At 47.0% G+C, this 72,089-nt stretch overlaps 1 protein-coding gene and 1 long non-coding RNA gene across 6 annotated transcripts; one reads left to right on the top strand and one right to left on the bottom strand.

Moving 5' to 3' along the window:
• Positions 1 to 22,239: 22,239 nt before the first annotated feature.
• Positions 22,240 to 53,736, bottom strand: LOC142464292 (uncharacterized). Of its 5 annotated transcripts, XM_075567761.1 has the most exons (5): positions 53,667 to 53,736; positions 48,540 to 50,797; positions 45,576 to 45,689; positions 24,986 to 26,131; positions 22,240 to 23,959 (listed from the first exon to the last, which is right to left on the bottom strand). In XM_075567761.1, exons 2-5 carry the CDS (start codon positions 50,716 to 50,718, stop codon positions 23,724 to 23,726), a joined length of 3,675 nt encoding a protein of 1,224 aa, XP_075423876.1. In that variant the 5' UTR covers positions 50,719 to 50,797; positions 53,667 to 53,736; the 3' UTR covers positions 22,240 to 23,723. The 5 variants fall into 5 exon arrangements, with proteins under 5 accessions (XP_075423876.1, XP_075423878.1, XP_075423880.1 ...); XM_075567763.1 differs by lacking the exons at positions 45,576 to 45,689; positions 48,540 to 50,797; positions 53,667 to 53,736 and adding exons at positions 27,947 to 28,097; positions 38,669 to 39,005 and having other exon boundaries at positions 22,246 to 23,959; XM_075567762.1 differs by having other exon boundaries at positions 23,816 to 26,131.
• Positions 51,944 to 53,767, top strand: LOC142464351 (uncharacterized). The gene is made up of 3 exons (XR_012787662.1): positions 51,944 to 52,449; positions 53,213 to 53,336; positions 53,439 to 53,767. It is a non-coding gene; the product is annotated as an uncharacterized LOC142464351 (long non-coding RNA).
• The last annotated feature ends 18,322 nt before the right edge of the window (positions 53,768 to 72,089 follow it).

The following is a 72,089-nucleotide window of genomic DNA, read 5'->3' as shown; positions in this document are numbered from 1 at the left end:
CAATCAGGCAGTTAACTTTTGATCACAGTGCCTAGGCTCAATCAGCCGGCTGCCCTTCATGACCTATTAGTATAGCAGATAGGGTCTGCATTTTCAGAACAGATCCAAAATACCATACATATACACTTTAATATCTACACATATTAATGCGTTCCATTCTGGTGGGCTCAGTGGGTCAAAATTTGCCTGTTTTTAATGCCTACAGTGACTCCACATATTGGCCAAATATCAACTCTCTGCGACCTCCAGAACTGGAGATACAGAAATTCACTTTAAAACATCTTTAAAATATAGGATAATACTGAAACAGGGGAACATACATTTTCATGACATGACAAGGTGTAAACCACCTTCCTGGACCGCAGTCCAGTTAACCCCTTGCCTCCCTGGTGAGGTCAGGGGGTGGCCATATGGGGTGCAACCCCTTTAATACCGGGCCAACCCCCTCTCCCTCTACAGTGAGGACCGTGAAAGCCCTTCTATACACGTAGGGCTGGAGCTTTTTGAGTGCCCACACAATGGCCAAGCACTCCTTCTCAATGGTGGCATATGCCACCTCCCTGGGGAGTAGTTTGTGGCTCAGGTACACCACAGGGTGCTCTCTGCCATCTTTCCCCACCTGGCTCAACACTTATGGCTTATGGTGGGATGAAACTCATGACTGGACAGTTCATTTAGAGGGGTATTCTCTTTTTCGGAAGGATCGAACAAATAGAAGGGGAGGTGGAGTATGTTTATATGTTAAACCGGATCTAAAACCTATTATAAGGGATGATGTCTATGAAGGGAATTATGAAAATGTAGAGATTTTGTGGATAGAAATTAGCAGTGGAGGTAAAAGTATAAAGAAAATGTTTGTGAGAATATGCTATAAACCACCAAATATCTGTGAGATTGAGGATACTTTTGCAAATGGAGAAGGCATCAAAACTGGGTCATGTTTGCATAATGGGGGATTTTAATTATCCAGACATAGACTGGAGCAATGAGATTTGCGTTACAACAAAAGGAAACAGCTTTTTGGGGGTGCTTAAAGACAATTATATGACCCAAATTATTGAGGAGCCAACCAGGAGAGGGGCAGTTCTGCATTTCGTCATATAAAACAATGTAGACGTAATAACAAATATTCAAGTCCTGGAACATTTGGGTAACAGTGATCATAACATGGTCTCATTTGAAATAAATGATCAAAAAACAGATTACTTGGGTTCAACAAAGACTTTAAACTTTAGAAAGGCAGATTTTAATAAACTGAGGTCTAATCTAGTTGTAATACAATGGGATGATGTTTTTGCAGGGAAAAATGTAGAAGATAAATGGGCGGTCTTTAAAACATTGTTAGAAAAGCACACTTATCAGTGTATACCCTTGGGTAATAAGTATAAAAGAAATAAGTCAAAACCATGTGGCTAAATAAACAGGTAGGGGAGGAAATGGACAAGAAGAGAAAGGCGTTTAGATTCTTTAAGTCAGAAGGGAAAGAGACATCGTATCAGAATTATAAGGAATGTAACAAAAATTGCAAAAGGGCAATCAAATTAGCAAAAATGGATAATGAAAAAAGGATTGCAATAGAAAGTAAGGTCAACCCTAAAAAGTTCTTTAAGTACCTTAATAACAAAAAAATGAGAAAAGAAAATATAGGACCCTTTCAGTGTGAGATGGGTAGGCAGATTATTGGAGATAAGGAAAAAGCTGAGGTATTAAACAAATTCTTTGCCTCTGTGTTTACAAGGGAAGAATCAAGTTCAATAGTAGTGCCGCAGAATGAAGCCACAACCTCTATATTAATGAACAATTGGTTAACTGAGGGAGAAGTTCATAAGCGACTTGAAAAAATTTAAGTAAATAAGGCACCTGACCCAGATGGCATACATCCAAGAGTTCTCAAGGAGTTAAGCTCAGTAATAGCAAAACCATTATATTTAATATTCAAGGACTGCATTTCCACAGGCTCAGTACCACAAGATTTTGTCGTAAGCAGATGTGGTGCCTATATTTAAAAAGGGAGCTAGATCACAACCGGGAAATTACAGACCTGTAAGCCTGACTTCAATAGTAGGGAAACTACTTGAAGGTTTAATACGGGATAATATTCAGGAATACCTAATGGAAAACAAAATTATTAGTAATAGTCAGCATGGATTTATGAATGATAGATCATGCCAAACTAACCTTATTTGTTTCTTTGAGGAGGTAAGTAGGAATTTAGACCAGGCTAATGCAGTTGATGTGGTCTACTTAGATTTTGCAAAGGCTTTTGATACGGTTTCACACAAGAGGTTGGTGTACAAAATAAAGAAAATTGGACTCAGTAGTAATATATGCACCTGGATTGAAAACTGGTTAAAGGACAGACAACAGAGGGTTGTCATAAATGGAACTTTTTCAGGTTGGGCTAAAGTCGTGAGTGGAGTTCCTCAGGGATCGGTACTGGGACCCTTGCTTTTTAAATTGTTTATTAATGACCTTGAGGTTGGGATCGAGAGCAAAGTCTCCATCTTTGCTGATGATACTAAATTGTGTAAGGTAATAGAATCAGAGCAGGATGTAATTTCTCTTCAGAAGGACTTGGAGAGACTGGAAACGTGGGCAGGTAAATGGCAGATGAGGTTTAATACAGATAAATGTAAGGTTATGCATTTGGGATGCAAGAATAAAAAGGCGACTTACAAATTAAATGGAGATACATTGGGGGAATCCTTGATGGAGAAGGATTTAGGAGTGCTTGTAGACAGCAGGCTTAGCAATAGTGCCCAATGTCATGCAGTAGCTGCAAAGGCAAACAAGATCTTATCTTGCATCAAACGGCAATGGATGGAAGGGAAGTAAACATAATTATGCCCCTTTACAAAGCATTAGTAAGACCACACCTTGAATATGGAGTACAATTTTGGGCACCAATCCTAAGAAAGGACATTATGGAACTAGAGAAAGTGCAGAGAAGAGCCACCAAATTAATAAAGGGGATGGACATTCTAACTTATGAGGAGAGGCTAGCTAAATTAGATTTATTTACATTAGAAAAGAGGCGTCTAAGAGGGGATATGATAACTATATACAAATATATTCGGGGACAATACAAGGAGCTTTCAAAAGAACTATTCATCCCACGGGCAGTACAAAGGACTCGGGGCCATCCCTTAAGGTTGGAGGAAAGAAAATTTCACCAGCATCAAAGGAAAGGGTTCTTTACAGTAAGGGCAGCTAAAATGTGGAATTCATTACCCATGGAAACTGTGATGGCAGATACAATAGATTTGTTCAAAAAAAGGTTGGACATCTTTTTAGATGGGAAAGGTATACAGGCATACCCCGTTTTACGTATACCCGCTTTACGTACACTCACAAGTACGTACATTTATTTTTTGTTGCACCATACTCCTGTGTATGTACGCGTGCTTCGCGAGTATGGACACCAGGGGGCGGCGTGCGCACCTCAACACTCCTGCAACCTCCTTCATGCTTGTCTTCATTATGGTGCGCTCGATCTCCGTTCCCCCTCCCATCTGTCTCCGTTCCCCCTCCCATCTGTCTCCGTTCCCCCTCCCATCTGTTTCCATTCCCCCGGCACTCACGCTCCATAAAGCAGCAGCTAAACCAGTGATTCCGCCCGTGACTCTGCTTCCTCCGCTCTCCTCCTTCTCCCTTCTCCTCCCTCCTCCCCCCTCCCTCCTCAGACCTCTGCGAAGCTTTGCATGTGCTGTGAATTACGGAGCAATAGTGAGGGGAAGGAGAAGATCTTCTGCTGCAATCTTTGCTTGTGTGTGTGACTGAGTGTGTGTGTGTGTGTGTGTGTGTGTGTGTGTGTGTGTGTGTGTGTGTGTGTGTGTGTGTGTGTGTGTGTGACTGTGTGTGACTGTGTGACTGTGTGTGACTGTGTGTGACTGTGTGTGTGTGTGTGTGACTGAGTGACTGTGTGTGTGTGTGTGTGTGACTGAGTGACTGAGTGTGTGTGTGACTGAGTGACTGTGTGTGTGACTGAGTGAGTGTATGTGTGTGTGACTGAGTGACTGTGTGTGTGTGTGTGTGTGTGTGTGTGTGTGTGTGTGTGTGTGTGTGACACTGAGTGAGTGACTGTGTGTGTGTGTGTGTGTGACTGACTGTGTGTGTGTGTGTGTGTGTGTGTGTGTGTGTGTGGCTGTGTGTGACTGAGTGGCTGTGTGTGTGTGACTGAGTTACTGTGTGTGTGTGTGTGTGTGTGTGTGTGTGTGTGTGTGTGTGTGTGTGACACTGAGTGAGTGACTGTGTGTGTGTGTGTGTGTGTGTGTGTGTGTGTGTGTGTGTGTGTGTGTGTGTGTGTGTGTGTGTGTGTGTGACTGAGTGACAGTGTGTGACTGAGTGACAGTGTGTGACTGAGTGACAGTGTGTGACTGAGTGACAGTGTGTGACTGAGTGACAGTGTGTGACTGATTGTGTGACTCAGTGACTGTGTGTGACTGAGTGACTGTGTGTAACTGAATGACTGTGTTACTGTGTGTGTGTGTGTGTGACTGAGTGCGTGTGTGTATGACTGGGTGCGTGTGTGTGTGACTGAGTGCATGACTGACTGAGTTAGAGAGAGAGACTTAGTGAGTGAGTGAGTGAGAGAGACTGAGTGAGAGAGAGAGACTGACTGAGTGAGAGAGACTGACTGAGTGTGAGAGAGAGACTGCAAGAAGGAGAGAGCTGCTATACAGTACTGACCCGCGTGCGCGACTCTCACCTCCTTGCTTGCTCCCATTCATTTTATTTGAATAAAGCCTACTGTATTTATTTTGGTTACAAATGCATTATTTACATCAGTTATGCACATATATGATGTTTGCAGTACAGTACATGCATTGTAAAGTGGAAAAAAGGTAGTGCTTCACTTTAAGTACATTTTCACTTTACATACATGCTCCGGTCCCATTGCGTATGTTAAAGCGGGGTATGCCTGTACAGGGATATACCAAATAAGTATACATGGGAAGGATGTTGATCCAGGGATTAATCCGATTGTCAATTCTTGGAGTCAGGAAGGAATTAATTTTTCCCCTTAATGGGGTTTTTTGTTTGCCTTCCTCTGGATCAATAAGTAAGTATAGATATAGGATAAAGTATCTGTTGTCTAAATTTAGCATGGGTTGAACTTGATGGACCTACGTCTTTTATCAACCTCATCTACTATGCAACTATGTAACACAGCCCCAATGCCATAGTCCGAGGCATCAGTCTGTATAAGAAAATGTTTGGTATAGTCCGGGGCAGCCAGTATGGGGGCCCCAGCAAGTGCAGTTTTCAGTGCCTGAAACGCAGTTTCACAGGCAGGAGTCCAGGTAATAAGCACAGGCAGTTGCTTTCTGGTCAAATCAGTCAGGGGTTTGGCCACGGCGCTGTACTGTGGGACAAATTTCCTATAGTACCCTGCGGTGCCCAAAAATGCCATGACCTGTTTCTTGGTTTTTGGAACAGGGCACTGAACTATGCCTCTCTGGCTCTACCTGTACAACATAGTTGTACTCATTCACCTTTCGGATGACCGGGTACGGTCCCAACCAGGCAGCCATCAGTTTGTTCTCCAGAGTGGGTTTGAGAACAAGCACCTGCTGTCCTGGGATGAATTCTCTGCTACGGGCATTCCGGTCATACCATTGCTTCTGCTTGGTCTGAGCGGCCCTGAGGTGGTCCTGGGCGACCCCCATGAGCATCTCTAACCGGTCTCGGAGATCTACTACGTACTGGATCACTGAAGCATCAGTAGCAGTAGCCTCCCCTTCCCATCCCTCACGGAATAGGTCCAGAGGTCCACGTACTCTGCGGCCATATAGTAGCTCGAAAGGGGAAAAGCCTGTAGATTTCTGCGGTACCTCTCGGTAGGCAAACAGCAAGTGCTGTAAATGAACCTCCCAGTCTTTCCCCTCCACCTCTATAAAGGTCCAAAGCATCTGCTTCAGGGTACCGTTGAACCTCTCACATAATCCGTTTGTCTGGGGATGGTAAGGGGTAGTGCGCCGGTGCTGTACACCGCATGCATCCCAGAGACAATGCATCCCAGAGACAATGTAACAGTTCACTCATGAACTGCGACCCTTGATTGGTTAGGATCTCACTAGGGAAACTTACCCTAGCAAAAATGTTCAGCAAAGCTGCTGCTACTGTCTTGGCATCTATGGTGCCAAGCGCTACTGCCTCAGGGTACCGGGTGGCAAAATCCACCACCGTGAGGATGTAGCGCTTCCCTGACCTGCTAGGAATCATAAGGGGTCCTACAAGGTCCATCGCTACCTTCTGGAAGGGTTCCCCTACTACCGGTAGGGGTTTCAGGGGTGCCTTCACACGGTCGCCCGCCTTACCTACTCGCTGGCAGGCATCACAAGAGTGGCAGAAAGTGCCCACATCCCGAGATGCCCCCGGCCAGTAGTAATTCTGTAATAACCGGGCTCGCATTCTGTTGACCCCCTGATGCCCCGCTAACGGAATAGAGTGAGCTACTCGTATCAGTTGCTGTCGGTACCCCTGGGGCACTACAAGCTGTCGCTTACCGGTCAATCCCTCCTCTATCCCTGGGTTCCCCGCTTCTCTATACAGGAGTCCCTTATGCCATAGGCATTGCTCAGTGCTCTCCCCTGCCTGAGACTCGGACACCCGAAGTCTCACGCTGGCCAGGGTAGGGTCTGCCTTCACTGCCTCCCTAAACTGGGCTCCTAATTCTGGCCACCCCCAGTCATGTCATTGTCAGGGGAAGGGTAAGGGGGAACAGTAAGTCAGTCTGTGGTTGCAACTGATCCTGGCTTACCTCCCCGGGCTCCTCAGCGCCCTCCGCTATCGTTGGTCCCAAAGGCAGGGGGACTGGCGCCGTCACCATTGCCGCTGTCTGGCTCCGGGTAACCGCCGCCACCGCAGCGGGTCTGGGTACCCGGTCGTAGGTGCAGGTCATCGGTCCCAGATCGTTGCCAAGAAGAACCTCAGCATCCAAACCGGGTAAAACCCCCACCTCCCGCACACCCTGTCCCTCCCCCCAATCCAAAAAGATCCTTGCAATCTGCAGGAAACGTGGCTCTCCGTTGGCCAAAGTAATTTGCATCCCAGGTCCTGGGAGCAATTCCTCTGGCCGGACCATATCAGGTCGGACCAGGGTCACTGCAGCCCCTGAATCCATCAAGCCTACCGTTTGCCGGTCACCGACTGTGACCGGGGTGAGATGTCTTCTCCGGCCGTCCATCTGCTGCAGGGCTGCGCTGATCTGTCCTCCGCTCCTGGCTGTAGGCACCGATGAAACCGGGACAGGCGTTGCATGGGACGTCTCGCTGGGAGTTGTTTCCATGACTGGTCCGGATTCTTTGGTGGAAGCCACCCGCACGCGGGCTACCAGCTTCACAGCTGCGGTGCGTTGCCCCTGAAGGGGGCCGCCGGAACGCAGGGGTTCCGGGCAATCTGGTCTAATGTGACCAATGCGGTTACAGTTGTAGCACCGGCGCTCGTGCCGGAGCTCTCCCACCTTTGGTGGACTGCTGCCCGCAGGCGGCTTCTGAGTCCATTGGGGGTTACTGGCAGTTTTTTTGGCCAGGGCCGCCGCCGCCACCTTGGCTGCTGCCTTGGCGGGCATCAGCGCTCGGCTGGCCACATAATCGTCTGCGAGTCTCACCGCCTCCTGGTAAGTCTTGGGCTTTTTGTCATACACCCAAGCCCTCACCGCCAGCGGGCACTGCTGCATGAGCTGCTCCTGAAAGTTGAGGTCCAGCAGGCGATGGTAAGTCTGTGCCTCATAGCCCTCCACCCATCGGATCCCGTACAAAGCCATGCGGGTCACGTAGGTAACATAGGACTCTAGGGGCTGTCTCTCTTCCAGCCGGAATTTACCCCGGTAGGCTTCAGGGGTAAAACTGTATTGAAATAGCAACAGCTCTTTCAGGTGATCATAGTCATCAGCATACTCCTCTGGAAGCGCCATCATCGTCTGCTTAGCCAAGCCGGACAGCAAGGGGTCCAAACGTGCGACCCGGTGCTGGGGCAGCACTTTGTACCGCCGGCACTGAGTTTCAAAGTTTTTTAGGAAACTGTCGATCTGATCAGTACCTTCCACGAACTTGGTGAGGCTGTGATGGTCCAGTTTGAGAGCATCTTTGTCGTGATGGGCAGGGGGGCAATAAGCGGGTCTATTTACTGCCATAATGATAAACTGCAGCCGCTCCTCTGGTGTCCCTCTGTCACTCCACGCAGAAATCAGTGCCATCATTTCAGGGGTGAACGGACTGGTAGCCGCAGAACCCAGTACCCCTCCTGGTGCACTGCTCCCGGCAGGTGTTCCCGCTCCCTCCCTGGGATTCTGCTGCCCCGGCACTGGGTTCCTTCCCTGATCTCCGGGCGGCTGCACAAGGACAAGCTGAGCCGTATCCTGAGGCTCTGCAAGCTGAGCTTCGTGGTCTCTGATCGCCTCCTTCATCAGCGCGACCTCTTGGTCCTCCCAGGCCAGTCCATATTCCCGGCACTTGTCCCGCAGCTGAGCTCGGGTGCGGATCACGGATGAGCCTTCAGCCTCACTCATGGTTCACGGCTGGTAGAGGTTTGGTCGTAACAGTGAGGTGGTGTTACAACTTGTGTTAAATGTTGCACAACTGTGTGTTCAATATCTTTAGTCCCAGGAACTCGCAATTCCCCTCTAGTTCGCACTGTATTACAGAGTCCCGCAGTAAACTGTAATACAGGTTCACTTCAATCTCGCCGCTGCCACCAGTTAATTATAAAGCTTGTCACGGTAACTTATGACAAGATATAATTTACACCAAATAACTGGGTTGAACTGAACGAGGCTTAGATATAATAACATCTTCTTTACACTGGCGACACACTTTATTCGAGCTCGGCTAGTCCCACGAATTCGGGTATACCCGGGTGTATTTGACTGTTTTCTGCCCGAGTGCATTGGGTTATTTTCCAGGCAGGGATTGAAGCATTTTATTCCCGCTGGCTGCAATACTGCACAGTATATATATATACTGCATTACAATTCATGAATTTATGCCATCTGGTAGACACGCGAAGCATTGCAGCCTATTAAATCCTAATCATTATCATTTAACAGATCAGCCGCCCGTCAGCCAGGCATGAACCCAGGCTGGGAAGGCAAACACAACGGGGCTTGTCAGAGGTGAGGAGTGGCGCATTCCAGGTATCTGCCAGGTACATACTGGGTATTTGCTCGAATAAAGTGTGTCGGTGCAGTAGATAGGTGAACACAACAAGATAATACAATTAACAGACAAGAAGGTAACACTTACTTAGGGGTTGGAATGAAGAAGTATCAAATAGCAATTCTCCAGCAATCAGGTATCAATCAAGATGTAACAAGAAGACTGTAGGGTTGACAACAGTTTATATATCTTTGCAACCCTATTCTTACTATTGAGTGCAGACTATTGGTGAAAATTATCTGCATCCAATCTCTAACGTGGGAACACAGTTTAACCCATGCCCCCCAGCTAGTTGGCACATGCGTCCTGGGACCATGAGGGTCTCATTTCTGTAGCCCCACACCCAAGTCAGGGGTGCCAGGCAGTCTGCCAGATGGGGTATCTGGCAGGATATTCTTTGTTTGTAGGTGTGAGTTATGGCAAACCACTCCAGCTTCACGCTTCTCCGCCCTCATGTATACAGTTAGAGTGGCTGAGTCTTTGACCAGGGGCATGGTTCTTAGACTTTAGGTCGCCCCCCTGACCATTTGCATTCCTCATGGGCAGGAATCTTCACGGGCTTTTGTCCCCACTTTGAAATACAGTATGGTTTTTCATATACATACATATTAAAATAACCGGTTGTGTTAGGTCCAGCGGGTCCAAACTACCCAGGCCTTACTGCTGGAAGTGGGACACTATAGTGTCCAAGTTTCAGCCCGCTGCGACCTTCAGAACCGGAGATATGCAAATACCACATAAACCGTTTCTTATTTTATTACAAAATTCTCCGCTGAAAAAAGAAATCTCAGTTTTTCACTAATTCCCCATTGAAAACAACGGGCTCCGCCGCCATACTTTCAATGGTGAAACTCTGCCATTGGCGTCTATGGGAGTCTGCTGCCATAGACTTCCAACGGGGCACCGCCGCCGTTGCAGTCTATGGGACTTCTCAGGCATAGCCGGTCAATGGGGAAACGTCCGCCATTGAAGTCTATGGGAAAAACTCACGAACCTTTATGGTGGTCCATACTCCGTCGGGTTGGTCGGAGAGGGTCGGGAATGGATCCGCGGTCATGCCGGAGCAGTGACTGCAGGCACTCCAAACCTCGGCCCTCTGGACCCTCCAGAACCGGAGATATGGGCTTATGGTTTTCAGGGTTTCGGACTTAGCCGTTTTCTCGTGCTGCTTCTTCCGCCGCCATTGGAACCTGTGACGCGACCCGCTCAGCCAGCATGACCCTTTCTGGGGGTCCTGGATTCTTGGACCCGGTGGTGGTCAAGTGAGGGGAGGTCTAGGAGCTAGGGGCAAAAAGAATTTTATTCCTGGGTGCTCTAGAACCTAAGATTCCCACGCCACTTGTCTTTGAACTTGAACTAACAGTGATCAAACTCTTTTTTAGACAAAGTATACGCTTTTGCGGTCTGCGGTTTGGACGGCTGCCAACTTGTTCCTGGAGGCCGACGTCGAGGAATCCCCATTGAAGTCAATGGGCCCATTGACTTACAATGGGAAACCGCGGCTCCTCCTCTCGGACGCCACCTGCTGGTCTTCGAAGGAAACAGGTCCAAAACCGCTCACTCCGCCATTGAAATGAATGGAGCTTCAATGGCGGGCTATGGGACTCTGCAAAATGGTGCCTGAAAAGGCGGGAACATTAAACAAAGGGCTATAATCACTGTCTAACTATTAACCCTTGTCCTCCCGGATGGATCCCAGTGTGTGTGGTACAGACACTTACTTGATGGAAATACATTACAACAGGGGAACATACATTTTCATGTGATAGCAAGGTGAAAACCCCATTCCTGGACCGCAGTCCAGTTAACCCCTTGCCTCCCTGGTGAGGTCAGGCGGTGGCCATATGGGGTGCAACCCCTTTAATACCGGGCCAACCCCCTCTCCCTCAACACTGAGCCCTTGATCTGTTCCAAGATTCTTGCCTTATCTTTTATTATTGTCACAATAGTTGTGCGAGGTATATCCAAGGCACGTCCAATTTCTGTGTTCGTCTCTCCTTTCTCAGAGCGCTTTATTATGTTTTGTTTGGTCTCCAAAGTAATAGATTTTCTAATCCTTTTTGGAGTAACACCACTTTGCCTTTTGCTTTTATCAGACATGGTTGGGGCCTAAAATACACCACTAAACCTTCACACAGACTGTTCAGAATGATTTCCCTAACCTGCAGCCTTCTGATTGGGCAATTGTAGCGATTTTGTAAAGCGTCGGATAAGCCGTTCGGGCGTCGTAAAACGGGCCATAGGGATGCATTGACTAGCGTCGGATAAGCCGTTCGGGCGTCGTAAAACGGGCCATAGGGATGCATTGACTAGCGTCGGATAAGCCGTTCGTCGTAAAATGAAACGTCGTAAAACGAGGACCGCCTGTATAATGTTTCTAATGTAGGAAGCATTTCCAAAGTGACAGCCACCTTCCCCTTCTGATAGGCTCTGGATCTCGAGCCCCACCCTCTCTCAGACAGTGAACCAATTGTATCTAGTAACTGCCCAGTCAATCATATTCCAGGAACTACAGTGCCCAAAATGCTGTGCAAGAACTGAATTAAATAGCCCAGAGCAAGCGATTGATTACAGGAGAACAGATCGATCTGCAGCTTAGCTAATCACTTGTGTGCAGATTGTATTGATTCACATATTGAACGGGAAAAAAAGATATATATTTTTTAAAACGGCAGCTTGAACTGCAGCTTTAAACTGCACATTAAGTATGCCATAGGCCCATTATTATGATGTATTGACCATACTACACAATTGGTGTTCTATTATTTCATAACGCACTGGATGTCCCCCACTCCCTTATGCTTTTGGAACCATCGCACTTGAAGAAATTTGGAAACAGTTTGTATTTATCCAGCAAAATAGAGAAATAAATCTCACATTATCAGTGCACCTGAGTTTAAGGATAATTGCTTGCATGCATATGTATAAGTCTCTAATAGGAGAGAGGATAATAATCCAGTGAGTTAGGTGTACTTGATTGCAGGGCTCATAGAAGGTATTAAGGAAATGCCTTAAGTGGAGTATTTAAAGAGACAGCAGCTGTCATAGGTGAATAACAACGGTGCTTAAATATATCCTATGAATAGGCAAGTCCCCTAGAGCATATGTGTTCCTCTTCATTGATAAGATAAAAGTACTCACAATTATAGTTAGTAGTGAGGCGTGCGTTCAGCCAGGAGGTAAACGAAGGGAGATCCAGAAACAGGAAAAAAACAGAGCACAGCAGTTCCAAGAAAGCTGGGGCTTTGATAAAGCGATATTTTTAGCGCAAAATGCATCGGCGTTTGCTTGTTACCACCATGTCTAAATGTTTTTTTTTTTTTAAAGCTATTTTTTAATCATACTTACTTCCCAAGCCCCAGATTTTTTGGTACTGCTGTGCTCCGTTTTTTTTCTTCCTGTTTCTGGATCTCCCTTCAGTTTTTATTTATGGTTAAGTGGAGGACTCCTTTTTATCAGTATCACTTGATTTACACAGTGTTGTCACTATTTGTTGTTGATTTATAAATTACTATTACATTATCACTGTTGACCACATTATAATCACACATTATCACTATTATACACCATCATCATGTGTCGGGGAGCGCCGTCCTAGCATTTTGTTTTTGTTATAATCATACACCGGAAACATGAGACCCAATGAACAGCAATGTATACGGCCACAGTAAGGAAGCCCTGCAAGATCAGTAGTAGTTGTCCGACATAATACCGGCAGCTGTTTCCTTTAGTCAAGGCATCCGAAAGCGCCAAGTAGGTGCAAAACAGCTGTTCACATCATAAATATTTGTCCATTTGTAACGGGTATTCCCCCCCCACCCAATCGCATATAGTGGGTGTGGGGAACCTAATGTTACCTGGTGTGGTGTGTTATACCGGTCAGGCTCACACAAGGCCTGAGCCTCTGCTAGTGGGAGCCTGGGGTGAATCTCTGGAACGTTCTCGTCGGTCAGCGCCTCCACCTATGTAGGATTCTATAGGAATGTAGAATGGGCCTACCATAGGAACCCACCCAGAAACCACATACACCAGGGTTATGGCTAAAAGGTTTACTGAACGAGCAAATAACACAATAACATCACATCACATCATATTGTATAGCAACACAACACAGAGTATCATACTTTCACAGTGCAACATCATCAGTATGCACAACGATATATATGCCACCCTCTGCCACTAGCTGTCAGCTATAACCTTGCCCGTAACTGGGCTATAACCTCCTTACACAGTATCCCCAAAGTCCTTGTACCCAAAGTCCCAAGAGTCCCACAACCCCACCCACGTGTGGAACAGCGCTGCCCACTAAGATGAAGTGTATAGGTGGTGCACTTGGTAACTTGGATAATACCTGCCCGGTGCTCCTGCTACCGGGTGCGCAGATGACCTTTGCTTGGAATCCCTTGCTCCAGGAGATGATCCAAGATGCCTCCGCCTCAACGGTGGGTGGCTCCCGCATGGAGTGATCCACCTTTATAATGTCTCTTATCTCTGCTAACGCAGAGGAGGTATTACCTTCCCAGCAATTGCCAGGATAGTCTCGGTTCCTGGCTGGACCCTCACTTGTCTAGGTTCTACAGGACCCTGTCCCTAGTCTAAAGGGAATCCCTGTAGTAATCACAAGCTGAGGTGAGTAGGGCCTAGCTGGGGGTTAAGGGGAGATTTCTGGCCTAGTGCAGGAGGCTACTTTCCTCCCTGCACAAACACATCCTCCCCTCTCTGTGTCCCAGCTCCTAACTGACAATCCCTGTCTTCACACAACATTGTTGCAACTTTGCAGCATGAGAATCTGTCAGCTCTATTGGCTGTCTGGCTGCCTGTGACCAGGGTGAAAGTGCAGTCCCCAGAGGCTGCTGGGAATTGTAGTCCTTGGTGGCTCTCTTTAACATTGGGGCCGCGTGCGCGCTGTGTAATGGTCACCGCTGCTGCTGCTGCTAACTGCGCATGTGCGAACTGGGGGATGTCCCTGACTATGGAGCGCCTCTTCTCACTCCCTGTAATGGCTGCCGTATCACATCTGGGGCTATACTGCGCGTGCGTGAGCTTCCGCGCATGTGCGAATGCACACAAGATGGCGGCGCCCTGTAGCTGATGTCGCCGGGAGCCCCCGGTGATGCAATCACCCCTGCAACTGCCCTCATGCTGTCGCAGGTAAGAAAGAGAGAACCGAATGTCTGGGGAGCCAGAGGGGACCTGGCTAATTCTCCCCCTGGTGGAAATACCAACGTCCCCGCTTGGAGGACATCACAACATAAGGTTACACAATCAAAATGCAGTGCATAATAGGTATAACTTAACATATGTACTCTAACATCAATGGTACATAACATACTCACATCAGTGATACCCGAGGCCAGCTGAGTGTTAGCTGTTTGCTGAGACCAATTGTGGGGTGCCCCTAACTGATAATGTGGGGGTACCTCACTTTGACTTTTGTGAGCCTCCGCAAACTCATGGTCAGGTGCAACAGTCACTAGTTCCATATTACTTCCTCCCCCTGGTGGAAGGAATAGCACAGTGTCTCTTGGCCAGACCTTTACCCGGCCATCTGCGGCATGGATGCAGTAGGCCAGGAGATCTTGACTTTTCCGCGGTCCACCACATGGTGAATGGAACGCTTCTTTTTGGGCTTAAAGGAGGCAAATTTCACGGTATCACTCACAACACAGACCTTGTCCCTACATACTTGGGAGGCTTCCACTGGGAAGCGAGCGATTAACAATGTCTCCGTACTCAAAGTCTTTGTTACATCCTGCAGGGGGTAAAGGGTTGATATCTTACCACTGCGGTGATTCATGGTGGCCAACAGGTCCTCGGGGACGCTGTCAGTTCCCACCTCGGCTGTCTTGGGACCTGTCCCCGGCACTTCTGGGGCAGTCCACTCGCTGTCTTGAAACTCAGGAGCATTGGATCCCAGTCCTGGGACCAATTGGGTTGGAGCGCACGGGCTCACACTCGGTTCAATCACAGTAATACTTATGGCAGCACTGGACATCATGATGGGGCTGACTTTCCTCTTCACCTGGACGATAGGCGGTGGGTACTGGTCCACTCGCACCACTGGACAGCAATCTTCTAAGGGGGACACCTCCGCCAGGACGCGATGCCGAGTGGAGCCAATCGCCCTGGTGGCAAGACTTAAGGAGCTACCGTGCGCCGCGGTCACCTGGAAGCTCACACCCGACACCCCTAGGGCAGTCAACTCACCCTTGTCGTTGTTAGGTACTGATCCCAAGCCTAGGACCGATGGTACCATCGTAGTAGGCCGGACTGGCCATTGTAGGGCACACGTGCCCACATCAGGGTCCGCTGCAATTGAGGTAGTTGGTTCTTTGTCTGCAGCTTCACTGGAGTGGTCCGCCGGTTGGCGCATCACCACTGATGGTTTGCTGCTGTCATCAGTAGACAAGGATGGGGGTAGGGACACCTCCGCAGGGGAACAGCGTTGGGGCGCCGCGCATTCACTGGCGGCAACCGGCATGAAGCGGTCCTGCTCCGGTGGTACCAGTGGTAGCGATCCCCATTCTCCCTGGGCAGTGACTTTACCCTTCGTTGATTCCATCATCTGGGGTTCTGGTTTTGGAACCGGATCCGGCACCGTCTCTGTCATCGGGGCTTGGTACTCCTCAAGCGTAGGCAGAAAAGGGCTAGACACAAGATGGTTTGCTCCATTCACAAAGAAAATAGCTCCCCAAACAAATTATTTTCCCAGGAATACACAATCAGGGCCTGTGGCAGGATGGCCTGTAGCCGAGGTCAGGGAACAGTCAACACGTGTAGTTTCAGGATAATGAAAACGTTCAGTGGCTTTATTTCTCCATAACATAACATGTGGGTACACTGTCCCTTCAAACTAAAACAAAACCTGCTCCACATTGGGAGATCTGACTAACACACCAGGCCTCTCTAGCAGGCTGGCTGGCTAGACCATAACCAAACCATAAGTGTACTTTAAGCAGTCAGGAAAACAAATGAACAATCCTTACTTTGATTGAAGTAGTGACTTTGGTGAATCCCTCTGGCTAACAGCTCACATAGCAGTGCTCTGGTCTAAGGCAGGCAGCTACTGCCAGTAACAAGATCCTTTTCTACCTTGCTGGCTATCAGGTGTCAGCTTACCTCCTGATTACCTAGCTTCCTCCTGAGTTAACCTTCTGAGTGCTGGATGCAGCACCCAGACATATGTTTCCCAGGCATAACTGATAGGGGTTGACTTCACCCTGTCACACCCCCCCCCTCACCACAATCTCTCCCGGCCTCTGTGACCCCCCCTCACCACAATCTCCCCCCGGCTCCGTGACCCCCCCTCACCACAATCTCCCCCCGCCTCCGTGACCCCCCCTCACTACAATCTCCCCCCGACACCCCAAATCTCCCCACTCACTCCCAATCTCGCGTGGCAGCTCCGCCAGGTCGGTGACCCGGAAGGTCTCCTCCACCGACAGCCACTGAGCTGAGGCTGCCGCCGCCGCCCCCATGTCCCGGCGTGTCTGACACCCGGTGACCCGCAGCGACAGCCGCCGAGGGCGACACCCAGCCTGCCCCCCCGCCTCTTCTCCCTCTCTCCGTGGGATATGGCGTTTCCCAGTGCGGCAGGGTCCCCGCCGCTTCCTCGGGTGTCACGGAGACCACAGCGATCCCAAGGTGTGTAGAGGGGGGGGGAGGGGGGGAAGAGAGAAGGTGTGTAGAGGGGGGGGAGGAGGAGGGGAAGAGAGTATGTGTGTGTGTAGAGGGGAGAGAGAGAGAGAGTGTGTGTGTGCACGGGAGTGTGTGTGTGTGCATGGGAGTGTGTGTGTGTGTGTGTGTGTGTGTGTGTGTGCGCATGGGAGAGTGTGTGCATGGGAGAGTGTGTGTGTGTGTGTGTGTGTAGGATACCAGAAGTGTCACAAAACCCCCATCACCCCCCCAATAAACCCCCCCAATCACCTCAATCAACCCCCCCAATTACCCCCCCAATCACCCTAATAACCCCACCCCCCCATCACCCCAATAACCCCACCCCCCACACAATCACCCCCCCACACCCCAATCACCCCGTCACCCCACCCAGTCACCCCGTCACCCCACCCAGTCACCCCGTCACCCCACCCAATCACCCCGTCACCCCACTCAATCACCCCACCAAATCACCCCATCACCCCACCCAATCACCCTGTCACTCCGTCACCCCACCCAATCAAGCCCTCTCTCTCTCGCCCCCCTCTCTCTTGCCCCCTCTCTCTCTCTCACCCCCCCTCTCTCTCTCTCGCCCCCCCCCTCTCTCGCCCCCTCTCTCTCTCGCCCCCTCTCTCACCCGCACTCTCTCTCTGTCACCCCCTCTCTCTCATTCTCTCTCACCCCCTCTCTCTCTCACCCCCTCTCTCTCACCCCCTCTCTCTCTCACCCCCTCTCTCTCTCACCCTCTCTCTCTCTCACCCCCTCTCGCTCACCCCCTCTCTCACCCCCTCTCTCGCTCTCACCTCCTCTCTCTCTCACCCCCTCTCTCTCTCTCACCCCCTCACCCTCCCTCATCCCCTCTCTCACCCTTTCACCCCCTCTCTCTCTCGCCCCCTCTCTCTCTCGCCCCCTCTCTCTCTCGCCCCCTCTCTCACCCGCACTCTCTCTGTCACCCCCTCTCTCTCATTCTCTCACCCCCTCTCTCTCTCACCCCCTCTCTCTCTCACCCCCTCTCTCTCTCACCCCCTCTCTCTCACCCTCTCTCTCTCACCCCCTCTCTCACCCCCTCTCTCACCCCCTCTCTCGCTCTCACCCCCTCTCTCTCACCCTCTCTCTCTCTCTCACCCTCTCTCTCACCCCCTCTCTCTCAACCCTCTCTCTCACCCCCTCTCTCACCCCCTCGCTCTCTCACCCCCTCTCTCTCACCCCCTCGCTCTCTTACCGCCTCTCTCTCACCCCCTCTCTCTCTCACCCCCTCTCTCTCCCCCTCTCACTCTCTCACCCCCTCACTCTCTCTCCCTCACCCCCCCTCTTTCTCTCACCCTCTCTCTCACCCCCCCTCTCTTTCACCCCCTCTCTCTCTCGCCCTCTGTCTCTCTCGCCCTCTGTCTTTCCTCTCTCGCCCCCTCTCTCTCTCTCGCCCCCTCTCTCTCGCCCCCCTCTCTCTCTCTCACCCCCCCTCTCTCTCGCCCCCCCTCTCTCTCGCCCCCCCTCTCTCTCGCCCCCCCCTCTCTCTCTCTCGCTCTCTCTCTCTCGCCCCCTCTCTCTCCCCTCTCTCTCTCTGTCACCCCCTCTCTCTCTCATTCTCTCTCACCCCCTCTCTCTCTCACCCCCTCTCACCCCCTCTCTCATCCTCTCTCTCTCTCTCACCCCCTCTCTCTCTCTCCCTCATCCCCTCTCACCCCCTCTTTCTCTCACCCCCTCTCACTCACCCCCTCTCTCACCCTCTCTCTCACCCCCTCTCTCTCACCCTCTCTCTCACCCCCTCTCTCTCTCTCACCCCCTCTCTCACCCCCTCTCTCTCTCTCACCCTCTCTCTCTCACCCCCTCTCTCTCACCCCCTCTCTCGCTCTCTCTCACCCCCTCTCTCTCTCACCCCCTCTCTCACTCTCTCACCCCCTCCCTCACCCCCTCTCTCTCTCCCTCACCCCCTCTCTCTCTCACCCTCTCTCTCTCGCCCCCTCTCTCTCTCACCCCCTCTCTCTCTCACCCCCTCTCTCTCTCTCTCACCCCCTCTCTCTCTCTCTCTCACCCCCTCTCTCTCTCACCCCATCTCACTCTCTCACCCCCTCTCTCACTCTCTCTCCCTCACCCCCCTCTCTCTCACCACCTCTCTCTCTCTCGCCCTCTGTCTTTCCTCTCTCTCGCGCCCTCTCTCTCTCTCTACCCCTCTATCTCTCTCTCGGCCCCCCTCTCTCTCTCTCGGCCCCCCTCTCTCTCTCTCTCGCCCCCCCTCTCTCGCCCCCCCTCTCTCTCGCCCCCCCTCTCTCGCCCCCTCTCTCTCTCTCGCCCCCTCTCTCTCACCCCCTCTCTCTCTCTCATTCTCTCACCCCCTCTCTCTCACCCCCTCTCTCTCACCCCCTCTCTCTCTCACCCCCTCTCCCTCAGCCCCTCTCTCTCACCCCCTCTCTCTCTCACCCCCTCTATCTCTCTCTCACCACCCCTCTCTCTCCCTCACCCCCTCTCTCTCTCACCCCCTCTCTCTCTCACCCCCTCTCACCCCCCCTCTCACTCTCTCACCCCCCCTCTCTCTCTCACCCCTCTCTCACCCCTCTCTCTCTCTCTCTCACCCCTCACTCTCTCACCCCCTCTCCCTCACCCCCTCTCTCGCCCTCTCTCTCTCTCACCCCCTCACCCCCCCTCTCTCTCTCACCCCCTCTCACCCTCTTTCTCTCACCCCCCTTTCTCTCTCACCCCTCTTTCCCCCTCTCACTCTCTCTCTCACCCCTCTCTCTCTCTCACCCCCCCTCTCTCTCACCCCCCCTCTCTCTCTCTCTCTCTCTCTCTCTCTCTCTCTCTCTCACCCTCTCTCTGTGTCTGTCTCACACTCTGGATATCTTACTTACCCTATATATCTTAACTGTCCTATACTACACCGAAATAACCTATACTGCTTTCTTCCAGATCTGACTCAAGCTTCACACGGAAGACATCGGAACCCACCCTAACCCAGAAGACAGGTAGGGAACACCTCCCCTCCAATGTATAACATTGCGGGAATGAGGGTACCTGGACATTGAGGGACTGCGGATTAGGTAAGATTGCTGCTTTAGATATTGTGAAGCGGGACGTCCAGACACTGGTTAAGGGGTTCAGGAAACTAGTCATTCACACATGGCTTTTATTTCTAGATCTCACACACACACGACACACACACACACACACACACACACACACACACACACACACACACACACACACACACACACACACACACACACACACGTAACAAGGACTAATTGTAGTATAATGTAATACAATAAATACATTTATGTCAAAAACGAATGTTCTGACTAGGAATTTTATTAAATGTATTTATTTTAAAATGGGGTTGGGGCGGGACTAGGTGGCGAGTAGATTTTTTGGTTGGGCTAGTAGATTTTTGGGTGATTTGTCGAACACTGTGTATATATATATATATAATGGAGAAACTAATAAACACATGCTCAATTGATCTGTTAGCTTTAACTATTCAAAGTTTGGAGACATCACTTACCACAACGATATAGCAAATTAATATTAGACAGACCAAACAGAAACTTGTGACAGAAAGTGGCCCAGGACCAGCATAATTAGGTTAAGCCCGGTACCTACCCATCCTTCCTAGGGGTTTATCTGACCACCTGACCCCTGAGCTCCCCTGTTTTTACATGCCCAGTAGCCCTTGCAGGGGCTGAGAGTCAGAGGAATGGGGGAGGATGGGGTGAAGAGGGAGGAGGTGAGATTACCAGCAAGAGGATTCCTTGAAGCTACAGCATGAGTCATGAAGCCTCCAGATATCCTCTCCCAGACCTACCCCTCCTCCTCCACTTTCTGCCAGACCCTCCCGATTCTCTCTGCCAGACCCGCCCTTTCCTCTCTCTGCTAGACACAGACCCTCCCCTTTCTCTCTGTGCCAGACCAACCCTTTCCTCTGCTAAAACCACCCCTTCTGTCAGACATAACCCAGCTCTCTGCAAGACCCACTGTCATGGTAGGGGTAGCCAGCCTCACACAATAAAGGTGAAGTCGGCTGGCTGCCCTAAAACCGTGTGTAATGGCCGTTTTGTGAGACTCATTGTTGCCAATAGATGTACTGTTTCTTCTAAAAAGAGCTAATCACTGTCTGATATCTGGAAGGGGGAAAAAACTGTATAAATGGGGTACACAGAATATGGTGTGTGTGTGTGTGTGTGTGTGTGTGTGTGTGTGTATACACACACACACACACACTTTAGTCCCTGTAAAATGTATTACCCATGTTGCAATGTAGCATGTTCCCCATACAGTTAGAAAAGGCAGCCAGTATGTAAAGTGTATGTGTAATCCTCTCTCTGCAGGCAGATACAGTAATTCAATTACCTGTGCTGCCTGCATAGAAATGCCAAATCAGGACAAAGTGTTGGAGGAGGCTGGGTGACAGTACAAATGGTGAAGCAGGGAAGGGCTGGATATCAGATCCGGGGACAAGTTCTCAGTGGGGTTAGAGCCTTTATTCCCCGCAGACCTGGAGGCGCCTTCCCAGTGGGAGATTTTGGGCTGGCCAAAGGAAGACGTTGCGGGGCTGAGCTCCTTAGGTGCGCTGCCCATAAGCAGTTTCAAATCTGCCACTTCCCAGCCTCTCCGTCATCAAGGGGCGGCCCGAAGCACTTAAGCCGGCTCCCTCCTCCCATTGTTGCAGCCGGACGAGCCCTCGCCCTGTGATGTGCTGCTACCTCACGATCCGCGCTGTGATTGGTCGGCTTCCCCTGCTTCATGTAAAGCATAGGCAACCTAGGTTTATGTTAGGGGACTGCCCGTTCTGAGTACAAGACCATCTTTGGAGGCGATCAGAGACTCGGCCGGCGAGCTTTTCAAAAGTGCTCTGTGGGAAATAGCGGTAACAGAGTCTGAAGCGCACTCTCATCCAGGTACGTATGAAAAATAAACAGAAAAAGAAAATAGTGTAGTAATTTCAGGATTCCACACAAATAGGTGAAAATAAATAGTGATACTACTCACATTTCCAGTGAGAAATAATGAAGTTTCGGTTGTTCCTGAGTAACCAACTCGATGGTATGATAGATCATCCACTGAAGGGGCAGGACACTCCCAAAAGAACAAGGCAGAGGACAGAAGGGATAATGACGTAACCTTTATAAACAAAGTATAATTAAAAGTTTTTATTATACTATGTTTTTATTATACGTTGCTTATAAAGGTTACTTCATTATCCCTTTGTCCTCTGCCTTGTTCTTTTGGGAGAATCCTCCCCCTTCAGTGGATAATCTACCATACCATGTGAGTTGGTTACTCAGGAACAACCAAAACGTCATTATTTCTCACTGGAAATGTGAGTAGTATCACTATATATTTTCACCTATTTTGTGGAATCATGAAATTACTACACTATTTTATTTTTCATACGTACCTGGATGAGAGTGCGCTTCGGACTCTGTTACTGCTACTCTAATAGTGAATCAGGATCGAATTTTGTGTGTTTGCTGGCTTGCCAGAATAAACTCAGTTAATTCAATGATTGTCACGGTAGCTTGTGACAGGGTATAATATACACCAAAATATCTGAGTTGAATTGAACACGACTTAGATTAAATAAATATAGTTTATTCCTTAAAGAAGGAGAACACACAAGATGATACAAATAACAGACAAGAAATGGACACTTACTTAAGGGTTGGACAATAAAGCAATCAGGTACAGGATTGGCAATTCATTCAGCAATACAGGTTCAAATGAAGACATCACGAAAAAGCACAAAAGACACTGGGCATAGAGCTTCCACTTGTTTATATGGAGTTTCACTCCTATACCCTGGCATTGAGTGCAAGTCATTGGAGGACAATTATCTGCACCCAATCCCTCCTTGCCACCTCACTTGAGAGGCAAAGTAATACCTGCCCACTGGGTGGATATTATTCTAATCAGGGGCTTATTTCCCTAGCCCCCGTCCCACAAGACTGGCGTCTGAAAGTCTGCCTGGGACAGGAAAACCTTTGTCCCAAGGTGTGAAACACAACACTTATCATAAAGTACCCACATCCTGCTTTCCTTTGTGCTAGCATACACAAGCAGGGTGGGGGAGCCTTTGATCAGGGGGTTTATTGTAGACCACTTGTCTCCCCCCATAGAATTAACATACCATATAGGCTCTGGGTTTTTCTACCAGACCCAAAATACAATACATTCTTTAATATCTACACATATTAAAATAATCCGTTCTGTGGGTCTGAGCAGGCTGAAATTTGCCAGGTTCTCATGCCATAGTGGCCAAATATCAGCCTTCCACGACCCCCAGAACCGGAGATACAAAAAACAAGTTAAAATCCCCTATTAACTTTATTGCAGGATTCTCCGCTATAAACTAAAAGAAATCTCTGCGTTTCACTCTCCCATTGAAATCAATGGGCTCCGCCGCTATAGGCTTTCAATGGAGCAACTCCGCCATTGAAGTCAATGGGGAAATCACAATTTTCACATTTGCCCATACTCCGTCTGGTTGATTGGAGAGGGCTGGAAATGGCCATGCAGTCATGCCGGAACAGTGACTACCTGCGACCACAATCCCAGCCCTCTGGTACTCACAGAACCGGAGATATAGGCTTACACTTTTCACACTTTCAGACTTAGCCGTTTCAAAGCCACGCGGCTTTCCTCCATTAGAATCAATATGGCCGGCGCCTCCATAGGAAATGCATGGGCCGGCGCCGCTATAGGATTCAATGGGACCTCCGCTCCCATTAGTCAATGGCGCGACCCTCGTGGAGAGCGCGACCCTTTACGGGGGTCCTTAATTCTCAGACCCGTTGGTGGTTGAGTGTGGGGGTTCCTAGGGTCTAGGGGCAAAGATAATTTTATTCCTGGGTGCCTTAGAACCTAAGTTTCCCACGCCAATTGTGATTGAACTTGACCTAATGTGATCAATGCTCTTTTTTAGACAATGTATCCGCTTCTGCGGTTTGGATGGCTGCCAACCCGTTCCTGGAGGTCGGCGTCGAGGAATCCCCATTGAAATGAATGGCTTAATTGACTTACAATGGGGAACCGCCGCTTTTCCTCTCGGGCGCCACCTGCAGGTCTTCTGATGAAAACCGGCCCAAATCGCCAGAATCTCCATAGGATTGTATTGAGCTCCCATGGCGACCTATGGAGAAACTGCAAAATGGAGCCTGCAAAGGTGGGAAAAGGGCCATAAACACAGAATTAACATTAACCCTTTTCCCTCTCGCATAGATCCCAGTGTGAGTGTTGGTGCAGACACTGGAATGGGGAACAATACATCTTTACAGGGGAATACACATTTGGGTGCTGACGCAGGGTAAAAACAAATTACTGGACCGCAGTCCAGTTAACCCCTTGCCTCCCAAGTGAGAGCAGGGGGTGGCCAAATGGGGTGTATCCCCTTTAATACCGGGCCAAACCCCCTCTCCCATGACAATGATTGTGTCCTGTCTGGTGATAGTGATCCCAGTGGTAAAAAGGTGTAAAAAGTACTGGTCTCCGATGACACCTACCCCTTACTTTTCTGCCAGACACACCCCTTCTCTAACAGAGCAGACTCTTGACTCTGCTAGTCCCACCCCCTCCTCTGTCAGACCCGCCCCCTCGTCTCCCTGCCAGACCCGCACTTACTCCCCTCTATCTGCCAGACCTGTTCCCTCCTCTGCCAAACCGCCACTCCTGTCATGCTCTTTGCTAGACACAACCCGCGCTCTCCGCCAGAATGGACCTCACTTCTCTCTACTAGATTCACCCTCACTACCCACCCTCTCTGCCAGAACTGCCCACTTCTCACTGAAATGAGCCAAGGTGGAGAGGAAGCAGTGAAGAGGCAATTAGGAGCAGAGGAATGGGTTAAGAAGCATGGGGGTTGGGAGGAAGGGGTGAAGAGGGAGGGAGGTGAGATGAGGTCTCTTTGAAGCTGCAGCATGTGAAAGTCATGCAGCTTCCGGACTTGCCGCTCTCTTCCAGAACCACCCCAACGCCTCATTCTGAAAAACCTGTCTCAGCCCTCTTCATCCAGCAGATAAGAATATTATGGTAAGTATAGAGTTATACTGCTATGCTACCGGTAGATTAACCCAACTCTTAACTTGCAAATCGTTTCGCACCTGTATGAATTTTGTGGTGTTTGAGGAGGTTGCTCTTCTCTGAAAAGCTTTTCGCACACTCTGTACATGTGAAAGGTTTCTCACCTGTGTGAATCCTCTGGTGTACGAGGAGCCTGCTCCGAGTATTGAATGGCTTCCCACACTCAGTACATGTAAAAGGTTTCTCCCCCGTATGAATCCTCTGGTGTACAAGGAGGCTGCTATTTTCACTGAATTGTTTCCCACACTCTGCACACGTGAAAGGTTTTTCCCCTGTGTGAAACCTCTGGTGTGTGAGGAGGTACTTTTTCCGTGAAAAACAGTTTCCACACTCTGTACATGTGAAAGGTTTCTCGCCTGTGTGAATCCTCCCGTGTACGAGGAGGCTGCTTTTATGTGAAAAGCTTTTACCACACACTGTACATGTAAAAGGTTTATCGCCTGTGTGAATCCTCTCGTGTCCTAGGAGGTTGCCCTTTTCACTGAATTTTTTTCCACACTGTGCACATGTAAAAGGTTTCTCCCCTGTATGAATCCTGTGGTGTGTGAGAAGGTACTTCTTCCGTAAAAAGCTTTTCCCACACTCTGTACATGTGAAAGGTTTCACCCCTGTGTGAATCTGCTTGTGTCCGAGGAGGTTGCTCGGAGTACTGAATTGTTTCCCACACTCAGCACATGCGAAAGGCTTCTCCCCTGTATGAATCTTCTGGTGTATGAGAAGGTAGTTCTTCCGTGAAAAGCTTTCCCCACAATCTATACATATGAAAGGTTTCTCCCCTGTGTGAATTCTCTCGTGTTCGAGGAGGCTGTTCTTCAGAGAAAAGGTATTCCCACACTCTGCACATGTGAAAGGTTTCTTCCCTGTGTGAATCATCTGTTGTGTAAGGAGTTTCCTCTTCAGTGCAAATCTTTTCCCATGGTCTATACAGGTAAAGGGTTGCTTGCTAGTGTTGACACAAAGGTGTGTTAGCAGGTCCCTTTTCAGTGAGAAGCTTTTACCACACTTACAGACAAAAAGTTGAGCACTGCAGCTTCTTGAATCGCTTTTATATGGTTTGTTTGACCCATACATGGAGTCAATCTGTGATGTGTGCTGTACAAGGCCTGAAAATTCAACATCATGTGGCACTGGTTCCTTGCACGTGTCCAACATGTGGCGGGAATCATTGGTTTTTGACACTTCTGGGACACGGGGAATCAACCAGCCTCTAGACAAAGCGTCCCAGTTCTGCTCATCATTCAAGCAGTTCTCTAAAAGAAGTAAACAGAAGAGACAGCAATTAAATGTTTTCAATTAGTAAAGCAAATTACAGCTCAACCCCGTTATAGCGCGATCCACTATAACGCGGTTTGACCGTGGACCCCGAATTTAAAAAAAAAACAAAAAAACAGCACACTGCGCACACACTGCACACAGCACCAGCACACACCACAAGCACACACACACTGCACACAGCACCAGCACACACCACAAGCACACACACACTGCACACTCAGCACCAGCACACACTGCACCAGAGCACACAGCACCAGCACACACTGCACACTGCACCAGCACACACACAGCACCCCTCCCTACCTCTGGTGTCATGGCTGCTGAGGGCATCGTGGGGCTGCTGGGGGGGATCAGTGCAGGGCTGCTGGGGGCATCGTGCGGCTGATGGGGGGGAAATCGGTGCAGGGCTGCTGGGGGGGATTGGTGTGGAAATGCTGGGGGGGATTGGTGCGGCGCTGCTGAGAGCATCGTGGGGCTGATGGGCGGGGATCGGTACGGGGCTGCAGGGGGGATTGGTGTGGAGCTGCTGGGGGGAGATCTGTGCAGGGCTGCTGGGGAGGGTGGATCAGTGCGGGGCTTCTTGGGCAAATGCGGCTGCTGGGGGAACTACGGTGGCTGCTGTGGGATCGTGTAGGGCTGCTGGCGCCTCACTTCACCTCCTCCCGATCGGGCGCGCGGCGGTGATTTAAAAAAAATATATCGCGACCCCGGTTATATCGGGTGGCCCCCGAGTACCGCGCTATAACAGGGTTGAGCTGTACTAATAATAATGGAAAAAAAACAACTTTGCACAATTTGCTTTGGAAGTACTTAATTAGAAAATGTTCCCTTTACTCTATATCAATTATATTTAAAATGTGTCCCTTGAAAATCATGTTTTTTTAAATAACAAGGTGGTGGTCGCCAAAGACATAAAATTTGTTTCTGGCAGCTCACATTGAATTAATTTTGATAGATAATACAAGTTATATATTTAAATGTCCTTGTACGCCCTCCAAATTTTTAACATTGAAATAGTCCATGTCAAGTAAAGTTAAGGAACGCCTGGTCTATCAAACTGGTGAGTTAAAGATATCAACCGAACCAGACAGAAATCTACAGTATAAAGATAGGTAGGGGAAGACTACATGAGCACGATTGTCTACATTTTGCTTTTACTGCAAGTTTATTAAAAAGAAAATTGTACATACACACAGCTCCCCTCTATATACACACACACACACACACACACACACACACACACACACACACACACACACACACACACACACACACACACACTCTGCAGCCCCCCCCCCTACACACAAATACACTATGCAGCCCCCCCTACACATTCGGCAAACACCCTCCTCTACACCCACAAAACACTGCAGCCCTCCGCCACCCTCTACACTCACAAAACACACACACACAGCAGCCCCTCCCCCCCCCAACACCAACTGCAGCCACCTGTAAACCTACAAAACTGCACACACATGCACACACACCAAAACACACTCTGCAGCCCTCCTCCACCCTCTACACCCACTGACACACACACACTGCAGCCCCCCTCTACGCCCACAAAAAACACTGCAGACACACACACACCAACAAAATAGACTGCTGCCTCCCCTACATCCACAAAACACAAACCAGCAGCCCCCCTGTAAACCCACACCCTGCAGACACACAAAAAGCACACCTCACCCCTCCTTCACCCACAAAACACACACAATGCAGCCCCCCCCCCTCTAAAACAGACTCTATTGGCCCCCTTTAAACCCACAAAACACAACAGACACACAAACCTTTCCCCTCACTCTCCTGTGCCGAGATCTCTGCATACAGGGTGGGGGAGGAGTAAGTGCCTTGCTGGTGCCTCTTGTCCAATCACCTCCCCTGTCTGAGAGCTGATCTCACTCTTCATGAATGAAAACTGGAAGCTTATTGGCTGAAAAACTTGGCAAAATTTCCGGGCCATTACTGATTGGATAATGCTCGGTATTTTAACCAGAGAGCAGGGATTTCAATAATGCCCAGAATTTACCAAAATGGAGCCTATGATTTAACTTATTGTTACACAAATAGTATACTGTACCTGAAAACTATCACAGAGTAAACAACATGTCTTCACATATGAAAGTAGAGAAATACAGAAGTTAGAATAGAGCTTGATTGGCATGGTATTGTGCTTTGCTACATCAAGGTTATATCTAAATATTGCATGGTTTTCATATAGCAGTACAGTAAATATAAAGAATGGGGAAAAGAGGTTAGTTCTCCCATTGGTACTGTAGGTAGGCCGCGTCCATGCTAGGATGCATTTGATTATCACAGTCAATAAACTATCTTTTTGCAGTAACGTTTCCCTGTAAATAAACCCTGCTCAACAAACTCTAAGTTTCCTGCCTTTAATATGAGACAAAAGACCCTGCAGCATGACAGAGACATCACAAAATATATGCCAGTCCGAAATCCCACTTCAGTGTCATTACGTCTAGATGTTCCGGTAGAGGAAACAGAATCTGTTTACTTTTGTATTCTTTTCCTTGCCACCAAATCGATTTCTGGTTTCCTCCATTTGCAAACTACTTGAGGGGGGGGGGGGGGGGGTGCTGAGCATGCGCATTGTAAGTTAAACTTTTGTGTTTTGTCACAGAAATTGTATTTGTGATGGTGATGTTAATTCAATGATAGATTTGAGAGTATAATTTATTTTTATTTATTTTTGTGTTGAAATTTCCATACTATCACTTGGAATAGATTATTTAAGACTTATGATAACTAAAGTAAGATACATATATTTTAGATTGTAAAGTATCTAAATGCTGTTACTCTCAAAAGTCTTTCATTCAATGTAAATCATAAAAAGCAAAACAATTTCAGTGACAAAACGCAAAGAAGTTTGACTTACAGTAGAACTCGTGTGCTCAACACACAGTTTTTTTTAAAAATAATCGTTGCTGTATTATATTACTCTATATACAATTAATGTGTTATTTGTTTACACACTTTGCATGTTTTCCCCTTCTGCATTTTTTTATTATAAACTAGCTGATATACCCGGCGTTGCCCGGGATTTAATTTTCCCGCTCCACCTCTCTCTCCGCTCCCCCTCTCTTTCTCTCCCCTTTCCCCCTTCTCTCCCCATTCCCCTCTCTCTATTTCTCTCTCCCCATTCCCCTCCCTCTCTCCCCATTAGCCTCTCCCCCTTCCCCTTTCTCCCTCGCTGACAGCAATCTGCCCCCCCTGCACATGAATGCCCCCCCCTTCACACCTCCCCCCCCTTCACATTGGTGATTCCCCCCCACCCTTAGCAGGTCTGTTCCCCTCCCCCCCCATTCATAGCTCCGTTCCCCCCCCATTCATAGCTCTGTTCCCCCCCCGTTCATAGCTCCGTTCCCCCCTGTTCACAGCTCTGCCCCCCCTTCACAGCTCCGTTCCCCCCCCATAACAGCTCCGCCCCCCCCGTTCAAAAGCTCCGTCCCCCCGTTCAAAGCTCCGTCCCCCCCATTCACACTTCCATTTCCCCCCCCCCCATTCACACCTCCATTCCCCCCCCTGATTTCTCCCTCCTCGGTCATAGCCCACCCGCCCCTCTTCATATCTCCAATTCCCCCCCCCCCCCCTTCAGAGCTAGGCGGCGGCTCCCTTTGGGTTGTAATCCCCCCCCCTTCAGAGTTCAGCGGCGGTGGGTCACTGGGGGGGCGGGTAGTGATTTCCCCCCCCCTTCAGAGCTCGCCGGCGGCTCACTGGGGGGGGAGGGTTGTGATTCCCCCCCTTGAGAGCTTGCCGTCGGCGGCTCAGTGGGGGGGGGGGGTTTGTGATTTCCCCCCCCCCTTTAGAGCTGTCCGGTGGCGGCTCACTGGGGGGGGCGGGCGGTAGGTTTGTGCGGCGGGCGGGTGGGTTTCTCTGCAACGGCTGACTTTAGGTGCGGTGTGTGACGGGGTGGGAGGCGGCATCTGACTTACTGTGGGGCGAGCTGTCCGCTGTGGTAGTGGGCAGGAGCAGGGCCAACAGAAATCATGGGGCCCAGGACAAATGAAAGAAGCAGGGCACTCCCCCCCGAACCCATAGCACACCTACCACGAAAAAATATTTTTTAGCGCGCAACTTTTACTTAACTCTTTTCTTATTGTGGTAGAGAAAAAAACAACAACAATGCAACCTGTATATTTGTATATTTTCAACAAAAGACAGGTGACTGCGTGCCTGGATGACTGGGTGGGTGACAGTGACTGGGTGGGTGGATGACAGTGACTGTGTGGGTGGGTGACTGAGAGACTGAGTGGGTGGGTGACTGAGTGTGTTAGTGACTGAGTGAGTGACTGGGTGGGTTAGTGACTGGGTAACTGAGTGTGTTAGTGACTGAGTGAGTGACTGGGTAACTGAGTGAGTGGGTGGGTGACTGAGTTAGTGACTGAGTGGGTGGGCGACTGAGTGACTGGGTGGGTGACTGGGTAACTGAGTGAGTGACTGGGTGGGTGGGTTAGTGACTGGGTGGGTGGGTTAGTGACTGGGTGAGTGGGTGGGTTAGTGACATTTAGTGACTGGGTGGGTGGGTTGGTGACTGGGTTTGGGTTGGTTAGTGTGTGGGTTAGTGACTGGTTTTGGGTTGGTTAGTGGGTTAGTGACTTTTAGTGACTGGGTAGGTGAGTGACTTTAGTGACTGGGTGGGGTAGTGACACTTTAGTGAGTGGGTGGGTTAGTGAGTGGGTGGGTTAGTGTCGCAATGTGTCTCATCGTAGCTAGCGTGAGCGCGAGCGTCCGCTCAGAGCCACCCTGGACGAGACCTCAGTCTTCTTCAACAGAAGGCAATCTCATTTATCCGTGTGTGGTGTCCGCCTCTGCGCATGCACACTTGGTGACGGACGCACATATGTACTTGGCGACGGCCGCTTCTGCGCATGTGCAACCATCACCAGCCCATTACGTCACTTCCGTTACGCATTTGTTACCATCAATGAGATTCTCCCCATCAAAATTCACTGGGTGCCACTACATAAGTTTCACTTTAAAAAAAAAAAAAAAACCTTCCTGATGGAGATCACTTCCCTTGCAAATTTTGCTGATGGCAGAGGAAGTCTACCAAGACATTTTCTTTCCCTTTGATGTGCACTGCCGATATCATGAGAGAGTTGCTTTCTGCCCATGATAGTACCCTCATGACTTCATTGCCAGATTTCTTATACTCCTTGTCGATTTATGTATGTGGCTGACACCAAGTTGTCTTTCTATTCTGATAGGCTTGCCATTCAACTGTGCTTGGAATGCTTCCAGTGCTTTGAAGACTACCCTTAGTCGTAGCAGATTTGATGGCAATATTATTTCTGTGTGATGCCCTTGAATAGTGTGTTTCTGCCAGTGTGCTCCTCACTTGAACTGATTGGCGTCTGTGGTGAGCACCATCTCTGGATTCTCTATGGGAACTCCTGCTAGAAGATTGTTTTTCTGTTGCTGCCACCTCAGAAAGTTTCTTTTAGTAGCCAATTGCCTAGATAGGGTACTACGGATATACCTTGTTCTCTGCTCGCTCCTGCCACCCCCTACCATTACTTCTGTGAAAACTCTGGGCACAGATGATAGGCCGAAAGGAAAGCCTTTGATAATGCTTCACTTTTGATTTCTTCTTGAAAAGCGCATCTCAATAATTTTTGGGTGATCTAGCAGCTGTAAATATGTAAATAGGCAACTTTTAAATTGTTTGTCATCATAAAATTCCCTGGAGTTAGAATATTGATGACAGACTTTACGGACTCCACCTTGAAATGTTCCGTAAGAAAATACTGATCTAGGAGGTTTAGGGCTGGCCTGAATGCTCCTGATGCTTTTGGAACCATGAACAGTGTATGTTATATTCCTTTCCAGATCTTGTGGTACTGACCACTTAGAAGGATTTGAAATTTTGTACTGCCTCTTACTGTACTCATTATTGGACACACTGTTGAAGGTATGCTGATAACCTTTTTTGCTGGTTTTTTTTCTGTGAATTTTATTGTGTAACCTTTCTCCATCAGCTGCTGTACCCAGCAATCTGTTACTTGTTTCCACAGAGAAAATGTCAGAGTCTTCCACCTATTTGATGACTGATCTCTGAAAATCTAGTCTCTGGAAGTGTGAGGCACCCATTGATCTTCCTCTTATGAATCTTCCCCTTGGTCTAGTTCTAGAAGATGACTGCACTCTGAAGCTCTTATATGACCTGCATTCATTTTTTTAGCAGGTCTTGGGCCACGATAAAACGATCTGTGGTTCTTGCTCCGCCTCCTATGTTGAGGAAACACTTTGACTTGTCCCCTGTTCATTACCCCCCCCCCCCCCCCACGAGTTTCTCCTCTTCAATTAATAAGGATCATTCAAATGGCATTGGTCAGAGCTTGTTTTTTGGAACCTGCACCCGCTACCAAAGTTTTAAGATCCAATGCCCTGCAAGCTGCTGTTGAGAGAGCCCTGCCCAAAACCGTTAGGCAGGTAGATGTCATAGATGTATCGCATAAGTAGTTTATGCCCAGACAAATCAAAAACGGAATAGCTTCAGGATTTGATCGAGACCTTAGTTGTTAATCCTTCTGCCTGCATCGTCCATGCTCTCTATGATATTGTAACGCAGGCTAATGCTACATTTGGTTTGCATAGGAGCATATGCTGTTGAAAATCTTTAATGCGCTCTTATCCATAGGATCTCAGAAGCGTTATCCATCATCTAAAGGTATAGTTGATCTTCAGAATAGCCTTACCACAGGCATAGAAGTGGGGAAAATACAAGCGCAATTTAATTAACAAACATGCGAATGTGATCAAATGTGATTTGAAAACATAGGAGGTTGTGGTGCAGCTCCCAAAATAAGACAAAGTCCCTTGTCTAAATAACAATACGAAAAACAAATAAATCAGGGCGCAAACACAAACCAAACAAATTAAATAGTGAGGTTATATAATGGCTTAGGTTAGGCAGAGGGGGAGACACATAAAAATATTAAATTATATAATTTAAACATTTATATTTAGCGCACTCTGTAATATTGTAAAATGACAAGATGGCAGTATCATTTGCTAAAAAAAAGCCCTGTGGTCTGCTGATCATCCAATTCAAACCACTATTACATTCTTTTTTTTTTTTTTAAACGCTGTAGGTGCCAATTAGTTTTTTTTAGGTAATTAGCCCTTGAAAAAATTGATTGCAGTTTATCTGCATTTTGGGTGTGGTAGGCGGGTAATTAATGTGTGGGGGAATTGTATGGGTATCGTGGGGATTATGTGTGGAGGAGGGTGGAGGAAAGATTGCGGCCGGCGGGGGGGTTGAGGAAGTGGGATGGAGTAAGAGGGGGGGGAGTAATTAAGTGAAAGCGGAGAGAGGGGATGTTGGAGGGGGGAGAGAGAAATGCATGGGAGGGGGGGGGGAATAGAGGAGGTGGGTCGCAAGGAGGTGTCAAGAGGAGGAGCGGCAGTCAAAACTCTAGTTCTGGGCCCCCGGGAAATCTGTCGGCGGCCCTGCATATACTACATTGTTAATAATCGTGAGCTATACATACCTTCCGAAAAAAGAAAAAATTCAGGGCACAAACCAAACAAATTAAATAGTGATAAGGTGAATACAATGGCATACGTTAGGCAGGGGGACAGAACAAAACGTGTTGGATGCTTGCCATGGGTTACGGAGTCCATTCTGAGTGTACAGCGTCTGCATGGCTCCACTCTCCTTCACTGGGAGTGATTATCCAGGTCTCACAGCTCTGTCACGACCGGAGCAGCAGAGACCAGGAAGCAAGATAGCAAGATCCAGCAGCAATACACAGGATATTAAAGGACTTGCCAACCCAACAGGACCGCTTTTCACAGACATTTGTTCAATTGAAGACTATGCCTGAGACCAGGAGGGTTCCCACGCCAGATCCCCTGGTTTTTAATGGTGTCCTGTACATGTATTCTTTTTTTGTATCAGTCCGGTTTGTCCAGCCCCTTGATGACGCAAGATGCCGGAATATCGGTTTGTACACCACGAGGGGGAACACTACAAAACTATACACGGTCATCTACATCAAGGCTGTTGGACAAGCCATTTAAATTTTTATAATTGTCCTGTCCAACCGCCTTGACGTAGATGACCGAATATGGTCCTTTAGTATCTCCCCTCGAAGTAGATCCCAATATTGGGTTATCTATGTCATTAAGGGGCAGGACAAACTGGACTGACTGCTTCTCACCTGAGCTGATCGGGGAGACACAGAGAGACTGCTTCTCTCTGGGACTCTTCTCCGCAACTCTTCTAGGTTGTCTGGCCCAGGAGAATGAATGCTGCTGGGATCCAGGTTTAATCATCCGAGGCCGCAAAAAATGTACTGTTTGAGGGGCCGCGGATGTCAGCATGTTGGTCTGCAGCACCAAAAACAGTAAGTCTGGCCACATCTGAAGACACAACTTTTATTTTCTGAAATAGATCAGAGGTATCCTCCAATGGTTCACTTTGAACTGTCAGAAAGTGGCAATCTACGTAGTCAGCCTTTCTATATGAAAGATAACAATATTTATTGGAAGTTCTTCTGCACCAGAGCAGAGTGTGTGTTTTGAAACTCCCAGGCACATCCACAAAGCAGAGTTTAATTATTACAAATATGGGGAAGACTATCAGCCCCCAGAGATGTAAGCGGCCTTGTGACCCTGCAAAGGAGAACCAGCCTCACCTTGTTAGCCGGACCCTTTTTTCCACGCAAAGGAAAAAGGGCTCTTAGCCCCCTTTCCCCCAGTTAACTCATCCTAAGGTAGGGACCTGTAGCAAGAGATCATCAAAAATAATAACATTGCTCTTTTTTATGCAAGCTCCTACCACCAGGTAAGACAGGAAAAACACTGCATAGGTAGAGTGAGGAGTGCCCTTTATAGGGCACATGCAAGTTTGATCCTGTCCTACCTAAGGAGGTGGAGCCTATTACCCATGGTACTGCCAGATAGACGGAAAAGAAAAAGGATCAGCAATGGAGTGTGACAGGGAGACGCCAGGCCAGGCCAGGCAAGCTTTTCCAAGGAACATGAAGAATTGTTCAGAACATTCACTTGGGAAGAAAGAGGAATCAAAATCAACGGTGAATACTTCAGTCACCTATGATTTGATGGCTACATTGCTATTTTTGCAACAGAAACACTTCATTCTCTATGAGAGAGGAAACAAGAGAGTCAAGAAAGGCATGTTTGAGAGCTAAGAAAAAGAGCAGAGCACTTCTCTGCTCAGTCCCGCCTCTTCCACAGTCTTAGTTATAGGCTGATCCTATGTCCATCATAAGTCACATGTCCATGGCACACGGTAGAGGAACCTGACAGGGGCAGTGTGAGTTTGTAGCTTGCATCACACAGGCGGTTACAATTAGTTATTCCTTGGAGACGCTATTAGACAGTTTCAGTATAACATTCCAGTTACTATGTGCCTTAAGCTTGTCAACTCTATATAGTGCGTATGAAAATCATTTTAGGAAGTGTGGGATTCAATTAAAACATACAGTACTTTGCACAGTCATTAGCATATGTCCCAAGGTTCCTCAGGCGTGCTCTTTTTTCAGCACAGGCGTCCTAATTTATTTTGAGGGAGATTTGATGGGATAGATATTGATACATACACATATATATACACACACACACACACACACACACACACACACACACTGGAGATACTACTACATTTAAAAAAGCATCAGTCTCTGTCTCTCTTTCTCGTGGAATTCTAGATCAGACGGGTGTAGTATATGGGTGTTGGGTTGTCTGAGCTGGTGGAATTGGGGGTGTGTGAAGCTCGGGCTACTAGTCAGAAACGACTGCTACATTCACTGGGATCCAATACTTTGTCATAGGGACTAGTAATAGGGGGTTCTATGTTAAAGATGTTGATATACTTGTGTAATGGAGTATGTATTGGTTACATACACGAATGAGTGGTGGGAGACCAGAGGGAGTTAGTCTTCTTATTGGGGTTTGTAGGTGTTTGGTGGGAGGATAATCAAAAACTTCCACCCCTCTAGCTTCTTTTATTCTTTAAAACCAGAGACAGAACATAAAACACAGACAGAGCTCAGTTTTAGCACATCCAGTGAAACTGATACACGGTACAGTGCCTAAATATATATGTATAAATATCTATTAAGTAAAATGGTCTTTTAGTTTAACATTTTTGGCCAAAATTGTTGTAAGCCCCTGAGCCAACTGCACGGCAGACCACAATTCAGGGGTCCCTAACGCTAATATAAATTCTTAATAACCTGTGTGATAACAGGAAGAATGATTTATAGTAAATCTGTCAATATTACTTGCAAAGTTCTAAGTCTGATTGAAGCCTTTATTAACTTGTACATTACCAGGAAAAGCACTCTGTATTAGAGTTGTCACAACCATCCTGCAAGCAAACAAGTTCCCCTGTGTGGAAGATGCTATGAAGTGAGCCCTTAACCATTTAAATGTGGGAGGGGGTGAGCTTCAATTAAGTAGGAGGTTGCCACCCTCCAATCAGCCAAGACTAGCTGAAACACAATTGTAAAGTATACTGGACACCTAACAAGCTCCTATTGAACCCCCAAAATAACCACAACATATATATAAGCATATGAGTGTCACAGAGGAGTGCTACTGAGCATGGCAATATATATTTAAAACCAGAGACAGAACATAAAACATAGACAGAGCTCAGTTTTAGCACATCCAGTGAAACTCATACACGGTACAGTGCCTAAATATATATGTATAAATATCTATTAAGTAAAATGGTCTTTTAGTTTAACATTTTTAGTTTTGGCCAAAAATGTTAAACTAAAAGACCATTTTACTTAATAGATATTTATACATATATATTTAGGCACTGTACCGTGTATGAGTTTCACTGGATGTGCTAAAACTGAGCTCTGTCTGTGTTTTATGTACTGTCTCTGGTTTTAAATATATATTGCCATGCTCAGTAGCACTCCTCTGTGACACTCATATGCTTATATATATGTTGTGGTTATTTTGGGGGTTCAATAGGAGCTTGTTAGGTGTCCAGTATATCTTTTATTCTTTAGTAACTTATTTGTGCTCCCGTTTGTCGCAGGAGGTTTGCTTTTAGGTTTATTTACAGTCATGGAGGAGCCATTTAGTAGCTGGCATAGTACCCATCTTTAGTGAGGCTGTAGTGGCGTTATCTGTCAGTTGGCAACTCTTGGGTGTGTGGTGGCTAATCTAACTAAGTGAACATATTAACATGTATTAATCATGTGTGGTAGCGTTTCTCTTGCCGATGAGAGTTACAATCTATCAAGGTTGGTACATTATCTGATCAGGATTTCTTTTCTTTTTTACTTTTGCTCTCCTCGTATAACAAGTTTTTGATGTTTTTAGTATAGATGAGTTATTCATTTAATGTAACGTAATGTAATATGTCTAATAGGGCTTTAGCCGATTATTGTGTGTGGTGGTGGTGTGGAGGATTGTTGGGGGTAGAGGTGTTGGGTAGTAGCGTGTCCACTGGTTGCCAATGTGGCAATCTGTGCCCTTGTTGAGGGCATAGATAACCACAGTGGCAATCAATGGATTAAATGATTAATGTTTGTTTTAATTGTACTGTATTTGATTTTATTGGTGGGTTAAGGGGGTAATTTCACAGAGTGGGTGGTTAGACTCGCCAGAAGGGTTGTGGAAGGGTTTAACCCCTTAACTACCTTACCGGTTACTACCGTTAAGGTAATTAAGGGGGTAACCCCTCCTACATCCCTCCTGGGACGCCTAACCACCTACCCTGGGGCAACCACAGTGCACTCTTCACCCACCCCATTAAAAACACAGTAAACCCTTAATTACCTTAGTAGTAGTAGTAGTAACCGCTAAAGTAATTAAGGGGTTACTAGTGTTTTAATGGATGGGCATCGGCCCTTTCTTCAATGATGGTGAGGATGAAGAGGAGGACGACAGCCTTCATCCTGGCAGGGGTAAGTAAAACATTTATTGATGTATTTTATTTTACTGTATATTTGGTCAAAGAAGGGACTCAGGCGCTAACTCTAGAACAGAGTGGGCAGGAAAGATGAAATAGTAATAATATTACCGTATCGGTGGAGGCACAATGGTTCCCCAGATTATGACGGTAACCGGAACAGACCAGCCAAGTGCTCTACCCCTAAAAGGATCTACCCATGATCCTTGATAGACAGGCAATGAAAACAAGAAAAGGGGGAGCAAAGGGACAGATCAACAGCAAATATTACATAAATAGGATGAAATCACATAAGGTCAAATAAGACCTATCAGAGAAGGGTGAGGGATACAATGAATAAATGAATAAATAAATAATAATTGATTAAAACTTACACGGCCATGTGTAAGTACAGGCAAATAGAAAGTTCTTGTGGGAAAAGTCCTCTGTTCCAGCACACTGGAGCACTTCAAGGTATTCTCTAGGGCTGCACTGTTCCACTGTGCACTAACCCACAGCTCCCCCAAACAGTCAAGGGGACAAACGGAGCGTAGTTCAGATTGGCAGATAAATTTATTGACACAAATAGCAGCCAATGTACACTCACATGCATGGAATGTCCACAGCAGCTGCACTGCAGACCGCCAACACCCTCGCAGTAACAGGGCTCCCCTCCCGCGTACGGTGGGAACAGCCTATGCAGGTCAAAACGGGTGCTAAGACAGGGCTACGGAAGCCTCTCTGGGACACTCTTCCTCGCGATATAGAGCAACGCGTTTCGCCGACTGCGCGGCTTCGTCAGGCACGTTATAAATGAAACACAAGAAAAAACACAAAAGCGCACCAAGATGAGAGATAGATATTGTATTAGCAATAAATAATAAAATTAGTAACTTACATATAAAATTTCTTTAATAATCCCCGATCTGGTGTCTATCACAGGAGTAGGGCATCACATAGGAAGTATGAAGGGTAATCTCAGTTCTGAGAGATCAGACCCGCGCGCTGGGGCTGTCTCTGTTTCCTCTCCTGTCCTCCATGTGTGGTAGCGTGGTGCAGAGTGTAGCACACATGTGCAGGAACCGGGGCCTTCAATAGGTGTCCTTAGGATGCCTGTCCGTTTTTGATAGCATAAAAACGATCGGAAAAAAGCAGGAACGGTACACTTGAGTGTGTACTGATGGTGGGTAATAAAACCGCCAGCCACAACAGTCGCGACGCGTTTCGTTTACCTAAGTAAACTTCTTCAGGCGATATCTGGGACACCTGTTTAGGGGTCCTTTATAGGTCTAGTTCTGTGCGTCATTGGTTAATACCAATGGCTGCACGGCCAATCAGGCTAATATGCTGATGGGGGCGGGCCACACAAGGAAGACCTCCCTGTTAGTGTATTTGATTCAGCAATGAACTACACCAATTAAGCACATATATAAGTGCAAATAAAAAGGCAAACAGACCCCAAAGGAGAGCCAAAGTCATGTGTCCCAGATAGTCAAGTGCAATAAAATATGCATAATAATAGCATAAAAAACAAAGTATATGTGCATACTAGATATCAGCATTAATAACATTAAATGACATATAAATAACTTTTAAAATATGGGAAATAAAACAAATGGAAAGGTGGGTGGAGGGAGGGAAAGAATTGAAGAAAGGTAGAAAAAAGGTTTATAAAATGAATAAAAACCACTGTAATGATGAAATAGCTAAAAAAAACAGATAAAAAACAGATAAAAAAGTATAAGACCAATGTTTGTATCAAATTGCAGTATGCATGGTTTCACCTCAAAAAAGGGGTTAATTCCACATAGTCGTTCAAGCCCCCCGGGTACTTGGATTGGAGGGTAAATATCCAGAATTGCTCCCTTTTTGCAATCTGAAGATCTATGTTACCAGCCCGTACATTAGTTGTTATATGTTCGATGCCCATATATTTAACCCCTATGGTGCTACACTGATGGACATCCTTAAAGTGTGTCAACAGGTGTGTTAATGGTTTATTAGATGCCAGTAGCTTGGGAATATTGGTGATATTTCTGAGGTGCTCCATCACTCTAATTTTGAGCTGGCGTTTAGTGCGGCCCACATACTGTAAACCACATCCACATTGCAGGATATAAATGACATAAGTGGTTACGCAATCGATGTAACTAGTAATTTCATATCTAATATCTGTCGCTTTAGATTTAAAGTAATCCTGAGTAAGCATTCGTGGACAGATTTTACATCTATTGCATCTGTGGTTACCTTTAATACCTTATTTGTTGCTAATACAATATCTATCTCTCATCTTGGTGCGCTTTTGTGTTTTTTCTTGTTTTGCTGATATTGGTATCACCATCGGGGTTCCGGTGGAGACCACATTTGGAGGTGGGGGAGACACCTCATAAACACAGAAGCAGCAAGAGAACTGAGAGGGACCAACACTCCAAGTTTAAAGAGCCAGAGCGCGGACTGAACTTTTCATTACGTTATAAATGAAATCCAGCTCTCCCCTGGTCTATATAGCAATGCTAATCAGTCCAATTAGAATCCTGTGTGTAAACACCTTTGATGAAATTCAGCCCAGTATTTAAACAGGCTAAAGCAGATCAGCCATTGTGATTGGCTATGTCCGAAGATGACATCACTGCTGCATGTAAACAAACAGTCCCTTGTCTACTAAGCAGTAATGTGGCATTTCGCTAAACATCTATTCAAAGTATGAGCTAATCCATTGGATAAAGTGGATAAATATCCACTTGGTCAATCAGAAAATGGCAGGGACTTGCATATACAACTTCAATGGAGGCAAATGCACACAGCAACCATAAAGTGTACATATAATTCGCCTGTGTATTCAAAATACATAGTTAAGGTCACATCCTGCAATTATGAATACATACTTACATATAGAAACTATACCAACATTTTTATACAAATCAACCTTAAAATACAACCATACAACTTGAAAAACAGAATAAAATAACAACACGAACACCTTTACGCAACAACGTACAACATAATTTTATTAAACCCATACAGAACACTTCTAAAAGAGTTAAAATATAGTTTATTTCATTATTAAAAAGTCTTTAAAAATACTTTAAAAATAATACCTCTTACAAAAATAGTTTGTTGATAAAAACAAATGACCACATAAGGAAATCTCAAACCTGTGCGGTATGTGGGGGGCAGAACAGATATAGTATATTTTAATTTTTAGCTGAAAGCACCGATATCTATGTCGACATTAAGTCCTTTTGGTGCCAGCGTTTTCAGCTTATATATCCAGCGAGTTTCCCTCTGGCGTAAACGCCTGAGTCTATCACCCCCTCTCCGATTAGCGGCTACTGCCTCAATGCCCCTGTATATCAACCCCGTGGGGATATCGCAATGTGCTAAACTAAAATGTTGGGATACGCTGTGGGTAAGGAGCTGTTTCCTAATGTTGCCCATGTGCTCCAGTATGCGGACCCTCAGAAGTCTTGAGGTACGTCCCACATACTGGAGTCCACATGGGCACTCCAACAGATACACCACGAATGCCAATCTACAGTCAATAAAATGCTCAATTTTGAAGGTCTCCTTAGTGACATTTGAACAAAATGTGTGTTTGTCTTTCGTGGCTTGCTTGCACACTTTACATGAAAAACAACTTAAAAACCCAATGGGTTTGGGAAGCCAACTGGGGGGGGGGGGCAATTTGCTGATCTTTTCTAAAAACGCTGGGTGCCAATTTTCCCTTAATACTCGCAGCCTTTTTAAAAATTATTCTGGGAATATCTGGAAGATACCCTTTGAGAACTGGATCCTTCTGTAGTATATGCCAGTGGCTTTTCAGAATCTTACCGATCTTTGGTGCCTCCCTATTGTACTGGGTTACAAAGGGAACTATGAACTCACTCTTCTCATTGGTTACCTTAGGTACTAAAAGCTCTTCACTCCTAAGTTCCAATGATTTACTGAAGGCTTGTTCCAATAGATCTTGGTCATAGTCCCGTTCCCGAAATCGTTTTTGAAGGGTTTCGGCCTGATCTATGAAAACCTCCTTGTCTGTACAGTTGCGGCGAATCCGCCAGAACTGTCCGTAAGGGAAAAGACAAACGCACCCACCGTGGGTGATGACAACTACTTTGAAGTAAAAAATTGTTAGCATCGACATCTTTAAAATAAGTTTTTGTTTTCAACATCTATTCTTCAATATAGATATTCAAATCTAGAAAATGTATGCTAGTTTTGCTTCTCTCCGATGTGAACGATAAATTAGGGTTATTTTGATTAATGTGGGTGAGAAACAACTCAAGTGCTTCATCACTACCATGCCATACAAAACAGGACATCATCAATATACCTCTTCCAGAGGACTAGGTCCGCGCCATCGGGGTTACCTGACCAGATGTTCTCGGCTTCCCAGTCCGCCATGAATACATTGGCATAACTAGGCACGAACCTAGTCCCCATTGCGGTTCCACATCTCTGTAAAAACAAGGTGCCATCCAACCAAAACACGTTATGTGTGAGTACAAAAAGGATACTCTCCAATAAAAAAATCTTTTTGTTGATTTAAAATTAGCGGATCCCTTTCTATGGCTTTCTTTACTGCTCTCAAGCCGTCCACATGTTTGATGCAAGTATACAAAGATCTAACATCGCATGTAACTAATGTGTATTCATCTTGCCACTTCAGCACAGATACAATATTTAAAATTTGCATCGTGTCTTTCAGATAAGATTTGGCATCAATAGCATATTTCTGCAGATAAATGTCGATATATTCAGAGAGATTTTGGGTTAATGAACCAATCCCCGATATAATCGGTCTCCCTGGGGGTTTGGCAAGGTCCTTGTGTATTTTCGGTAAGAAGTAGAACACAGCCATCACTGGTTTGTTATTCATTAGGTAACTATGCTCTTTCTCATCTAGAATACCTACATTTCTACCTCTCATCAGTATATCTGCTAATTCCTCCTTATACTGATTCGTGGAGTCCCTTGCAAGTTTATCATACGTAGACTCATCGTTTAGGATTCTCCCCGATTCCTCAAGGTAGTAATTGGCAGTGTTCGACAAACCTATACATTTGAACGCCCCGGGCGAGTGGATTTAACATCGTGGCGAGCTCCTATTGGCCCAAGCAGCACACGTGTGGTACTAGGTGGCGAGTAGATTTTTTTGTTCGGCGAGTAGATTTTTTGGTGATTTGTCGACCACTGGTAATTGGTATCCATTATTACCACCCCGCCGCCTTTATCGGCTGGCTTGATGGTAATACTTCGATCTTCAGTCAGCTCTTTGAGCGCATCCCTCTCCTTTTTACTGAGATTATCTGAGAATCTGTTTCTCTTATTGGCCAGTTTCTCAAAATCATCCAGCATCAGTTGATTAAAAACTTCCAAATATTGTCCCTTACAGTGGCTGGGGTTAAATTTAGATTTTTCCTTAAGATTTGAATGTATGAACTCCTCTATCTGAGCCCCCTCCCCATCCATCTGTCCAACTGCTATAGGCTGTAAACGAGGTTCTCTCTCGTGTATATTTTTACTTAAAAAGAAACGCTTCACCGTTAATTGGCGCAAATATTTGTGAATGTCTAAAAACAAATTAAAACCACTTGGTCCTATTGCAGGGGCAACATTAAGACCTTTGGCTATTAAATTGGTCTGTGTATCATTTAAAATTTTACTGCTAATATTAAAAACACCTTTTAGTGCATTAGTCTTTTGGACTGTCCGTTTCCCTCTTCCTCTTTTTCCTCGCGATCTCTTTTTCTTCCTTTCTTCTCTGTCGACTCTAAGGTCCCCAGGTCGTCCAGAATCAAAAAACAGTTCTGTGTCACTGTGGGAGACCAGGGTCCCCTCTCTAAAAAAGAGATCGTGGTCTCATTCCTCTCTTTCCTTTCCCAAACTGGGCTCCTGTGTCTCGAACCTTCCCTGTGCTCATCTCTGCGGCCCTCTCTATCTGTTTTCTTGCCTGGATCTTCCTTCAGGGATCCTCCCTTGGTGCCTTCTAGGTGATATCTCATATCTGGGGGATTTGGCTCTCCAATGTCCCCATTCTTTTCTCTCCTTCCTTTCGTAGTCATTGGTACGATAGGGGGGGGGGGGGTAGTTCGTACGTTTATGGTACTGCCCTTGATCCCTATCCCTATTCTCCCATCTCACCTCTCTTGGATAGTGATTCTGTTCTCATGGTCTTGCCCCCCTATCCCGTTCCCTATATTCTACTCTATCCTGTCTCCTTCCCAATTGATCTTTATCACTCTTGGTCGCTTCTGTTTTTTTGAGAGATTGCCTGCTCTGTGCTTGTTGATGCCTTTCCCCATCTGTTTGATAACTCACAGAATTCTTCTTTTTAGAGGATGGAGTATGATGGCCCTTATCAGCATCTATAGCCCTTGTCACAAATGTGATCTTTTCCCATCTCTTCTGCTTCCCTTCCAGATAGTCCTCCTCATCACGCTTGAACTTTTTGTTCTTAGTGATGAGTATACTTCTCTCTAAATTCACCAGGTCATATAGCTGTTTGTTGCGGGAAGCAAAGGTAACACAATCTTTGTGAGGTTCTAATTTTATTTTTATCTTATCAATCTCAACATCTAACTCTTTCAAAGTAGTTTTGTGGTTTTTGATCAATAATTCCATCAAGTCCAAACTACATTTATCAAGAATGTTGTCCCACATGCAGTTTGACTCGATTACAGCAAGATCAAACGAGGCCTTTTTGGAAATTCTCAGACCTCTTGGAATCCTATTCACCTTAACATACTGAATGGGCAAAAGCACTAGTAGCCATATTTGCGGGAATTTTCGTTACTATTTAGGCGGATTGGGTCCCTTTGATTGTTGCCTTTGCACCATCAATTCCTAGACTTGTTGAGTGATTTATAGTGCTATCTAGACCATATACTTTGTGTTTTTAAATAAAATGTATAACACTGTTAATTTAATGTAACCATCTATTGTCATCATATCTCTGTGTTTCACACGGTCCAGGGGGAGCATAAGGGGAAAAAAACACACAAGAAAAAAATTCTAAGTGCAGATGTATGACACCCCCTGGACCATGTGAAACAAGTTCTACAATTTGGGGAAGAGTGAAGACAACCCCACCAGAGGGTAGAAGCAGGGTTTTTTACACCTTAATAGGATATATTTGCACTTGCAAGTTTATGTTTAATGCACTTTTATTATCATATTAAGTCACTTATATTTGATTGAGTTTGCACTTATAGGGTGTTTAGCGCCTTATTTACACCTTTTCTTGCACTATCATATCTCTGTGCCCAAGACATACTTGAAAACGAAAGGTAAATCTCAATGTATTACTTCCTGGTCATTTCTTTTTAGAAATAACTACTTTATAGTGATGCGGGAATTTACTTGATTATTAACCTCGAATGATGGCAGTGTTTTGACCCCGAGTGCTGAAAACATGTTGGCGTATTCGGTGCTACCAATGTTCAAACCTCAATAACAATAATAATCTCAATATAACCATAAGACAAATCAAGTGAGGCTTGAAGGGTACTCACCATCAACAGGAAATGTAACTATGTCACTCTTTATTAGGGTTAGATGATCTTCAGCGTTTGGCTCTTCTTTCTCTGACTTAATCTCTAACTTCTCTGGTACAATCGCTCGAGAATCTGGCAATAAGAAAAGGAAAATCCATCATGTAAAGCTGGGAGTTGGGGCTCTTGTTGTGATTTCACCTCCTGGTATAATATAATACCCACCATAAAGATATGTTTTACCTGCCCTTCTGGCAGAAAGTGACTTAATGAGTTGAAGACATATCTTACCTGCTAGTGGTCCTATCCTATGAGAACACAAGATTAATTTCTAAGGTTGTTTGACGCACATAACCGCAAAATAATCAGATATTCCCTTCTCGCACATTTTAAGCTACCACAATATCTATGTAAAACTTCCAGCAACGGCAGGAAGAATAACGGAGCACTGCCCGAAAAATAAAGCAGGATAAAAGCGTAGGTGGTGACTACAAAATGTTTATTGAAACAGACGAGTGTGGCTGATGGATCCTCTAACGCGTTTCAGCTCTAGAGCCTTTATCAAAAAGTGATCCATCAGCATGAGGGAGACATAGATATAGGCGGAATGAACCCAAAACACCTGCACCAGATAGGAGTCAGGTGAGGTGGATACTTCACCTATTAACCATGTGTAAACACATAAAAAAACGTTTAAAAAACAATGCTTACAATACATCACAATGGAGATCACAATACATGTATATAAATTGGTGATCTCCAGTTAGTTGGAATAAACAGTATAAGCCCTTAGACATAACATATGAATGAGCATGGATGATATCAACCGTATAATGTGTATACATGTGATGGTTGTAAAGCAAGACAATAAAATACAAGATAAAATAAACAGCAGTCTGTTACGGAACAATTTGTATGAGTATATTATTCATAAATAAATGTAGAGATCTCTGTTCAAAAATGAATAAAAAATGAAAAGGACGAGGATAGCAAGAAGACAACATACTGTTAGAGAAAAACATGTGTATGTATACCTGAGCAATGTAAAAGTAAATAAATGGATATGAAATAAGGAACAGAAGGAAAGGGAAGGGGGGGGAGGGGGAAGGAAGGGGGGGGGGAAGGAAGGGGGGGAAGGAAGGGGGAGGGAGGGAAGGAGGGGGGAAGGAAGGGGGAGGGAGGGAAGGAGTGGAGAGGGGGGGAGGGGGGGAAGGGGATGGGGGGGAGGAGGGGGGGGATGGGGGGGGGAGGAGGGGGAGGGGGAAGGGAGGAGAGAGGGGGTGGCGGGGGGGAAGGGAGGAGAGAGGGGGTGGCGGGGGGAGGGGAGGGGAAGAGGGGGGGGGAAGGAATAAAGAATGAAGACAGAATATGCAGACATAAATGATACTAATCTGATAGAAAATGTTGCAATTCCCAATCAACGTTGAGGCCATGCGGTTGCAGGGTATCTAACAGAAAGATCCATTGCATCTCCATTTTATTTAATCTGTTAAGTCGATCTCCCCCTCTAATGTTGATGGGAATATGGGCAATTCCAAAGAATCTAAAATTCTTGAGACCGCCATTCAAACAAGATGTGAAATGTTTCGAAACAGGGTGAAACATATCTTTTTTCAGTATCAATCTTATATGTTCAGATATCCTGATGTGTAATGGACGAATTGTCCTACCAACATATTTGGCGTTGCAACCACACATAATTACATACACCACATAGCTCGTGTGACAATTGATGAATGTGGAGATTCTGAACTTAGACACTGTGGATACTGTTGTTATTCTTTTGGTGGGTGCTGCATATTGACAGCACTTACAGAATCCACATTTGAAGAACCCTTTGGGTATATTAGTGATTTTGGCTGTAGGTGGAGACTGAAAAAGACTTTTGGAAAGGGATGTAGCTAGAGTATTTGCTCTTTTGAATGCAAATCTTGGTCTCTCTACATATGGTTCCAAGTCTGGGTCAAGTTTCAACACATTCCAATGCTTGGATATGATGTGTTGAATTTGTGGGGCCTGTCTGCTGAATTTCGTTATGAACAAGGGATTGTCTTTAAATGTATTGTTATTCAGCAGTTGTTTGTTTTTTTTCCCTTTTCTTAGCAACATGTTCCTGTCAGAGCAATCAGCATGTATGAAGGCCTGTTCGATGTCTATACTAGAGTAACCTCTTTCCTCAAATTTGAGGCTTAAATTCTCGGAGTGTTGGAGAAATTTGTCTTGGTCTGAGCAGAGTCTCTTATAACGTAAAAATGGCCCCTTAGGTATGCCACGGATCATGGATCTAGGGTGGCAGCTCTTGGCATATAAGTATGAATTCCTTGAGTAGGGTTTGGTGTAGATGTCCGTGGAAATCGCAGAGTCTGGGTCACCATGGAGTGTCACATCTAGGAAATTGATATTGTGAGACTCAGTATTGAATGTAAAATGAAGATTAATATCATTGGTGTTTAGGGTGTCAATGAAATTGTGTAGTGTGAAAAGATCCCCATCCCAAATGAAAACCAGATCGTCAATATATCTTTTGTAGAAGATAATATTGGAACGATAGATGTTGGTTTCACCGAAAATGTGAGTGCTTTCCCATAAACCCATAAAAAGATTGGCATATGAGGGCGCAAATGACGTCCCCATAGCCGTGCCTTGTGTCTGAAGAAAAAAGAGTGAGTCAAATAAAAAGTAATTGTGTGTCAATAAGAACCAGATAGAATCATTAATGAAAGTGATTTGTGCCGTGGAAAGAGAGGATAGTTCTAAATAGTGATAAATGGCTTTGAGGCCGTGTTCATGTGCAATTATTGTGTATAATGATGTGACATCCATGGTGACCCATCTGAAACTCTCCTTCCAAACAATGTTCTCCAACTCAATGAGTAAGGCGGTTGTATCCTGTAAAAAGGATGGAAGTTGTTGTACAATGGGCTGCAGAATTATTGGACAATTTATTGTCTGGGTTCAGCTTACCACAATATCTACTATACTTACTTAACACATGTGGATTTATGCCGGTAGTGGGCCGTGCTCCGCTGTCCATGCTGGTAGTGGGCCGTGCTCCGCTGTCCATGCTGGTAGTGGCCCGTGCTCCGCTGTCCATGCTGGTAGTGGGCCGTGCTCCGCTGTCCATGCTGGTAGTGGCCCATGCTCCGCCATCCATGCTGGTAGTGGCCCGTGCTCCGCTGTTCATGCTGGTAGTGGCCCATGCTCCGCCATCCATGCTGGTAGTGGCCCATGCTCCGCTGGCCATGCTGGTAGTGGGCCGTGCTCTGCTGTCCATGCTGGTAGTGGGCCGTGCTTTGCTGTCCATGCTGGTAGTGGGCCGTGCTCCGCTGTCCATGCTGGTAGTGGGCCGTGCTCCGCTGTCCATGCTGGTAGTGGGCCGTGCTCCGCTGTCCATGCTGGTAGTGGGCCGTGCTCTGCTGTCCATGCTGGTAGTGGGCCGTGCTCCGCTGTCCATGCTGGTAGTGGCCCGTGCTCCGCTGTCCATGCTGGTAGTGAGCCGTGCTCCGCTGTCCATGCTGGTAGTGGGCTGTGCTCCGCTGTCCATGCTGGTAGTGGCCCATGCTCCGCTGTCCATGCTGGTAGTGGGCCGTGCTCCGCTGTCCATGCTGGTAGTGGCCCATGCTCCGCTGTCCATGCTGGTAGTGGGCCGTGCTCCGCTGTCCATGCTGGTAGTGGGCCGTGCTCTGCTGTCCATGCTGGTAGTGGCCCGTGCTCCGCTGTCCATGCTGGTAGTGAGCCGTGCTCCGCTGTCCATGCTGGTAGTGAGCCGTGCTCCGCTGTCCATGCTGGTAGTGGCCCGTGCTCCGCTGTCCATGCTGGTAGTGGCCCGTGCTCCGCTGTCCATGCTGGTAGTGAGCCGTGCTCCGCTGTCCATGCTGGTAGTGGCCCGTGCTCCGCTGTCCATGCTGGTAGTGAGCCGTGCTCCGCTGTCCATGCTGGTAGTGGCCCATGCTCCGCTGTCCATGCTGGTAGTGGGCCGTGCTCCGCTGTCCATGCTGGTAGTGGGCCGTGCTCTGCTGTCCATGCTGGTAGTGGCCCGTGCTCCGCTGTCCATGCTGGTAGTGGGCCGTGCTCCGCTGTCCATGCTGGTAGTGGGCCGTGCTCCGCTGTCCATGCTGGTAGTGGCCCGTGCTCCGCTGTCCATGCTGGTAGTGAGCCGTGCTCCGCTGTCCATGCTGGTGGTGGCCCGTGCTCCGCTGTCCATGCTGGTAGTGGCCCATGCTCCGCTGTCCATGCTGGTAGTGGGCCGTGCTCCGCTGTCCATGCTGGTAGTGGCCCATGCTCCGCTGTCCATGCTGGTAGTGGGCCGTGCTCCGCTGTCCATGCTGGTAGTGGGCCGTGCTCTGCTGTCCATGCTGGTAGTGGCCCGTGCTCCGCTGTCCATGCTGGTAGTGAGCCGTGCTCCGCTGTCCATGCTGGTAGTGAGCCGTGCTCCGCTGTCCATGCTGGTAGTGGCCCGTGCTCCGCTGTCCATGCTGGTAGTGGCCCGTGCTCCGCTGTCCATGCTGGTAGTGAGCCGTGCTCCGCTGTCCATGCTGGTAGTGGCCCGTGCTCCGCTGTCCATGCTGGTAGTGAGCCGTGCTCCGCTGTCCATGCTGGTAGTGGCCCATGCTCCGCTGTCCATGCTGGTAGTGGGCCGTGCTCCGCTGTCCATGCTGGTAGTGGGCCGTGCTCTGCTGTCCATGCTGGTAGTGGCCCGTGCTCCGCTGTCCATGCTGGTAGTGGCCCGTGCTCCGCTGTCCATGCTGGTAGTGGGCCGTGCTCCGCTGTCCATGCTGGTAGTGAGCCGTGCTCCGCTGTCCATGCTGGTGGTGGCCCGTGCTCCGCTGTCCATGCTGGTAGTGGCCCGTGCTCCGCTGTCCATGCTGGTAGTGGGCCGTGCTCCGCTGTCCATGCTGGTAGTGGGCCGTGCTCTGCTGTCCATGCTGGTAGTGGCCCGTGCTCCGCTGTCCATGCTGGTAGTGGGCCGTGCTCCGCTGTCCATGCTGGTAGTGGGCCGTGCTCCGCTGTCCATGCTGGTAGTGGCCCGTGCTCCGCTGTCCATGCTGGTAGTGAGCCGTGCTCCGCTGTCCATGCTGGTGGTGGCCCGTGCTCCGCTGTCCATGCTGGTAGTGGCCCATGCTCCGCTGTCCATGCTGGTGGTGGCCCGTGCTCCGCTGTCCATGCTGGTGGTGGCCCGTGCTCCTCTGAAGATGCCGAGATAGGAGGTTCCTTAATTTATATTTGTTGGATGTCAGCTGTGCCTGTATAAAAGAGAAGAAATGTAAATTTTCTTGGACAAACATACAGCATTAAGTATAAGATTTAGAACCTTTGATTATTAAAACTGCAGACCAAGCAATATCCTACGTGTGTTTTTTAAATAAATCAGTTCTGTACTATGAGAAAATACTTGTAGCATTTTTTTTTTTAAAACAACCTTGAATTACATTTTGAACAAGCATTTTTTGTTTGTATAGTAACCATTTACAAAATCACATCCCCTTCCTCTTCTGAAACAGGCGCTGGCACACCCCTTTTTGAGCTCTGCCCTCTCTCCAGCAGGGCACCAATTGTATCTAGTGATTGCTTGATCACATGGTCTTCCCCACAGAACTTTGCATTTTTGGTCCACTTTTGCTGCACTGACAGCCATTTAGTGAACCTCTGAGCCGAATCTGTGCCGATCGATCACAAGAGAAAGGATCGACAACTAATTACTAATCACTGTGGATTGTAATGATGCATATATTAAAGGGGAGCGGAAATACAATAAAAATTTTAAAAAAGGCAGCTTGGACTGCTGCTTTAACACAAAACAACCCCAAATGAGTCAGAGAAGACAGAGGCACCAAAACAAATATATGGTCCATCCTCTAACAGGAACTTAATTTCAAACACTGCAAATTACACTAATGGTTTGGGATTATGTTATAACATAACCATCTAGTATAAAAATCACAGTATAAAGAGTTAGAGATCAGCAGACATATATATAGCAACTAGAGGCCCGGCGCTGGACGCGGATGTTGGGCCTGGCCTCTTTTCTTTTAATAGATGTGGGATTGAAGCAGGGGGTTTCTGGAGCTGAACCTCATTCATATCCGCTCCGGGAACCCCCTGCTTCCTGAGATACTTACCTCCTTAGGGGGTGTCATTATCTCCTGCTCAGGTTTAAAGCCACGGTCACGTGGGCCAATAGTAAGCCGCTTATGACTGTAGCAGTTACATACATGATCTTTAACTGTTCATGCAATGTCTTTATACATCATGTATAACCCTGTTCATTTAACGTAACCATGTATTTGTCATCTTAACTCTGTGACCAGGAAGTACATGAAAAAGAGAGGTGACTCAATGTATTACTTCCTGGTAAAACGTTGTTATAAATAGATGTAGCCAGGTCTCCCTCTTAGCTTCAGGCTGCATGAGGGGGACGGCTGTGTGGTTGCTGCAGGGAGATTGTGAGTGGGCCTCAGTGGCTGCTGACCACGTTGCCAGGCTGCTGCATTTAGAACAGTTAGAACAGTTAGAACAGTGATAACAGTTAGGAGCAGGACAGCAAAGGGATAGGTAAGGTCCAGGGAGAAGTGCTCCGCTGGACTAGGCCAGAGTATCCCCCTTTCAGGTCCCAGCTAGACCCTGACCATCTCTAGCTTGTTGTGCTATAGGGAATGCCCCCTCAGACAGGGACGCGCCCCGTAGCCTGTTAGTGCTAGTAACCTTGTACCGGTGACGGACGCACGCGGTGTGCGTGGCCTGCATCAGGGATAAGACCAGGTCCTCATCTTAGAGACTATCTAAAGGGGGGACACTCTGGCTGGAGGCCACCCCACGCGGAGGTGGATCTTCGGTGGAACAGACTGACTGTAACTTGGCCTTACTGAGCGACACCCGGGGCTGGAGCTCCGGGCAGGTATTTTCCACAAGTGCACAAACACATCGTGGGGCAGCGCAGTTTCACACTTGGGGCGGGATAGGGCTTTGTGCCCTGGACACTAAGACACTGGTGCCCCTGCACACAAGTACTGTGGGGAATACACTGTGGGTCCGTATAAACTATACTGTGTGTATATATATATATATATATATATATATATATATATATATAGTGTTTTCATGGTTATTGTTTAGTACCTTCCAGTAAATACTGTTACCCATACTTTGTGTGTGTATCTTGTCTTGGGAGGGGCCATCCTACTACATAAGGATCCCTCTCAGGTGGAGGCGCTGTTAGTAGATATTGATACACACATCCCAGGCTCCCCGTGGCGGAGGATCAGGCCTCCTGTTTGCCGCGCAGGTATTAGCAGCACACATAGTCGCCCTGACATAGGCGCCTCATTACAGCTATGGGTGCTACATAAATAAAAATATATACATTTAATGTAATATGCTTGGAAGGTGAAAAAGGTGCTCAGTTTTTTTTTTGTGCAAACGTTAGAGGCAATCCAAGCAGCCCTTATTTAAAAATTTTTTTTTAATATATGCAGCTTTTTATTACCTTTATTGAAAATGACCTAAACTCGATTAATTCGCTCATAATCGACCAGCAACATCCTGATTCCCCGGGTTCACTAAATGGCTACCTTTCAGTTTCAATCAATCCTTCAGTCAGTGTAACTCAGCAGCTACAATATATCCTTACATTACCAAGGTAACATTATCTATTGTTACAGTTTATAGCTCAAACTGCTGGGAACATCACAACCAGGAAAGTGTTGCAAAGACCTCCCACTGCTGGGGAAGTGGGCAAAAGCCTGCTACAGAAATCAAATAATGCTTTAAAACTCATTCAAAATGGTATTAAAAGTTAAAAAGAAAAAAGTAGTATTATCTAATAATAATAATAATAATAGTATCTAATACTACAGCAGTGATTCTTGTTTGTTTTTAAACATTTAGGATATTGCATGCCTTGCTGCTGACCGCCTCTGGATGTGAGACAGATACACAGGTGTCAGCTGAACAGCCTGACACCAGATGAAACAGTAAAAAGGAAAGTATTGTGTGTGGTTAGTTGTTTAATGGGACATTCATAGGCATTACATGCAAGCACCTCCCTGCTGCACAAGTAGTGGGACCTATATTTATGTGCAAAATGTTGCTTCAGGTCACACTCGGCAATCTTACCTTATCTCTGGGAGGTACTTCCGGGACCTGCACGGGGAGCTCTACAAGCACTGCTTGCTACATCCGGGTCTTAGCCATGTGTGCTACTGCGCATGCTCACACTTAGGGGATCATGGGAGTTGTAGTTTGTATACACTTCAATACAGATCATTTGACAAGACAAATAGAAGCTGCACAGTAATATTTCCCAGACACTGTGCTAGGGAAAGGACGTTACTTCTGCATGTAGACGTGTATACCTCTTGGTGCATAACATGTCAGTAAAACTGCTTCAGTTCCTCCCATGTGGCCAATGTTGATATGAAGGAGGTAACCTGGAAATGATAACATAACCCATGTGGCTGTAATAAAACTAAAGGGCTGCACGTATCTATCTATACGATATAACTGTACACTTTGCATCTCCCCGCTCCCTTTCTCACAGAGTAGGGTCGGGGCAGGATACACACTGGATGGTTGGTTTTGACTTTGAAGTGCAGCTTTCTCTGATTTCCTTATTTCTTGTCCAAGTTCCCCCTGCTCCCCACACAGAGGCCCCCAGGGTCTGACCCTGAGCCCCCTGCTCCCCACACAGAGCCCCCCAGGGTCTGACCCTGAGCCCCCTGCTCCCCACACAGAGCCCCCCAGGGTCTGACCCTGAGCCCCCTGCTCCCCACACAGAGCACCCCCCCCCTGTCTGACACACTGCTACCCTGCTCCGCACACAGAGCCCCCCAGGGTCTGACCCTGAACCCCCTGCTCCCCACACAGGGCACACACCCCCCTGTCTGACACACTGCTACCCTGCTCCGCACACAGAGCCCCCCAGGGTCTGACCCTGAGCCCCCTGCTCCCCACACTGCCCCACAGGGTCTGACCCTGAGCCCCCTGCTCCCCACACAGCCCCCCAGGGTCTGACCCTGAGCCCCCTGCTCCCCACACAGAGCCCCCCAGGGTCTGACCCTGAGCCCCCTGCTCCCCACACAGAGCCCCCCAGGGTCTGACCCTGAGCCCCCTGCTCCCCACACAGAGCCCCCCAGGGTCTGACCCTGAGCCCCCTGCTCCCCACACAGAGCACCCCCCCCCCCTGTCTGACACACTGCTACCCTGCTCCGCACACAGAGCCCCCCAGGGTCTGACCCTGAGCCCCCTGCTCCCCACACAGAGCACACCCCCCCCTGTCTGACACACTGCTACCCTGCTCCGCACACAGAGCCCCCCAGGGTCTGACCCTGAGCCCCCTGCTCCCCACACAGAGCACCCCCCCCCCTGTCTGACACACTGCTCCCCTGCTCCCCACACAGAGCCCCCCAGGGTCTGACCCTGAGCCCCCTGCTCCCCACACAGAGCACCCCCCCCCCCCTGTCTGACACACTGCTACCCTGCTCCCCACACAGAGCACCCCCCCCCCTGTCTGACACACTGCTACCCTGCTCCGCACACAGAGCCCCCCGGGGGGTCTGACATTGAGCTAAACTGCAAAGTGCTTCATCAGTACCCTGACCCTGCATTCTGCCTGCACCAAATAACACTCTCACACGTTTGTGGGGCTAAATAAAGGGGCAAGAAATGGGAAAAGTGCAATTACATACCACGGGAAGAGAAACAAGAAGTTTTCTTAATCATTAAATATTTCATTAACTATTAGAAAGCTGTGGGTATTACTATGGCAACAAGTGACAGTTATTTCCCTGCTGAGGTCTCTGCAAGAGGGGCAATAACTCCTTACCTGCCAGTGTCACCAGTAGCACATTGTATAGCGGCAGCTAATCTGGTAACGACACAATGCTCTGCTCAGATTTCTTTATCCCCTCAAATGTCACATTCACACAGGTCAATGCCACAAATACTTTTTTTTTAATATATATATTTTTATTTAGGAAGGTTTCATGCACTAGGTCCAAAAAGGAAAACATACATTACAGAAGTTATTGCATCATCGTTTTCATCTGGATCAGTATAAAGGACGTCATTTCATAATTGCGTACCTGTAAATACGTACATACTGTATAGATCTAGCTAGATATTAACTTGATCACTCACATTTGTATTTGTTTTGTTTTGCTATGTTCGTACCGTTTGTTTCTTTTGTGACTTCTATTTCCTCACATTATTTCATCCGTTCTTCTCCCTCTTTTTATTTTCCTATTAACTTTTTTCATTTAAAACATTAACTCCCCTCCCATGAACGATTTTGGCCATTTACTTGTAACTGAGAGTTTTATTTCAGTCGTGATGGGAGGCGTATTATTTTGAAACCCCAAACATTTGTAATGAGTTGTCAAGCCTATTATGGGACTATCAAACATTTATTCCTTCAATGTCGATTATGTAGTTGTCTTGTTAAACACTATGTGGTTTAAAGACTTTTTCTATTTCTGCTTTCACCTTTTTTGACAGAGAGTTCATAAACCATCCCCATTTCTGGAGAAGAAAAAAACACATTTGTCTTTCTGGAAACTTGCTTCTAGTGTATCTCAACTCAGGCAGGATAGTTTTGTACTATATCTATATTTAGTGGGGTTGATGATATCCATTGTAACATAATTGCTTTTCTAGCTGCTAGAAGAACAATTTCTGTGTCTTTTGCCGGTTTAGTTTTATTTTCGCCTGCTTCCAACCACGACTCTAAATTGGCAAATATTAGCACCAAAGGATTCTTAAGTCTGAAATCCATATTTCCCCCCCCCCTCCCCTCCCCCAGTCGCAGACTGGACCCCTAGGGTGTAGTGAGGGCTGGCTACGTGTCTTAGGGTGGTGCGTACCTGTGAGGAACAGGAGGGCCTGAGTCTCCCGCGATGGTATAGGGGACAACAGGGACAGGCTTCTGGGGTTAGTGCCTTCATCTTCTAGCAACGGTGCAGTGCCTCCATCTCTGGCGAGCCCTATATAGGTAGGGTGAAATCCTCCCAGAGAAGCCCTGGTCTCAGGGCGAGAGATTTCAGTCTCACACAAGTCTCTTATAAAAGCAGCAATGTCTCTTTATTGAACTCTCTCCTCCCAATAGTTCACAGCAGCAGCAATAGACAGCGTACAGGGTCTCTTCCTCCTTCTCTTTATCCTCCAGGCTGTACCCCTTCAGGATGGGCTGTCCGGGGCTCACAATGCTCCCGGCCTCCACCCCAAGGTGCAGACCTGAAGGTGAGGCTAGCTCCCTCCTCACCCCCTGAGCAGGGTGAGGGGCATTAGTCCACCACACTATAGTTCTATCAACTCTACTTAGTCTGGCCTGAGCTTCTCCTCCAACTGTAAGACTGCATCCTCCTGTCTCTGATCCCAGGACAGGTCTCGCTCCTCTCACTCCTAAAACAGGTCTCACTCTAATACTGACTGTCCAGTCAGGCACTCCAACACTAACTGCCACGATCAGGCAACTAAATTTAGACAGCCCCACCCTTCATGATGTCAGCAGGCCCCTCCCGTGTCTCTTGCCTTCCACAGAGTCAGGGGGCCTACCTTCACCAATCAAGGCAGGGCTTGAAGCGGGGGAAACCCATGATAACTACTGGCGGCCTGCCCTTAGTAGGACTTACACCAGTAGGAGAAAGATATATAGCCCCAAAATCTTACCAGGGCTACAAGTCTAACCACCTTTACAGTTTTATTTATGTGTAGCACTGCTTCCCCCCCTCTCTGGGAGATTTACCCTGGCTACAGTCCTGTGTAGGGTTGCCAGGTGTCCGGTTTTCACCCGGACAGGCTGGTAATTCTGCTGCCTCGCCGGTATAAAATTGGAGGTAATACCGGACACCTATATTTAATATATATGGGGAAGTGGGGGGGATATTTAATATATATGGGGGAGGTGGGGGATATTTAATATATATGGGGGAGGTGGGGGGATATTTAATATATATATATGGGGGGGGTGGGGGATATTTAACATATATGGGGGAGGTGGGGGGATATTTAATATGGGGGCCAATGATATATAAACAGGGGCCAATGTGAGATTGGGTGGGTCAATCAGGTCAGAATATCCGTTACATATATATGGGGGAGGTGGGGGGATATTTAATATATTAAAAATCCTCCCACCACCCCCATATATATATTAAATATCCTCCCACCACCCCCATATATATATTAAATATCCCCCCACCACCCCCATATATATATTAAATATCCCCCCCACCTCCCCATATATATTAAATATCCCCCCACCTCCCCCATATATATTAAATATCCCCCCACCTCCCCCATATATATATTAAATATCCCCCACCTCCCCCATATATATTAAATATCCCCCCACCTCCCCCATATATATTACATATCCCCCCACCTCCCCCATATATATTAAATATATATGGGGGAGGTGGGGGGATATGTAATATATATATGGGGGAGGTGGGGGGATATGTAATATATATATGGGGGAGGTGGGGGGATATTTAATATATATATGGGGGAGGTGGGGGGATATTTAATATATATGGGGGAGGTGGGGGGATATTTAATATATATGGGGAGGTGGGGGGGATATTTAATATATATATGGGGGTGGTGGGGGGATATTTAATATATATATGGGGGTGGTGGGAGGATATTTAATATATATATGGGGGTGGTGGGAGGATTTTTAATATATATGGGGGAGGTGGGGGGATATTTAATATATGTAACGGATATTCTGGGGGGATATTCTGGGGGGATATTTAATATATATATGGGGGAGGTGGGGGGATTTTTAATATATATGGGGAGGTGGGGGGATTTTTAATATATATGGGGAGGTGGGGGGATATTTAATATATATGGGGGTGATGGGGGGATATTTAATATATATATGGGGGTGGTGGGGGATATTTAATATATATGGGGGAGGTGGGGGGATATTTAATATATATATGGGGGTGGTGGGGGGATATTTAATATATATATGGGGGTGGTGGGGGGATATTTAATATATATGGGGGAGGTGGGGGGATATTTAATATATGTAACGGATATTCTGACCTGATTGACCCACCCAATCTCACATTGGCCCCTGTGGTCTAACCAGTCCCCATTACATGGTCGTGTCTGGTGGTGCAACTGGTTGTAACAGGACTCCTGAGTCTCCTGCAAGATGTTGTGTGGGGATTGCCAACCCAGACAGGCAGCTGAGGTAGTGGGCATGAGTCCTATCTATATCCAGTGCAGCTCCTCCACCTCATCAGGATCTCTGCGTCCACAAGGAGATGGTTCTGATGAGGAACTCCTTCTTGGTGCCTTCCTCTGCAGAGTAATTCCAGACTCACATATGAGGGTATCTTTAATCAAGGTCATCTTTATTGTTGCTTGGTGGTATGGGCCAGCTGCCCTTCACAGCTTTCAGCTTAGCCATGCATTCTTTGCAGTACTTCCCTTTAAAAGGTATGCCCTCCCAATGGAGTGGGATCCCCTATCCCCTTAGGGAAATCACCCCTGTGCCAGGTCCCTGGACACAGTGTAGGCCTTGTCAGCCTGGCTGCTGCTTGACCTTGAACTGGGCCACTAGTTAACGCACTAGTGGGCCCCTTACTCCCAAGTCTCAACTCAGACTTGCTCCTTATCCAACAACTAACTTTAGACAGTGCTGTGCCTTATATACCTCAGGAACCTGGCACATCTCTGATGTCACTAACGGTGGACTCAGAGCATGTTACCACTCCCCTTAGATACATATGACACCTCACCAGGGTGTGAGGGCAAACCTCCATGATTGATGCTGGCAACCCTGTAACTTATAATGTGGGTAGAATAGAACCCCAATGGAGAGCACTCAGCAGATGCACAATATACAGGGGACAGGAATAAGGGTATGTGCAATGATGAGTGAAATGTGCACGTTAAAAAAACCTTTATTAGAGTCTTAACTCAATGTTAAAATACGAACGCTAAATACCAAGATGAGTGAGACTCGTATGAGCCAAAAAAGCACAGCGAAAGTAAAATGTTCGCGAGAAAATTGTTATTACACAAACTTTTCAAGAGAAGAGATCTACGCATGACTACCAACTTGGGCATAGATCCTCTCACTGAACTGGATGTGGAAAATCTGAGGCTACTTACAGACCTGGCAGTAGAATCGGAACAGATAGAGGGTGAGGGTCCTTTCACCTCACTCAGGCCTAGATCAAAATTCATGCCACCTTTGGAAGCAAATTCCAACATAGCGGTATTTGTGGATCTAGTCACAAAAGAACTAGAAACATTTAGACACCCCCAGATAACAGACAATCGCAATCTAACACTAGCTGAGGAAATGGCCCTCAAAGAACTGGAACAAGATAGGGAAATCATTATAAAACCCTCGGATAAGGGGGGTAATCTTGTTATTCTGAGGAGTGAGGATTATGTAACGGAGAACTTACACCTACTCTCAGACAGGACCTGTTATGAGGTACTTACAAGTGATCCCACCCCAGAGTACCAGAAAGCACTTCATAACATTCTGTCAGATGCTTTCCAAAGTAATCTTATTACGAAAAGTGAGATGGACTTTATCTTTGTCCAGTTCCCTAAAATTGCGACCTTCTACTCATTACCCAAAATACATAAGAAACAGACCCCACCCCCAGGACGCCCTATTGTCTCTGGCATTGGGAATTTAACGGAAAATGCCAGTAACTACATCGACCAGGTTTTAAGACCATTTGTAACAGCCCTCCCATCCCACCTCAGGGACACGAAAGATATCCTGAATAAACTGAATGATATTGTGGTGACCCAAGATACTATCCTAGTGTCACTAGATGTGGAGGGCCTATACACCTCTATACCACACACGAAGGGCCTAGAGGCTGTTACATATTTCCTGAGAGCGAGAGGGATGCCATTTAAGGATCATAGCACTTTTTTGGTCAAACTCCTACAGTTTGTCCTCACCAAGAACTACTTCATTTTCAATAATAAACTGTACCACCAGACCCAGGGCACAGCGATGGGGACTAAATGTGCCTCGTCCTATGCCAATCTGTACCTGGGCTGGTGGGAGGCAGAAGTGGTTTTTGGTGAACAGAATGAAATTTTTGCGGACCATATTGAGATGTGGTACAGGTTCATCGATGATGTGTTCTTGATGTGGAGAGGATCGATAGATCTCCTCAAGACCTTCATCGATGGCCTGAACAACAATACACATAATCTCAAATTGACATATGAGATTGGTCCTGACAGAATTAATTTTCTTGACCTAACAGTGCAAATTGGAGAAAATGGGATGATTGGCAGTACCATTTATAGAAAGAGTACTGCGACGAACAGTATACTAAGGGCTACCAGCCATCACCCACCAAACCTCATTAAAGGCATCCCCGTAGGACAGTTCCTGCGAATTAAACGGAACTGCACAGACAATGCAGAATTTGAAAAACAGGCCTCATTGATGAAGGAGAGATTTCTCGAACGAGGGTACTCTAAGAACATGATCCACAAGGCGTATAAAAGAGTCAAAAACACTCCTAGGGTGGATCTATTGAAAGAAAAAATGGAGATCACTTCTGAAAAAACAATCAGATTTATAGGCACGTATAATGAACAGTGGACCAAAGCAAGGAGTGCATTCAACAGACATTGGCACATCCTTAGAGCTGACGAGGACCTCAAGGAAGTGCTTAAACCATACCCAGAAATGACCAGCCGTCGGTCTAAAAACTTACGAGATAGGTTGGTTAATAGCCACTTTGAGGCCCCGGTCAACCAAACCTGGCTCCCTACGAGACCAGCAGGCAACTTTAGCTGCAAGAATTGCAAAGCTTGCTCGGTCATAGTTAATGCGAAAACATTCAAAAACTGGGATAACACACGACAATTTAATATACGCAAGTTTATTAATTGCAAAACCCCAGGAGTCATCTATATGGCGGAGTGTGTTTGCTCTATGAAATATATAGGGAAAACCAGGCGCCCATTCAGGATCAGGGTCCTTGAACATTTGGGTAACATCAGAAATGGTGTGGACACCCCGGTGGCGAGGCACGTCAACGAGCAGCACCGGGGTGACCACACGGTACTCACCTTCAAGGGCATAGACCAACTGTCCATGGGCATTCGTAAAGGGAACTGGGACCAAGAGCTATTAAAAATAGAGTCCCGATGGATCTACACCCTACAGACCCTGAGCCCAAGGGGCCTAAATGAGGGTTTTGTTTATAGTCCATTTATATAGAGTGTAGATGCAGCCCTTAGGTTCATAAGTGCCAGGATTTGAGGACTATTCCACAATTCAGTGATCATGCATTACATTAAAGTACCCCACACCTCTTTGCTGTCATCCTCCACACCCCTGTGTGTAGAACTGCCAGCCTATTCAGCCCCTACAAGCATGACATAGAGTCTATTAAGATAAAGGAATTCACTCACCATATCCCAATGTCGTCATGGACACTGGGGGCAGCAGTTTACTATAACTTAGGACGCTGATTCTAATTCTATCACTACGTACGCTACGTACCTAACTGGCACACCAGAATAGGGACAAGAGTAACCTATCAGAGCTCACGCTCCTCAATAAAAGGTGGGGGCAGTACCTATGCCCCGCCCAGCCTTAAGAAAACTTTTTGCCTAAGCGAAACGTACGTCGGCAGTGACGTCATTACGTCAAGGGGGCGGGACCAACGCTCGTGATCGGAGCGCGTCCTGCACCAAACTAACTCCCTCACAGAGAGCTAGCATGAAGTACTATACCTCTAACTGATTTACACGAGCAGAGAGAGTGTGTTTATTGAGCAACGGAGCATTAGCCTATGTATGCACAGCCACTGAGCACTACCACGATCTCTGCCCGTTTTTATGTGACCAGCTTCTCACGTTTTTATGGTTCTGAGTGTATGTAGACACTACTTGTGTACTACAATTTTTTATTTTTTTCACCCATTGGATCAACGGTATATTTTTGTGTTACAGATGCACCCTCTATGACATCTGCAACAAGGTAGTAGTTAGTGAGTATGTGTGAGTGCTCTTAATATTGCTGCAGCACTTAGACTTTGCAGCACTACACAGGCAACACAGCAGCAATCTGCTGAACAGACCCACCCTAATTATTGGGGACTATGGTTTGTCCCAGTGAGAACACAGAGGGTTAAACATTCACCTGACGTGCCCATCTGTGCATACTACAGAAACATATATTTGGTGTACTTACCTGCGCACACTGCGTGACCGATATATATTATAACATCCACGACCACTTTGAGCTCCTAACTTGAATGGTCTACCCCTGTGTGAGCACAGAAGCTGGTATACTTACCTGTCATACTCCACCGTGTATATTATATGTACACCCACCTGGTGTACCTACCTGTGTATACCGTGTCACTGAGACTATTATCATACTCACCACTACCAAGAACCTGTATATATATATATAGCCACCAGTGGCTGTGCCTATGTTTGAACACTACTCTCACAGATTCCAATGGGGTTCTGATACCACCTAGCTGTACCCTGCACATATCATCAGGGGTACTAGCCCACATCCTATACGTGAGACCTGGTATATGTATATTTTACTTTCGCTGCGCTTTTTTGGCTCATATGAGTCTCACTCATCTTGGTATTTAGCGTTCGTATTTTAACATTGAGTTAAGACTCTAATAAAGGTTTTTTTAACGTGCACATTTCACTCATCATTGCACATACCCTTATTCCTGTCCCCTGTATATTGTGCATCTGCTGAGTGCTCTCCATTGGGGTTCTATTCTACCCACATTATCAGTTTATCATTCACCCCAGATAGCAGCACCACAGAGAACATATATTTAGCAGTTGCGAGGGTCCTCTTTCCCTTCCCCTCCCCCCGTTTTACCCTAGTGTTAACCCTGTAACTTACCAGGCTTACTGCCAGCATGAGAGAGAAACTGTAGACCATTTTACAACATGGCCACATTCTCCCCCTGGTGAATCCCAACGCCCCGTCTGGGACCTAATTTTGATGTACTTTTGTCCAGGAAGCACTGTAAAATATAAACATAATTAGTTATAACATATCAGTTTCCATAAGTACTGTCATGGTGCGCACTGACCAGCAGGTGGCACTAGGTTAGAAACAGACCTCGCTATCCTGTCCTCCTAATAATAGTGGCGGGGGTCTGGTTTCTTTATTTCCCGACCAGCCATGTCGGTGACAGTTATACTGTATTCCCGTGGTAAGCCGTTCTCGGGTCTATATACAGCCTTATGCATATAGATGCTACGACCTATGCTCCACACCCTCATCAGTTGGGAAATTCTTTCCTCCGCCTTGCGCCCAGTTATCGCACCCCCCTTGTTCATCATGTACAGTTCGATGGTCTCCCTCAGCCATCCATCCCTCTGGTCCTCTATCTCCTGCATGAGGAGTTCGGGGACATAGGGATACTCTAACCCATGTGAATTCTTATATTTTGTCACGATGGCCCTTTCCGCCCGGCTAGTCCGTATTAACCTAGTGTTACCCGCTTTCCCTGGCAACACCCATGATAGGGGTTCGTCCGGTTCCACCGGATCCTCCAATTTACTTGGACCCAATGGTTCTATTAGCCCGTGACTAATTTCATACCAGCGGTTCTGCAACGCCTCTATTCGCCCCGCCTCAGTAAACTCCCCCTTGGCCCACCAATGATCCACCACCCCGTCTTTCTCCAAGAGGAACCTGGTGCGATCTAGCCAGGCCTCATATCCCTCAAATAAGGGTGCCCACCACCGGGTCTCCCTTATCTCTTCCGGAGCTGACTCGACTAATGCTTCCTCCTCCGTTTCCCCCCCTGAGGATACACCGGATGTCCCAGCCGACCGAGACTGAGACCCTAATCTTTTGGGCCTACTTGCAATGGTAACGCTGACAGCACTTGGGCAGTCACCTGACACTGATACGTGCCGAGAGTACCTCCCACCCGCCGACCCATCATCCGACGTAAAACAGTCCAGGCTCTCCCCAGTCCATTCCTCGGAAGTGACTCGGGATCCCCCAGACATCCCTGGGCTCGAAGATGACCCATAGGATAAGGTGACAGGGGTCGGGGCTTTAGCTAGGGCCGGGGTTGGGCATAGGGGCGAACGGTCGGCATCCGCATCCGCAGGGCTACGACCCGCTCTTCACCGCTTCCTGGTCCGGTACCGCCGCACGGGCTCTGGGAGGAGTGAGTCAGGATAGCTTACAGGCTCCTGGATGATACAGGCCTGCTGGTAATGATGAGGCCTCACTAGAGAAGTGGAATGCACCCAGCCCATGAGGGACTGAGACTTGGCTTACATCTTCATCCCTTGAAGGGTAAGAGGGAACTCCCTGAACTCCACCCTGTGAAGATCATACAAAAAGTATGTGTGTTAGGTAGCACTCCACCAAAAAAATATTGGTAAAAAGCAATTAATGGAAAACTGAGTGGTGCACGGGAGCAAGGAGGCACCTCAAATCCCCCAAATAGGAAGCAACAATATATACAAAAGGCCCCCAACACACAAATGAGGAAAAGCAGACAAACTTGTCTCTCTTAAAGCAGGGAACACTGCAGACAGCCTTAAGAGAGCCACAGACATTCACTGCAGAGCTAAGGATTCGTATTCATTACTGCTTTATTTACCTTGTGTTTCTCATGCTAGTTGATACACAGTGAACTTAGGTGCTACTGCATAGTGATTCATCATTAATTGCTGCTGTCTCCTGTCAGTCTGCCCATACTAACTGCATTTTGGATACAGTTTAGTCAGTGTTTTAGGTTATCACCCTTAGGTGATAGGGTGACTGTACAGACCAGGTTTACTTTCCTTACTTCAGTGGAGAGTTATATAGGTAGGAGGTGTATTTATTACACCTGAAGTACCATAGACTGATATAGGTATAGGGTTAATCTGTTTCAGAATAGAAAAAGGGCCCAGGAACCTGGGAGACAATTTAGGGGTTGGGGCCTTCAATTTGATATTTTTTGAAGAAAGCCATACCTTCTCTCCAGGGAAGAACTTATGGCCCTCCTGACGGAGCCAATCTGCTTGTTTCTTCTGCCTTAAAGCTGCAGTTCAGTCTTTTTTTTTAATTTTATTTTTTACTTTAATAGTTTCATGTGGGCAATCTCTACTTAACTAAAGAACTATATAGCTGCAGGTCAATCCGTTCTCCGTGTATTGATCGGCGAAATTTGGTGACATAATTAGTGAAGGGATCTGTTTATATTTTCTGCTTCTGTCCGTCAGTGGAAGCTCATGAATATTCATGAGACTCCCAGTGACGTGTGCTCGCTCCCGATCTGCTGCTGTGATGTGTTCCCCTTCTGCCCCGCTCCCTGTGACTGCGTCCCTGCCCGCGCGGGAGATGGAGTGAGGTGGCGCTGCCCCCGTGGGAGGGGGAAGGGGGGAGCGGGTGATGTGTCCCCCTTCTTCCCCGATCACCGTGGCTGCCTCCCTGCCCGCGCGGGAGATGGAGTGGGGTTGCGCGGCCACCGGGAGGGGTGTGTGTGTGTGTGTGAGATATTATATATATATATAGTGTGTGTGTGTGTTATATATAGTGTGTGTGTGTGTGTGTGTGTGTGTTATATATAGTGTGTGTGTGTGTGTGTGTGTGTGTGTGTTATATATAGTGTGTGTGTTATATATAGTGTGTGTGTGTGTTATGTATAGTGTGTGTGTGTGTGTTATATATAGTGTGTGTGTTATATATAGTGTGTGTGTTATATATATATAGTGTGTGTGTGTGTGTGTGTGTGTTATATATAGTGTGTGTGTGTGTGTTATATATAGTGTGTGTGTGTTATATATAGTGTGTGTGTGTGTGTTATATATAGTGTGTGTGTGTGTGTTATATATAGTTTGTGTGTGTGTGTTATATATAGTGTGTGTGTGTGTGTGTGTGTGTGTGTGTGTGTGTGTGTGTTATATATAGTGTGTGTGTGTGTGTGTGTTATATATAGTGTGTGTGTGTGTGTGTGTGTGTGTTATATATAGTGTGTGTGTTATATATAGTGTGTGTGTTATATATAGTGTGTGTGTGTGTTATATATAGTGTGTGTGTGTGTGTGTGTGTGTGTGTTATATATATATAGTGTGTGTGTGTGTGTGTGTGTGTGTGTGTGTGTTATATATAGTGTGTGTGTGTGTGTGTTATATATAGTTTGTGTGTGTGTGTGTGTGTGTGTTATATATAGTGTGTGTGTGTGTGTGTGTGTGTTATATATAGTGTGTGTTATATATAGAGTGTGTGTGTGTTATATATAGTGTGTGTGTTATATATAGTGTGTGTGTGTGTGTGTGTTATATATAGTGTGTGTGTGTGACCAAGAATTTGTGTCATGGGACAAGCTTTCAAGAGTTTTCCTCTCTTCCTCAGGTCAAGCATTACCATAAATATATACACACATATACATACACACTGTGTGTGCGTGTCTATGTATGTGTGCGCATGTTTGTTTGCGTGTGCGCATGTATACGTGCGTGTGCGCATGTTTGTGTATATGTGTGCATGTGTGCATGTTTGTGTGTGTGTATATGTGTGCGTGTGTGTGCATGTATGTGTGCGCATGTGTATGTGTGTGTGCATATGTGTGGATGTATATGCGTGCGTGTGCATATATATCTATATCATACACACACATACATACACACCTGAGCTCCGCAGGGCCCTGTGCCTGCAAAATGTCTCTGTAAAGTGCTATGTAAAACTAGCAGCGCTATACAAGAACAAGCCATTATTAATTTTAATAACATACACATTGAATTGTACACATTCACACAAAATTAAATATACATATTGTTTACAGTATGATATATATACAGATTTGATTTTAAATGAGTTGTTAATACAGTATTTAACATTAACTACACACATGCAATGGAATAAGGTTTAATTCATTCATTCTGAGCTACTCTCTTCTGCTGCTCTGACAATTCTGTGGGGAAGATCATGTGACCAGGCAATGACTGATACATTTGTGCTCGTGCACGTGCACGGCTGCGGAGGGGGCAGAACTCACAAAGGGGTGTGCCAGAGCCTGTTACAGAAAAGGAAGGGGTTGTGCCTTTCTAAAGGGTTGCTATAGAAACAAAAATGCTCGTTACATTAGAATACATTACAAATTGTCTTTCAAAGTTGTTTTTAAAAAAAAAAGAAAATGCTACTAGTATTTTCTCACAGTACAGAACTGATTTATTTAAAAAAAACACACATGCAGGATATTGACTGAACTGCAGCTTTAACACGGATTTTTTAAGAACTGCTTGGATCCTTTTACATGACTCCTGTAAGGAAGATACCGTCTCATCTGCTGCCGGAACTCCGGACCTGGAAGGATGCATGGGAAGACGAGTAGGGTGAAATCCGTAGTTTATAAAAAACGTCGATTCTTGAGTAGACTCGTTTTTGAGAGAGTTGGTCGCGAAATCAGCCCAAGGGAGTAACTCAGCCCAATTATCCTGAGAGTCAGAAGAAAAACAATGCAAATACTGTTCCAGGGACTAGTTCATACGTTCAGTCTGCCCATTTGTTTGGGGGTGGTAGCCTGAGGAGAAAAGAAGGGTAATGCCCAACCTCTGGGAAAATGCACGCCAGAATTTGGAAACAAATTTCGTACCCCGATCTGAAACAATGGACCACGGACCATGAATACGGAAGATTTCCATAACAAAAATGTCGGCCAAAGTACTGAATTGGGTAGGCCCTCAAAGTACTGGAATTGGGTAGGCCCTTGAGGGGGAAAAAATGAGCTTGCTTAGAGAATCTGTCGACAATTACAAGAATGGTAGTCATGCCATTAGACGGGGGAAGATCCACGATGAAATCCATAGAAATGTGACTCCACGGGCGATCCGGCACCGGGAGAGGTTGAAGAAGACCGGAAGGTTTTTGACGGACAGATTTATTTTGTGCACTGACTGGGCACGAAGAGGTGAAGGCTCTGATGTCCTTTGACATGTTGGGCCACCAGAAGGTACGCCGAATCAAATCATTGGTCTTTTTAAAGCCGGGATGGCCAGCAGATCTGGAGGAATGGCCCCATTCCAGAATTTTGAGATGAAAACGTGGAGCCGAGTAAAGACAACCATCGGGGACTTCCAACCCTTCGGGAACCTGAGTCTGAGATTCCAGAATTTTTTCTAAAATGTCAAAGGAAGCGGCAGAGATAAACAATTGGGGGGATAGAATATTCTCCGGGATACTGTATCTTGTGACTTTTCCTCAGTGATAAACTGGCGGGATAGTGCATCCGCTTTGATATTCTTTGTCCCAGGAATATAAGAGAAGGTGAAGTTAAACCTAGAAAAGAACAGCGCCCAACGAGCTTGACGGGGACCAAGGCGACGAGCGCCTTCAATGTAAGAGAGATTTTTGTGGTCCGTCAGGATCGAAATGGGTTCTTTAGTTCCTTCCAGGAGATGTCTCCACTCTTGTAAAGCCATCTTGATGGCTAACAATTCCCTATTCCCCACGTCGTAATTTCTTTCTGCAGAAGAATTTTTTTTAGAAAAAACCCCACAGGGGGTGTAATCTTCGGGGATAGTCCTTTGAGAGAGAACCGCACCAGCTCCTGCGTTGGAGGCGTCAACTTCCAAAGTAAAGTGGATTGTGGGGACGGGATGTTGCAGAATAAGAGCCGAGACAAAGGCTTTTTTAAAAGAGTCAAAGGCCCGGGTGGCCTTCAATGGCCATGAGGACGGATCGGCCCCCTTTTTGGTAAGGGCCGTAATGGGTGCCACCAAAGTAGAAAAGCCAGCAATAAACTTCCTATAATAGTTTGCGAAGCCGAGGAAGCGCTGAATCGCTTTTAAGGAGTTAGGTTGAGGCCATTCGAGTACGGAATTGAGCTTCTCCAGGTCCAAGGTGAAGCCTTGATCCGAGACAATGTATCCCAGGAAGGTAGTAGAGGATTGATGAAAGACACACTTCTCCATCTTGGCATAGAGTTTGTTGGCCCGTAAACGAGACAGCACCATCTTGATATGAAGAATGTGTTCGAGGGTTTTTGAAAAAATGAGGATATCATCCAAGTAGATAATTACACAAGAGTTCAATAGGTCACGAAAAACCTCATTCATAAAGTCTTGGAAGACTGCATGGGCATTGCACAACCCTAACGGCATCACCAGGTACTCATAATGGCCGCTGCGTTTGTTGAACGCGGTCTTCCATTCATCTCCACTGCGGATGCGAATCAGGTTGTATGCTCCTCGTAGGTCTAGTTTGGAGAAAATGGTCGCGCCTTGCAGCCTATCGAAGAGCTCAGGAATAAGAGGCAAAGGGTAACTATTTTTTATGGTAATTTTGTTCAAGCCACGGAAAATCGATGCACGGGCGAAGCGTCCCATCCTTTTTCTTTACAAAAAAGAATCCTGCTCCAGCGGGAGAACTAGATTTCCGAATGAAGCCCTTAGCAAGGTTTTCTGAGATATACTCGGACATGGCCTCAGTCTCAGGCAATGATAACGGATAAGACCTGGCTTTAGGAAATGGAGCACCCGGAATTAAGTCAATCGGGCAGTCGAAAGGACGATGAGGGGGAAGCTCCTCGGATTTGGCCTTACTGAAGACATTCAGGAACTCCGAGTAGACGTCCGGAAGGGTGACGTCTTGTGGGGACGTGGTCTCCAGAACGGCCAATACCGCTGCGGATGGAGCAGACACTCCTACTTGAGAGGATCTCCATAGAACAGGAACCTCGGCCGTCCAATTGATGATGGGATAGTGTAATTGCAGCCATGGTACGCCCAGTATGATATGAACCGAAGGAGAGTGAATGACATCAAAAGAGATCATTTCAAAATGTCCATCATCCATAGAGAGTTCTAGAGGAAGTGTCTCCAAGGTAATAAAGGCTGGCTGCAGGGGTCGACCATCGATCCCCTCTAATCCGACCAGACAGGCCTTCTCCCGGAGAGGAATGTTATGCTGAGTAGGTTTATGAAATTTCCTCCAGAACCGTAATCAAGGAAGGCCTGAGCAGGGGCCTGGATATTTGCGTGCTTAAGGAGTACTGACAATAGGAGACTTTAGGGAGACGCTGTGAGGGAAGAGGAGAAGCAGAGATGGTACCCAGTGAGATTCCCCCATACCTCACTTGGGCGTTGGCATTTCCTGGCTTCGAAGGACAGCATGGTAGGATGTGCCCAGGAGAACCACAATAGAAGCACAGACCCTCATTCCTCCTATGTTGTCGCTCTGTAGAAGGGAGGTGATGTGTGCCCAGTTGCATGGATTCCGGGGCTTCCAGTGCGGGCAGAACAGGAAGAGGAGATCTGGAATTAGAAAACAAAGAAGTAGCAGTATGAAGACGTTGACGTTCAGCCCGCCTCTCCAGAAGTCTTTGATCCACCCGAACGCACAAAGCAATCAGAGCCTCTAGGGAGGATGGCCTCTCACGAGCCGCCAATTCGTCCTTTAAGGTCTCCAAAAGCCCCTGCCAGAAGGCAGCGGAGAGAGCCCCATCGTTCCAGTCCGTCTCCGCTGCGATAGTCCGGAACTCCAGAGCGTAACGTGCCACTGATCTCCGATCCTGCGAAATATGGAACAAGGAAGATGCCGCCATATCACTGCGTCCAGGAGTTTCAAACACTAAGCGAAATTCTCTTTTGAAATTGGCAAAATTATAAGTGAGTTCGGGTTTCAGTACCCAGATTGGTGAGGCCCAGGCTAAGGCGTCCCCGGTGAGGAGGGAATACACGTAGGCTACCTTAGTATGATCCGTGGGAAAGCGAGAAGGTGACAGGTCAAATTGTATCTCGCACTGGTTCAAGAAACCGCGACATGCAAGTGGATCTCCCGCGTATTTACTGGGGGTAGGTATCCGCAAGTTTGAGGGGCCTGGTCCTTCACGGGATACTATGGAGGAGGAAGTGGGGACATTGCCCTGGGGAATCTGAAGAGAGAGGGTATTAACTTGCTGGTTAAGAGAGGAGACTTGGTTGTCCAAAAAATGTAAGTGTTTGGAAATGGTTGTTAAGGTATCTTCCCCCTCAGGGGGGTCTGGGTCTGTTGGGCTCTGCATAATGTAACGCTCGGCCTGCCTACAAGCCAGACGAGACCCCGGGACTGAGGTGGAAAGGGTAAAACCACACACCTAGCAGTAAACGGGGGCACGGCCGGAGTGTGGAAGTAGCGTAGGTGGTCCGGGTAACTAGAATGTAAATGATACCGTACTTGACAGCTCCGACGTAGAAGGGTTAAGTTCATATGTCAAGGGTCGTGGGTTGGAGAGGGCAGCGTTATCGATTGTCCGTAAGCCCGGGTCATGGAGTGGAGAGAGCAGCGTAGTACATTGTCCGTGTGCCGTGTCCAAGGGTAGTAGAAGTCTGCAACGTAGAAAGTCCAAAGAGAGGTCCAAAGGGTTCCAGAGAGCAGCGTAGTAGAGTCCAAAGCAAAAGGTCAAATCCAGGGAGGTCAGCAGAAATTCCAGGGATAGGAGCAAGCACTGAAAATACAAGAGAGGCCAGGCAACAGCAGACAGCACCAAGGTACAGAAGCTATGCAGAGCAAAGAGGTGAAGGGTGATTATATAGGGGGCTAGAACCAATCAG

The sequence above is a fragment of the Ascaphus truei genome, chromosome 12 (genome assembly GCF_040206685.1).
Source record: "Ascaphus truei isolate aAscTru1 chromosome 12, aAscTru1.hap1, whole genome shotgun sequence".
NCBI classification, from domain to species: Eukaryota; Metazoa; Chordata; class Amphibia; order Anura; family Ascaphidae; genus Ascaphus; species Ascaphus truei.
Note: the sequence above shows the minus strand (reverse complement) of the source record. Positions and strands in the feature narration are given on the sequence as shown.

What these genes read in the sequence shown, in the direction of transcription:
- LOC142464292 (XM_075567761.1), bottom strand. Translation starts at nt 50,718, where the DNA reads ATGGACAGCGGAGCACGGGCCACCACCAGCATGGACAGCGGAGCATGG. An exon ending in CATAAATCCACATGTGTTAA is followed by an intron (nt 45,690 to 48,539) that starts GTAAGTATAGTA and finishes TCTTATTGCCAG; the next exon opens with ATTCTCGAGCGATTGTACCA. An exon ending in AGTTACATTTCCTGTTGATG is followed by an intron (nt 26,132 to 45,575) that starts GTGAGTACCCTT and finishes TACTTCTTTTAG; the next exon opens with AGAACTGCTTGAATGATGAG.